Source organism: Miscanthus floridulus, chromosome 4 (genome assembly GCF_019320115.1).
Source record: "Miscanthus floridulus cultivar M001 chromosome 4, ASM1932011v1, whole genome shotgun sequence".
Lineage (NCBI taxonomy): Eukaryota > Viridiplantae > Streptophyta > Magnoliopsida > Poales > Poaceae > Miscanthus > Miscanthus floridulus.
Window position 1 is genome coordinate 85089622 of NC_089583.1, and position 71885 is coordinate 85161506.

The 71885-nt window shown below is 45.3% G+C and overlaps 4 protein-coding genes and 4 pseudogenes across 5 annotated transcripts; 4 read left to right on the forward strand and 4 right to left on the reverse strand.

Moving 5' to 3' along the window:
* Positions 1 to 14807: 14807 nt before the first annotated feature.
* Positions 14808 to 16362, reverse strand: LOC136551934 (tuliposide A-converting enzyme 1, chloroplastic-like). The gene has a single exon (XM_066543459.1). The coding sequence runs from the start codon at positions 15893 to 15895 to the stop codon at positions 14897 to 14899; it is 999 nt and encodes a 332-aa protein (XP_066399556.1). The 5' UTR covers positions 15896 to 16362; the 3' UTR covers positions 14808 to 14896.
* Positions 16363 to 18813: 2451 nt separating this feature from the next.
* Positions 18814 to 20299, reverse strand: LOC136551935 (probable carboxylesterase 7). Its single transcript, XM_066543460.1, has one exon. It carries the CDS (start codon positions 20290 to 20292, stop codon positions 19096 to 19098), a length of 1197 nt encoding a protein of 398 aa, XP_066399557.1. The 5' UTR covers positions 20293 to 20299; the 3' UTR covers positions 18814 to 19095.
* A 2311-nt stretch (positions 20300 to 22610) lies between these two features.
* On the forward strand, positions 22611 to 24894 carry LOC136551936 (probable carboxylesterase 13). 2 transcript variants are annotated; one of them, XM_066543461.1, is made up of 3 exons: positions 22611 to 23803; positions 23907 to 24004; positions 24072 to 24894. In XM_066543461.1, exons 1-3 carry the CDS (start codon positions 22989 to 22991, stop codon positions 24155 to 24157), a joined length of 999 nt encoding a protein of 332 aa, XP_066399558.1. In that variant the 5' UTR covers positions 22611 to 22988; the 3' UTR covers positions 24158 to 24894. The 2 variants fall into 2 exon arrangements, with proteins under 2 accessions (XP_066399558.1, XP_066399559.1); XM_066543462.1 differs by having other exon boundaries at positions 24353 to 24890.
* Positions 24895 to 26349: 1455 nt separating this feature from the next.
* On the reverse strand, positions 26350 to 30876 carry LOC136551937 (uncharacterized; annotated as a pseudogene).
* An 8759-nt stretch (positions 30877 to 39635) lies between these two features.
* Positions 39636 to 41163, reverse strand: LOC136549908 (tuliposide A-converting enzyme 1, chloroplastic-like; annotated as a pseudogene).
* A 100-nt stretch (positions 41164 to 41263) lies between these two features.
* Positions 41264 to 42847, forward strand: LOC136549907 (2-hydroxyisoflavanone dehydratase-like; annotated as a pseudogene).
* A 145-nt stretch (positions 42848 to 42992) lies between these two features.
* Positions 42993 to 47399, forward strand: LOC136549906 (patatin-like protein 2; annotated as a pseudogene).
* Positions 47400 to 49403: 2004 nt separating this feature from the next.
* Positions 49404 to 50946, forward strand: LOC136548736 (patatin-like protein 2). Its single transcript, XM_066540156.1, has 5 exons — positions 49404 to 49549; positions 49962 to 50143; positions 50219 to 50405; positions 50682 to 50849; positions 50932 to 50946. Exons 1-5 carry the CDS (start codon positions 49421 to 49423, stop codon positions 50944 to 50946), a joined length of 681 nt encoding a protein of 226 aa, XP_066396253.1. The 5' UTR covers positions 49404 to 49420.
* The last annotated feature ends 20939 nt before the right edge of the window (positions 50947 to 71885 follow it).

Consider the following 71885-nt stretch of genomic DNA (forward strand, 5'->3'; position numbering starts at 1 on the left):
TTCATCAATGACGTCCACGAGCCGTCCGCCTACATCCTAGAAGGTCTAACCCAGACACACCCCTGATGCCCAGCCGGCGCTCGAGGGCTCTGACCTCGATGCCAAGCCAGCACCTAGGGGCTCTGACCCCAATGCCAAGCCAGCACTCGGGGGCTCCGATCCTAGTACCCCCATGACGATGTCACCCATAAACGTCACCGTATTGGCACTCGATTAAACCGACTAGCGAGCGCCACTACTTCGCCAACCTCCTCGAGGAGGTTCTCTAGCCCAAAAGGACTGAAGCCCGATAGATCGCTCGATGCGCTAAGACCTTCATCGCACTCGGTGACGAGCTCTACAAACGGAGTCCATCAGGGGTGCTCATGAATTGCATCCCCACCAACCAGGGGAAGCAGCTCCTCCTCGAGGTGCAAGCTAGGATTTGCGGACATCATGCGGCCCCAAGGTCACTAGTCAGAAAAACCTTTCACCAAGGTTTTTACTGGCCCACCAGGCTATGAGATGCAGAGGAGGTCGTCTGCAGGTGTGAAGGATGCTAGTTCTATGCTTGACAAACCCATTTACCGACACAGAAGCTCCGAACCATCCCCATCACCTGGCCATTCGTGGTCTAGGGCCTCAACATGGTAAGACCCCTCAAAAAGGGCCCAGGCGGTTTCAATCGCCTACTCGTAGCAGTCGACAAGTTCACCAAGTGGACAGAGGCCAAGCCCATCACCAACATCTGTTCAGAAGAGGTAGTTAAATTCTTCCTCGACATCATCTATCGGTTCGGCATTCCTAAATTTATCATCATCGACCACGGGACTAACTTCACCGGAAGAAAGTTCCTAGACTTCAGTGATGGATATGACATCAAGATCGACTAGGCCTCGGTCAGGACATCCATGAGCTAACAATCAGGTCGAGCATGCCAATGGCATGGTCCTCTAAGGACTTAAGTCACGCATCTTCGACCGACACAACAAATACATCGGGCGATGGGTTGCAGAGGTCCCTAGCGATCCTCTGGAGCCTAAAAACGACCCCAAAGTGATCCATAGGGTTCACACCCTTCTTTCTGGCATATGGAGCTAAGGCAGTGCTGCTCTCTGACCTCGACCACGGTGCCCCAAGAGTGAAGGCTTTCGACCACAACTGAGCCGTGGAGGCTCAGCAAGACGCAGTTGACCTGCTCGAAGAGGCCTACAAGACGACTGTTATCCGTTTCGCTCGCTACCAACAAACCCTACGCAGGTACCATGAAAGGAAGATCAGGGGGAGGATACTTGAAGTCGGTGATCTCGTACTCCGGAGGACCCAATCAATGAAGGAAAAACACAAACTCTCTCCACCATGGGAATGACCCTATACGGTGACCAAAGTAATCCAACTAGGCACCAACCGACTGGAGGACAACAACGGCAATGTTCTCACCAACACTTAGAACATTGAACAGCTACGTCGTTTTCCCCCTAAAATTTGGTCTTACCGCTTTTTAGTCAAACATGCCCTTGTAAAAGCACCCCAGCCCGGACACTTTCAGCTCGGATCGCTTAGGGGCTCCATGAGGGAATAATACTAAATACTACCTCTCTTTTTACTCTCTTTTTTACTGTCACATGGTAAACAACTTCATCCCCGAATGAAAGCGCATTCCTTTTCCTTTGATTGTCCTACAGTAACTTTGTTCTTGCTCCTAACCGAACGCACCCCGCCATGACCTATGGTTACGAGCAGCTAAGCCCCACGGGCCATGCCTAGGTTCTTAAAAAGCTGTAGCCTATGAAACTAACGGGCAGGTGCAAAAAAGAAAGGGCAAAAACATTAGCTATGCTAGGATAAAAATAAGGAATGGCATAGTGATTCTATCACAGGAGCAGTACTGATGTATTCATCGATACAAAAAACTATTCATACGGGGACTCAACCACGAACTCAACTATTACATTTTCTACTACTACTCCAAATACTACTGCGATCGCTTGACGACAGTCGCCTGAACACCGCTAGACATAACCACCGCCTGCTAGGGGCCTTGCCTGGTTCTGCTCCCACTGACTTTGGCGAACGTAGCAGATACCTCAAGGGACCCGCCTAGTTTTGCTCCCTCGACTTCGGTGAGCGCAACGGGTACCTCATGGGACCTGCTCGGTTCTGCTCTCTCGACTTCAGCTAATGCAACGGATACCACAAGGGACCCACCTGGTTCCGCTCCCTCAACTTCGGTGAGCGCAACAGGGTACCTCAAGGGACCTGCCCGGTTCCTGCTCCCTCAACTTCGGTGAGCGCAACAGGGTACCTCTAGGGCGTTGCACCCATAGATGCTCAGCAAAAGAACATGGAGCTCTTGACCTTCTCATGCAGTCGAGGCAGCTCCTGGGCAAGGATGTGGCCACTGGGGTATGGCCACCATGGCTAGAAGAGATCTCATCAAACTTTATTAACTGGTCAACCCAAGTAGCTGCAGGCTGCGGAACCCTCCACCGGTAAGATCCTAAGCAACTTCCCCTCTGACAAGGCTCGCCTGATGAAGATCCATCGGAGAAAGTCCATACATGGCTCCATCCCGAAGAACACCTCACAGACAAATCTAGCATGCCACCCCCTTTGGCGGAAGCCGCCCCTTCTCAGGTAGAGATGGTCAGCACCACCTTGAGCAACCTCTAGCCCGACATCAGTGCTTCGGATTCACAAAAGGATCTATAAGTCCTCCCCCTCAGCTCATCCCCTCTCTCACTTAGGAATCGCCATGGCATACAGGCACTCTCGGTGAGGAGGAAGAAGGAAGAGAGACAATAGTTGGAGAACAGGCAAAGGACTACGATGGAGAGCCCACTCCCTCCCCCTATTTAAGGAAGAAACGCGACGGCCGAAGAGGGGCAAAAGATCAGAGCGAAAAACTCTCTCCCTTCCTCCATTCAATGTGGATGGGAAATGATGGGACATACCCTGACCGATGGGACGCACGCTGACCGATGAAACAACGCTTGGTCAGACAGAACGCCGCCTGGTAAGACAAAACATGGACTGGGTATGGCCCACCACTATCGCATGACCGGGCACAAAAACCAAAGCACCACCACACATAGGCAACTCTTCGCATCCCCAGGTGGGACTTGGAAAAACCCAAAATGGGATCTCCACCGGGAGAGACCATCGGGCTTCCTAAGTCGATCGAATGGCTCAGACGAACACATCGAGAGATAGGTAGGGAGCGAAGGGACGCCCCAAGTAGGCCATGCTAACTCCATCATGAATGATGAGCACGGGTCCTGATCGGATATTTCTGACTGAAGCTCTCCAAAACCCCATCACTCGAGTCATCAAGGTAACACTACCGACCCCTGCTATTTCTTTATTTAAATCATTTCATACATCCATACGCGCATTCATTCCATACGGCCCATGCCCCCTGGATGATTTGGGACCCTGAACCACCCGGGGCTCTGGAACTAAGCATCGCACGTGCAGAGAAATGCATCACAACTGCTTCTTGTTGCGTCATGAAGCGATAGTTGCCTCATTCGACATGAGCAATGACAGAGCTAGGGGAGGAAAACTCTAATGAGCCCCATGCAGCCCTCGCCCAGTCTAGTAGATAGGGTCATCTCAACCTTCTTAGTTCGATCCTAAGCCTCTGCCAAGCCCACAGAATCTCTATCGAGGGGAGGCCATTAGGCCACCTAGGTCAGTCTCCTGGAATGACTCAGGCATCTATCAGGGTTGTAGGTAAAGAAGCAGTGGAATAGTCACAAGAGGGCTATGTCGATCCCGTCATGAATGACAGACCTAGATTCCACTTGATCATACCTGTTAGCGAACTCATCTGAGCACGTCACTTGAGCCCGAGCGATCAGGACAAGCGACAAAACTCAGCACCTTCCGGTTGTGAGGAACTAAGGACTGGGGTAACGCACACAACTCACATCAACCCCTACTAAGGCCCAACAGGGCTCGGGGGCTCAAGACACAAAACGTCTGGGTCTACGACTTTGAACTCACCCCATCTGGCTATGCTTCGACTGTGCTCCAAAACTACCTGGGTCTATAACCCCGAACTCGCCCCATCCGGCTACGCTTCGACTGCACTCTAAAACTACCTGGGTCTACGACCCTAAACTCGCCCCATCCAGCTATGCTTTGACTACACTCCAAAGACACCTGGGTCTAGTGACCCCAAACTCGCCCCATCAGGATCCACAACTCCAACTTGCTCGATCCCACTGGCATGCACCGACGCTAGGATTAGCGAGCTCCAGTCACAACCGATCCCTGAACTAACTAACTAACTACCTCAGCTACATAGACTGCACCGAGGCTAGGATCCACAACTCTAACTCGTTCGATCCCACGGCACGCACCGACGCTAGGACCAGCGAGCTCCAACTCGTCCAATCCTTTGACTAACTACCTCGCCTGAATCCCATGGCGCACATCGAAGCCAGGATCCACAAGCTCTGTCTCACCCGATCCCTAAAAAACAAACTTCCTCGGCTACACAACAACGCCTTGGTTGACAACTCCATCTCGATTGAAAAACACGCACACACGCCCACTAACAAACACCCCACAGATGGTTCTGCCCAAACCGCCTGGGGGCTTGGGGGCTACACACGCGGGTGCACGCCATTGATAAAACAAGAACCTCCCCCGCTAGCAACATGAAAAACCCCCCTAGACGGTTCTGCCCGAACCACCAAGGGTCTCGGTGGCTACACCCACGGGAGCGCTCGCGCGCACCCATCGCGATGCAAAAATCTGCCAGGCGATTCTGCCCGAATCGCCCGAGGGCTCAGGGGGCTCCTGTCGGGTTCATAAACGCGGGGTCCCTCATGGACCGGCTTCCCAACAAAAGGCTTGGCCCAAGCAGACAGCGAGCAACTCATGGGCCTGCCCAAATATCTGAACAACAGGCCAGAAGGGTGATCTAATCACCGACCGGAAGGTCTGGCCGAGGAGGAGCGGCACCTGTTTCCTGACTCCGGCCCACCTCTCCGACCAGAGCGCTTGCTCTGACTCTAGCCAGCCTCCGGACAACGTCTCTGACCGAAAGGCCTAGCCAAATCACTACTTTCGACTCCGACCCCACGTCCCCAACCAGGGTACACAGAAGCCCTGCTCACCGCTCTTCTCCGACTGGCACAACCAAAGCCGACTAGGACCAACCGACCAGGGACACCCGTCCAGAAAGGACCAGGGAACGAGTGGCGAAAGCAAGGCATGGTGCCCAACTTAAACCACGATACCAAGGACCGTACCCTGTACACCTGTAGGAACAGAACTCTGCAACCGCTCTAACACAAACAGTGTTATAGACGCCGACATTTTACCTATAGTATTATGGGCGCCATAAACTCCCATATGGTAAGCCCCCCCCCCACATGCCTCTGGGCATCGACGATGTTGTGGGCGCCGGAATTTACCGTACCGAGTGAACATGGTAAAACTCCTCACATGCCTCCGAGCATCAACAATATATACAGGTGTCAACTTCTGCCATACCCAAAATAAGACGATGTAACCTCCCACATGCATCCGACATCAAACAGTGTTGTGGGCGCCTACCATCATCCTGTACCCGTCGACGTGGGCAACAAGGTTTAGAAGCATACGTACTCTCTCCCTCTCACTTGTAAGGCCACCCCCTTCATCTATAAAAGGTGATGTGCTCTCTCCCAAGAGACTCAGCGGATCCAAGTTCATACAAGTGAATACAGATCGACCAAGTTTACTAGCTCACAACAACAGAATCGCCAGGTTCGGACCTCAAGCACACGCTTGAACACTTAGTTCATAGCGGAGCTCCCGTCACCCTCGACCCTTCCAACCGGAGCCGACCGGACCTCTTGTACACCACATCTTTCTCCTTCTTGTTTGTAACCCCACTGTAAACTTCGAGCACCTGGGCTAAGAAATAAAGTCATCAACCGGTTCAAACTGGACGTAGGGCATGTTGCCTGAACCAGTATAAACCTTATGTCATTGAGTGCTAGGCCACCTCCGATCACAACATATGGCAAAACTATAAATATTTACTTGTTGGTCACTTTCTGCACCGACTGTGTTAAATCATAATCAGCATACTATTTATTTCACGCCATAGAGTTTATTTGAATTATTAAATATTAAATGGGCCAAGCCCATTATATATCCGACACATGCAGTGTCTAGGTTCAACGGGTGGACCTGATCTAGACCCCGCGCTGCCTGTAGATCTTGCTTCCTCACGCTATGGCTGACGCCCTTGATGGATCAACGAGAGCTCATATAGTTGTGGGTCCAGACAGACAACTCCGTGTGGCCTGGCCCATGCCCCGCTCGTGCCGTTTTTAATAAAAAAAGTGAGCCCAATTATATTTTAATGCATGGACACAATTTGCCAATGTAACACAAATATGTGCATGCACGTGTATATACGACAGCCTCATCAGGACGTGAATACGTGACATGCATGTGTACGAGAAGATGACATATCGCTCTATTTTTTAGCACTACTCCAGCAGTACTTTTCAATGAAGAGATAATGTTTTTCTCTCATAACAAATCAGCATCAGCCAAATTTTAACGAAACAAACTAGGGCATGGAGAGTTATGCTGAATGTCCAGCTAGAGCAACGTATGGCGACCGTATATACTTGCATGCATGCACAAAAATGTCTTTGGTCCAAAAAATAATTATAGACCACAAATATACGTGAGCCTGATCATATTGTGAGTCAACTTAGTATGGTCAATATAAATAGCAACCATTTCTGTGTGGGCCTTGATAAGTTAGAGCCACATATAAAATATTTGTGTGGGCCCTGATATGCTAGAGCCACATGTATATCAAAAAATAGATATGGATGTTGCATATGTTGCAATGGTTATACACGTATGTTGCATGTGTATATTTTAAAATATTTCAGTTGTTTCAAACGAATATTGTAAGTGTTTTATCTGGATGTTATATATTTTGCACTGGCTACGCACATATGTTGCAAGTGTACGTTTCAAATGTTTCAGTTATTTTCAAACGTATGTTATAAGTGTTTTTATCTGGATGTTGTATATGTTGTACTAGCTATACACGTATGTTGCAAGTGTATATTTCAATTGTTTCAGTTGTTCTAAACGTATGTTGCAATATCTGATGTTGTATATGCTGCAGTGCCCATATACAAATATGTTTTTTTGCGAAATGCCCTTACACATATGTTGCAAGAGTATGTTCTAAATGTTTCATCTGTTTCAGATATATGCTGCAGGTGTTCCATGTGTAGGTGCAGGAAGTGGGCGCATGTAGAGGTGGTCCTCGTGGGCATAGCGGTCCCCGCGTGTGTAGGAAGCAAAGTAGACATGACAGCAATGAAAGGTCGTAATGGCAAGAGGGGAGGGTGCATAGCCTATAAAAATTTCTACAACAACACTAAACAAACTGGTTAGACAAATATGAAGCGAAGCGAATGTTGCGCTAGCCTACTAAAAAGGCAAGTTATCTACCACAATTCTAGTATCTATGATCTCTATGCACACAAAGGTTATGTCACTACACTAAGTTAATGAGCTCTCAAAGACTAACTAAACAGCCTCACTAACCACTAGACCTGATACAAGCTAGCTTTCAAAACTAATTACTCAAAAAAGCTTAGCTACACTAAGAATGTAATACAAGAGAGGTGGTGATATTTATACCAACATGTCGAGAAGTGTGCCAATCACAAGATGGAGCCAATCAATCAATCACAAGATAACCAATCAAATCCTCGAATAAGATGACACAAGATTTTTTATCGAGGTTCACTTGCTTGCCGGTAAGCTAGTCCTCATTGTGGCGATTCACTCACTTAGAGGTTCACGTGCTTATTGGTATCACATGCCAAAACCCACAATCGGGTGCCATACAACCAACACAAGATGAGGATCACACAAGCCATAAGCAATCCACTAGAGTACCTTTAGGCTCTCCACCGGGAGAAAGGTCAAGAACCCCTTCACAATCACCATGATTGGAGCTGGAGACAATCACCAACCTCTGCTTGATGATCCACGCTGCTCCAAGCCATCTAGCTAGTGGTAACCACCAAGAGTAACAAGCGAATCCCATAGTGAAACACGAACATCAAGTGACTCTAGATGCACTTACTCAAGCAATGCACTTGGATTCACTCCTAATCTCATAAAGGTGAAGAATCAATGATGGAGATGAGTGAGAGGGCTTTGGCAAAGCTCAAAGGGTTGCTATATCAAAGCAAATGGCCAAGAGAGTGAAGCTTGAGCTGGCCAAAGGGCTTAAATAGAGGCCCCCTCGAAATAGAACCGTTGGGTCACATAAGTGACCATCGGACTCACTCGCACGGGGCCATCAGACTATCCGACGCCTTCCAAGGCCAACCACACACTGTCACATGTCCTAGTCAAATGAGCAGACCGCCAATGGTCAAGCAGTCACGCATAGAATCACTATGGTCGGACCCATACCAGTCGGACCCACCATTGGACTCCACACAGGGAGGGTCCGACATGGTCCAATAAGGTCGAGAGATGGTAAAAACCATCAGACCTTGGTCCGATGCATATTGTCGGACCTAACCATGAGTCCAACGCTGCTACGTGTCATGCCTCTAGCAGTGCTGCACCAAAACCTGCACTGAGGAACAGTGTTCAGTGGCTAGTCCGACGCCCTTGATCACCAAGGGTTCGACACCCCTACTGACTGCGCGCCTAAGCTAGGGTTAGCCGTCGAACCTAGCAACAGGCCAATCCGACGCTTCGAGGATTAGGGTCCGACGTCCCTGTTTCACTTCTCCTCAAGCGCAACTTCTCCACCCTTGCTCAATTGTGCTAATCACCAAGTGTATCACGTTGTGCACGTGTGTTAGCATATTTTCACAAAAAAATTTAAGGGTGTTAGCTCTCCACTAGATCTAAATACGTATGCAATGAGTTAGAATATCTAGTGGCACTTTGATAACCGCATTTCGATATGAGTTACACCCTTCTTAATAGTACAACTATCTATCCTAAATGTGATCACACCCACTAGTTGTCTTGATCACCAAAACAAATGGTCCTATGGATTTCACCTTGGCCTTGAGCCTATTTTGTTTTTCTCTTTCTTCTTTTATAAGCCCGAGCACTTGATCATCACCATGCCATCACCATCATCATGATCTTCATTTGCTCCATCACTTGGAATGTGCTACCTATCTCATAATCACTAGAGTAATAAGTTAGCACTTAGGGTTTCATTAATTCACCAAAAAACCAAACTAGAGTTTTCAAGCAGGCGCATGCGTACCATAGCAATAAGCGAGGCTAGGCCAGCGGGTGCGGCAACAGCAGCAACGTGTGGGTAGTTGTGGCAGCACCGCACGGGCAGGCGCAGTAGCAGCATGTGGGCGGGCGGGCAGGAGCTGTATGCAGCCATGTATATGAGTGATCAAGCGAGAGAGCCCATAGCCTATGGACATACGAAATAACAATAGGAGTTGGGGAGGGGGTGTTAGTGGCTACCGAATTGATTGATGGGACGAAACCAAAAGGGCGGGCAATAGTCGCGAGCGTTCGGGCCTGGTCGTGGCCCGTATCTCTGGCTCATCACTATGGACCTACCACTACACATAGCCTGTGCGTTTGGACCAAGAAATAATCTCACACTTGAAACATGTTATTAGTTCTCTGATATATAATACTCCTATATCTATTATGTAGTAGTAGCTTGTGCCCTTTGCGATTTTGCCAATTGCCATAAATCTGATTAATAATTGATATAGATTTATTAATGATGATGCATGTAACACCCCTGGTGATACGAGCTTGCTTAGCACCGAGATTTAGGTCCGAGAAGGATTAGCTTAACAAGTTTCTGAGTTTTAAAAATTTATAACACAAGTGAGGCAAAAAACAATTTCTATGAACAAGGATCAAACATAACTTGTATTTAGTACTTAAATAAAAATTGAAGTACACGTTTAGTAGATGGAAAGGCAACTTTAACTGTTGAAAAATAAATGTTGTTAACTAGTGTTTTGGGAGCTCAAAAATCAAATTTGATGTTAAGATAAGCTCTTTTCGTTAAGTCGGCAACTTTAACCATTTTTGGCGAATTATATTGAGCAAAATGGTTAAATGGTGCTTAAATATTTTGCTCCTATGGGTTAGTATAAGGTATGGACTATTGCATGAAATACTTGTTGGTAGCAGTTAATAGGGTTTTGGCCTTTTAAAAATTATAACAAAAGTGTTAATGGCTGTTAGTTTGAATTGAATCCTTAACTTTTCTAAGTATGGAAAAGTAGTAAGACAATGCTATTTTGACATTTAATTTCTAACAAAAATATTAAAACACTAGCTGCATATTTTGGTATGGTTGATTGGCTCAAAGTGAGTACTTGAGCATGGTATAAGTGGTTGTTGGGTTGGGTGTCACGTTGCTCTCGTAAAAATTGCCCAAACTTCGTTGGAACGCACTGTAAACCATGTTGATTGGCGCTCTGTTCGTGAACCGGCACTCCAGCGATGAACCCAAGTTGGCATCCTTTTATCTCCCACTCGGGTTGCTCTCGGGTCAAGATGATTGCTCCTCTAGCTAGCTGGTAGTGTCGACTTTAGGATAGTAGGATCGGTTGGACTTCGGTTGAGATGATCGGTATTCTTTGCTTCCCTTTAAAATGCATACACGGCACCAAGCGTAGTTTCTCGGCCTAAGTCCTTGGTCACTGTGTGCGTGGACGCTGTGGGCATCGCTCTCACGCCGTGGTCGGGTCGCGACCGTGGATCAGCCAAGTGCATGGATGGTGCCTCGCAACGCCTCGGCCTAGCGTTGGACGACCCTGGCTGGCCATAGTCTGGCTCCCGCTGTGCCATGCGCTAGGTGGAGCCAAGGTTGCGGCTGCCATCGCTCGATCGATGTGGCATCCGTCTCACCCCTCATATCACCTACCATGTCGTGCCCTTGGCGTATCCTGCTGCCATCGTGTCAGGTCGTTGGCCTAGTCACTGGGGCAATGGGATGCCTTCCTGCCTCATTTGCCCTCGCTAGCTGACATCTGTCGATCAGCTTGGGTCTGGCTGCTCCAATTCAAGCGCATCGCGTCGAGCCGCATGGTCTCGTCACCTGTGTGCACGAGCTCGCTCTACCACCGTCGAATGGAGCCCCAATTTAACACGCCCTACCCCTCGAGCTTGTCCACATGCTTTTCCCCATGACATGGTCTCAGCCTAGGCACCACGCCCGCCTTTCAAATTCGCCAAGCCCATGGTTTCTTAGCCTATCTCCTCATGTTAGTAGGAAACAGAGGAAGTTAGCTAGACGCCCCACTCTCGTCGAGTCCAGCGGTGGTCTGGCCGCGGCCAATTTTGGATTTTTGCTCACCGCCGACCATGTGCGCCATCGTGACCAGAGGGTTGGGGGTAAGGCCTGTAGGAGTGGTAACAGTTCAATTGCTCATAACCCTAAGTTCGTCTTGACTCCCTCTATCCGTTGCTCATGTTATTTTGGCCAGCGTGCTCATCGTCGGGGGGGGGGGTGACGCGCCGGTGCCCATCATAGAGCATCGTCGCCTCACTCGGTTGCACATGGCCAGGCCATCACAGCTCTCCCCTGCTTCAACCGTCAGTAGGGCGTACCCCATGGTGAGCCACTGATGCTTATCCACCACTTCTACTCTACCAAGCGTACATAGGCTCGCTAGAACAGTCGCACTGCCGCCGTGGATAGCCGCTTGCCGCTGCAGCCCACGACAATGCGCCTCTGAGTCCCTAACCATCACCCATCCTTGCGTGTTTAGATGTAGATGGTGGTCGGTCCCTTAATGCCATCATAGCGAGCCTAGTTTGCCTGGTGTAACCGCCTTGTGCCGTCGGCCATCGCGCCGCCGTGCGCGGGGATCCCAGGGACCTCCCTGTGGTAAAGATGAAAACATCCGAGGGTTTGTTGCAAAGTTACTGACAGTAGGAATAGTGTGCACAGTAGTCGTATTATCTCTGAAAGCTTAGGGGCCTTTCTGCAAAATGGCCAGCGCACGTGGGTGCCCCTGGCCTTGGGCCGTACACGGCCGCCGCGACGCACTGGCTGTCGGGCCAGAAGGTGTTGCTGCCGGCCCTTTCCTTTTTCTAATACATTTTCTAATTTAATTTCTAAGGTAAACTTGTAAATTCCATATAAAATTTTGTAGTTAACCACAAATTGTGAAAACAATTATGTTAAGTTCCTAAAATCATGATCTATCTGCTAGTATGTTTTGTTCACATAGTTTTATAATATTTTTAGAAGTGATCTAATTAATTTAAGGCGCTTAATATTGTTAAGATATAAACTTGCAGAAATTTTTGTCATAAATTGGTGATAGTGTTGGCTCTGAAATTTTCACAGTAAATTCCTAACATTATTAGGTGATCACTGTGATTTTTGTAGCTCCATAGTAATTAGTTTGCTAAGGTAGCTAAACGAGCCCTAATTTAAAAATATATGTTTAATCAATAAAATGCCGAAACATCTTGGGATTTTAGAATTAAAACATTTTTTCGGAGACAAAGTCTTACTTGATGGCTTGAATACGTAGACTAGTACGTTAGTTATTAAAGCTAGCTGGTTAGCTTGCGGAGCGTAATCGTATTTTAGAGTTGCAGTTACCATTGATTAATTGCGTCTTTGTGTTGCATCCACGTATATCATAATAGGAACAATGATGGACCGTGGAGATGACCGAAGTAGCGAAAAAGATGGTTCCTTGATGATCGTGTCACCATGAAGGAATGCTAACTTTTGGTTATATCTTATCCAGGCAAGCCCCGGTGCATAACCCCTATTATTCTGTATTTTATCTTATGCTTGTGCATTAAGTTTTAAGGAGTTGAATGAAAGCCACTTGCATATATATATATATATATATATATATATATATATATATATATATATATATATATATATATATATATATTCTTATTCTATGAGTCCTACTAGTATGTCAGGATCATGTAGATTGTTATGCTATAGGATCCGTATATATATATGTATATATATATATATATTCTTATTCTATGAGTCCTACTAGTATGTCAGGATCATGTAGATTATTATGCTATAGGATCCGATAGAAGTCGAGTGATTACCTGTCACTCGCGAGAGATAGGAAAGATATTATTGTTGTTACTATATTACTATCACATAGAATATATATGGATGATAATTGGAGATCGGATGGAATGGTACTTTGGATCTGGTCTTGGTTAGGCATTTGAGCGAGGCTAGGATTGCACTTGTTCCGTCTGTGTTGATTAGAGGACCATCCGTTGTTGTGGATGGTAGTCAGGGCACAAATTTATTATCCCGAGCACATACTTGCTTATGCGAGCGGAAAGACTCGTTACGCTCTTGTCATGGGTTTTGGCTCTTTCTAGACTGGCTGATTGGAGGCAGAAAAAGGTAGAGGTCTAAGCATCATACTGAGACCGGGTCTCAAGTGTGGGGGCTTGGAGTCCAAGTTTGGATGGAGACCTGGACCCGTGATAGAAGTGGAATGGATTGGTCTTGTTTGTATCTGGGTACAAACAGGGCGTGTGTTTCGGGGTACCCAGCTAGGATACATTGGTTCGCGAATCGCTGTTTCCGTGAGACGGTACGACTTGGCTATGGTCTAGTACCGTAGTAAGAACTGGAATATGAAATATGATAAAATAATTCTGATTGCTTACCACCTGCTTGAAAGTAGCATAGGTGCTTTAGTTAATGAATTAATGATGACTGCTAATAAAATTGAATATAAGGAAGCACGTTTAGTAATGCTTCCTGCAGATGCAATAACCCACAAGCTAGATAGCCTTGCATGTCCTTGGAGTATTTTATTTTCCTCCTATCGGGTAAGTCTTGCTGAGTACAATCGAGTACTCAGGGTTTATTCCCCCTGTTGCAGGTGATCAGATGATACTTAGAACTGACTCTTGTGTGTGAAAACCTCCTGGTGGGCTCAGAGAGGATTCCTTTCACACTACGACCGTAGTGTTTATTTATAACCCTTACTAAATGTTTTTATAAGAAAAGATGTAAAATCTGATAGCAGGTCTTATATAAATGTCCCCTATGTTAATACTCCACCATGTCATTAAATTAATCTTTGCTTCCTCTCTGACTCTGATAACATGATTATATTCCGCTGTTATAATCAATTGAGGTAATATCCTGTTACTTTAATAAAGTGACGTAAGAAATACTTAAAAATATTGTAAGTTTTATTCTCTCATTTATGATCCTGATGGAAAAATGTGGATTTTCGAGTTCTCCTTTGAGGTGTGCTCGACAGAACTACGTAGTTTAGTATCTTCTATTTAGTACTTAGTGTCTAATGAAAAATAAGTGTTTCTAGAAGGCATTGGATTAGGCGGTTCTGTCACAATGCACTCTGTGTTCATGTGCTAATTATTTCTTTATATTATTTCAGCAGCGCATATACCAGTCTATATGTGAAGCCTAGTTGTATCAAAGTCCAAAGTAGTGTTCAGAGAGTAATCAGGTCTAAACCCTTAGATCAAAATCCGATGGTCAGAAAATCAGCTGTCAAAGAGCGAAGAACACACAAATCCAGGGGGTGTTTCGGACTGCTTTGCTCCACGTTTTTCAGCCCCGCTTTATATTTTTTAAAGCCAAATTATTTTAGCTCCACACACTCTGTTCGAGAAAAAATAGTGAAGTTGTGAGAGCACCTAAGAAGGTGCTCCAGCAACTTTTTTTTTTTTTTGTGAAACTACTCCACGATAGAATTTTTGGAGCAGAGTTTGTGAAGGAGTTCAAACACTCCCTTTAAGGATCAGGTGTCAATTCAAAGGAAGCCTGACAATGAACGAGTTCGGATTATTAATGAGATTCTGAGAATCATACACAAGGGACAGCACATATTTAATTTCTTTTATTTTGCACATGCAAGGTGGTCAATCAATGGCCAGCAATGAAAGCACCCACTCGATCCATCAGCGCAACGGCCTCGGGGCTGTCGTGGCCGGAGACGAAGAATGCGTGTCCCTCGTCTTGTGATTCGAACCACTCCACCTTCCCCCGCCACCCGCTGGCCCTCACGGCCTCGCAGTACGCCCGGCCCCTCGGTGCCCTCGGGTCCTCCGACGCCGTGCACACCAGCAGCCGCTCGCCCACCAGCTTCGCCAGGCTCGGCGGGCCAGCGGCCATCGGGTTGATCCTCGGATCGTCCAGCCCGTCTCTCGCGCCGGGGAAGATGGCCTCCCACCTCCTCTTATTAGCTTGCCAGAATCCGTCTTCCTCTTCTTCCATCCTCTGCTCGCCGGCAAACGAAGGGTGGAGCAGGAGCACACCTTCGACGCGTGGTGGTGGTGGTTGTTCCGCGGCGTGCAAGCCGCTCAAGCCCGCGGCGATGGCCATGTTGTGCGCGATGTTCGCCCCGGCGCTACCACCGGCCACGAAGACGCGCCCTGGGTCGCCGTGAGCGGACAGCCACGGGTCTGCTGCGCCGGAAACCGCCCAGTTGAGCGCGGTCCAGGAGTCCCCGTAGGCTGCAGGGAGCGGGTGCTCAGGCGCGAGGCGGTAGCCGACGGAGACAGCGACGACGCGGGCGCTGGCGACCAGCGAGTTCATGTAGCGGTGGAAGTCAGGATCAGCCGGTGAGCCCATGACGAAGAAGCCGCCGTGGAAGACGACGAGGATGGGGAGCTTCGCCGTGGCGCTGTTGCTGTCGTTGTCGTCCGACTGGGGAGATGACGGGGCCGTATGGATGGCTGGCAGGTAGAGCCGCGTGGCGACGCCGGTCGCGGCGTCGATGACCACGTCTTTGGAGGTGACACCGGTGTCGGCGTCGAAGCCGGCGGGCACGGTTTCCATGCCGGCGAAGCGCTCGACGCGACCGTCGCTGTATATCCGGAAGACACCGCAATCCACAACGATCTCCGCGCTGCCCGAGTCCATTGCGGCCCGACGTCCAGCAAGCACTCGATGGACCGTAGCACTCGACTGATGAGACTAGAAGAACAGGGCTATCCTATATATCCTCTTCCTCTGCAGACTGCAGCTGTATGCCTGTATCGGTGGAGTATATGATCAGGTTATTGTGCTTTAGTTTAGAGCACGTTAATCACGTGATCATGATGTGCTCAACTTGAGGTTATACAGCATTTTCTTCTCACGTACTCCTAGTACTAGTTAGTCACAGCGACTTCTCCTGAAATAGTCACAGCCGCAGCGTCGTACGAGAAGAATAGAAGATGCAAAAACTTGTAATAAATTCGATGGATACTGATGCCTGAAATCCTTTGGTCGGCGCATATCGGTAAACGGCTGACTGCTTGGAGCCCGTACGTGACAAGAAAAGCATGGGCTTGGCCCAATAACAGAAGTTTCGGCCCATTTGCTTGGAGTTGGTTTATTTTATTTTATTTTTTCTTCTTTCCATCAAAACCAGCAACGGTCAACAATAAAAATTTATTAGTTTATAAACGTATATACAAAGGTAGAAGTATTTCCTTGAGCAACAAGTTTGAATATAAAATATAATAAGCTTTCGATACTAGAACCATCCAAAAATTTACAGAACAAAAAGGAACAAAAGGAGAGCTACCTGAGCAGAGTATTTTAGTGGGCTACTGCACATGATTTTTTTTTTGTCTTACATTTGTGCTCTACGATGTGTATGGTAAGGAAATATGTTTTATAGCGCCCAACCCATGATTTTTTTTCTTAACCTTAGTTATAGCTAGTTTACAATTAAAATTATGGATATTATATATATATATATATATATATATATATATATATATATATATATATATATATATATATATATATATATATATATATATATATATATAGAACTACTATCCTATAGCTGGCTGCAGAATAACTTATTCTGTAGCCACTTTTGAGTTACGATAATTACTATGTTAATTTACGAGATTTACAGTAACTCCTTACTAAGTGGTTTACTATAACGTTATGGTAAATATTCCCATGTGTTATAGTAACCCAACTATCGTAAAATATGTATTGACATTATGGTAAATTAGTATATAAAATTATGGTAAATAGAGGTGGCTACAAAATAACTTATTTTGTAGCCGGCTGCTGAATAGCCTCTCCCTATATATATATATATATATATATATATATATATATATATATATATATATATATATATATATATATATATATATATGATGTACTAAAATTAGGGTGCAACTAGAACCTTTCAGATAGCCTGATTTTCTTGAATAGCATAAAGTTAGATCTCTGGATCTAATATGAGGCATAGATCTTAAAATTGGATGGGTATATTGTTGTAAGCCTCTAAAAACCTTGGTAGTAGTCTAGTAGACGCTCTAAAAAGAAACACTAGTTAATGTAAACTAGCAATAAGTTTTTAATAATGGTACAAACAAAAAAAATCATGTGTGCAAGCCACAAAACAATTGATTTTTTGCCACATATATTCACAATCATAAAACATAAATCTTGATATAGACCTTAGTAGATACTAAAATTTATGTGCAAACCTCTAAAATAATAAGGTGTAATGTGACGATGTAAATAAATCAGCTATATCTGAGGTATAAACAAAGAATTGGCTATAAAATGCACTTATGTTTTCTTGCCATATGTACTCACCATCATAAAGTACAAGTCTTGAAAAGGTGAGATTTAGCTTTTTTTTCCATACGGTAAAGTATGTTTTTCAAGCTTCAAGTTACACGTTAGTCTAATTTTAACCCTAAACTACAAAATAAAAAAACTTGGTCCTCTTGCTGGTTCTATAGGAGGGTTTCTATTTTTTAAAAAAACAATAAAAATGTAATTTCATCTCTTAAATTTATAACTAATTTATTTTAAATAAAAAAATGTGAAACTAGTATCATTTTTTTCTAAAATGCTGTCTTCCTATTTATGATCTTTATATATAGTTTCTGAAATTGGTCTATTTCTGTTTTTTTGTTGCTTTATGCTTGTAGTCGTGCTCACTATTTATTTAAAACAAATAAGATCCAAATAACTTTAAATATCAGCAAATGGATACTCCCTTCATCCTTAAATAAATCAACTTATAGAGTTGTTCAAATTCAGACTTTTGTAAGTTTGATCAATGTTGTAGGAAAAATTATTAACATTTATGACACTAAATAAATGCATTGAATATATATTGCATGGTGTATCTAATGATACTAATTTTATGTCATAAATATTGACACTATTTTTTTATAAATAAATAGTGAGAACTCTAGAAGTTGGTTTATTCAGGGACGTAGGGAGTAACATTTTTAGAAGAAAATTATAACTAATTTCATATTTTTCTGATTTAGACTAAATTAATAGTGATTTTTTAAAGATCAAACAAGATTAAATCAGCCAAAGGGTCAAATTTTCCGATTTCAATAGTTGGACAGCTACCCAAGGTTGAAATTTAGACTTACATGCAATGTGAAGCTTGAAAAATGTACTTTTACCCTTTTTCATATGTAAGTGTCAAAGGGCCATGGCTTGCTGCATAGGCTAGAAATTTATTACTAATAAAACTTCATTTATCTTAAAAAATGTATTAAAAGTGTGGGTCGAAAGTACTGTGTCTACTGGAAATGTTATCAGAAGTTCTTATCGCATTGCAGCAGCTGTAGTGAAGCTGTTCCTCTATTTACATGTGTACGCAGAAGCACCTGTTCACAGCTAACGCAACTCAATTTCTTCTGAATATAGAGTGGAAAGAAATAGTGACAGTGCGAATGTTGTGTTTTCAGTATTTCGAGGTATATCTGTAACAGGTGGTTTGAATAAAACTTGAAATGAAATGGATCAATTTCTAGTCTTATCAGTCGAGTAGTCCAACTAGTTTCTTGGCCAAGCAAAAGATGCAGTTACTGACAAGATTCAGTCCGAAAGAAACAGGGACATTTTTCAATTATACATTTAGCCAGTCTGTTGCCTGCAGTTCACAATTACAGTGTGCTAAGTTCAGGATAAATTTCGATCCACAACACAAATTCAAGATCAGGATTCAGAAGTACTGCTAGACTCTGAGATTGAGCATTTGTCCTTCTCTTGCAATATGAATCAAAATCACTAATTGTGCGAATCTTTTTCGCTGAACTACGCACCTGGTCCGGGCAAACAAAGCAAAAGTTACCTCAACAACGCCTGACGAATTCGGCCACGATGGCGAGCTCCTTGACGGCGTTGTCGCTGCCGTGTTTAGGCAAGAAGAAGACGTGCCCCTCGCCCTTGGTCTCGTAGAACTCGAGCTCCCCCTCCCAGCCGCACTTCTTGATCCCCTCTGCGTACGCCCTTGCCCTCTCCACGAACCAGCACTGCTCCGCCGTGGTCACCAGCACGCGGCGGGACCCGAGCTGCCTCCACTCCTCCGGCGACGCCATTGGGTTGACGTAGGGGTGGTCGAGGCCGAACTTTCCGCCGCAAATGAATTCCCATGTGGGGTCGAACATTGCGCGGTAGCCGGGATCCGTGGGCTCCGCGCCCAGCGGCTCCTTCCCCCAGAAGTAAGGGTGCAGGAGGACGATGCCGCTGACCATGTCGCCGTAACCCTCGATGCCGCCTTCCTTGCGCAGCCTTATCGCCACGTTGTGCGCCATGTTACCGCCGGCGCTGTCCCCCGCAAGGACGATGCGGGAGGCGTCGCCGTGCGCGGCGAGCCAGGGCTCAGCCTCCGCCTCGGCGCCATCCGCGCGGCACGCGGCGATGACTGCCTTCAGGGCCGCGAACGCGTCGTCGTAGGCGGCGGGGATGCGGTGCTCGGGCGCTAGGCGGTAGTCAACGGAGACGACGACGGCGGGCGCCGCGGCAGCGAGGGAGGCGGCGTAGATGTGGTAGAGCGGGGAGGCGGTGGTGTGGACCATGAACGCACCGCCGTGGAAGAACACGACGACGGGGAGCTTCTTCCCGGGATCCACTCCGTCGGGGAGGTAGAGGCGGGCGGAGATGCCAGCGGCGGGGTCGAGGACGACGTCCTTGGACGCGACGCCGTTGGCGGGGTCGCCGTCGGGGGACGGCGGGACGGTCTGTGTGCCATCGAAGCGCTCGACGCGGCCGGTCTTGTACACGCTCAAGACGCCGGGCATCTCGAACTCGAGCTCGGAGTCGGGGTCCATGGCGGCGTGGGGATTGAGGAACCTGTAGATCGGGAACCGGACGAGCAGAGCGGCTAGCGAAGCGATGAGAAGAGCCGCACAGAGCACCCGACACGACAGTTCGGGCATTCTGCCCCGTTTCTTCCTGGTTGGTAGCGAGAAGCCGAGAGATCTGGATTCTCGAATACTGGATGAACGATCCGGAGATCTGGTGTGGTGGCAATTGTGACCGGATGCCATTGCTGCGTTTGGATCCATCCAAACTTCCGTTCGCCGGTAGAAGCTAGGTTGGGGGTTCAACTTATCAGCCGTAAGTTTGTATTTTTCTTTCACAACAAAACAGCTTCAGTCGGCCGAACAGGCCTGATTGATCTCTATCAGCTTAGATAAAAACAAAACTACTCAATTCCAATAATAATAATTTTAAACCAGGGGTTTAACTCTACAAAATTCAAATCCACAGAAAAACATGAATCAAGGGCTTAGATCTTGGTTTCACTCTACAAAATTCAAATCCACAGAAAAACATGAATCAAGGGCTTAGATCCATGAAAGATTCATGGATTTTATGAAGTTGCTCGAGAGGTACTTTAAAACACGGGCTTGAGAGTTACGTTGTAATTACATTATTTTTCTCTAATAACATTTCAGTATAAATATCGGCATAAGCCAAATTTTAGAGAAACAAACAGGGCGCCGCATGTAACTCTTCAGCATAAGCATCAGCATTATGCTCATCTCGTACCGGTTAATTCTTTTCCGTCCGTCCTCTTCCCGGCACGCAACCTTTCTGCTTCCGACCTTCTCATGGCATCGCAACATATTTGAAGGAACGTGACATTGCTTACATGTATATGGATGCCCGGCTTGCAGATGGTGAGACAATGGGCCTCAAATCCTATTATTACATTCTCAACAATATATCTAGGGCCATTATTTACCTAAAGATAGTTGATGGCAAAATTGTTAGGAAAATAAAAGGGTACTAAGAGCTTCGTAAGACCTCAAGGGAATGTGGTAATTCGGCGATATGTTTCTGTAGAACATTCCCTTGGTGATTTCGAGTTTTCACTAACCTCTAGAACCACCCCATAGGTTCAGGAGTTCCGGACAAATTTGCGAAACTTTTTAGAGTTTTGCTAATCTGCTGCTTTTAGTGTTATAAGAATTGCTTAGATACGCCTATTCACCCTTTCTAAGCATTGTTCATCCTTTTCAGGGAGATGGAGGATAACTAGATTGACCATTCCAACGGTCATTAGATTGCTGCTCCGCCGACAGTTTAGCAGTGCCCATGGCTACTTGAGTTGTAGCGGCATGACAGCATCATGAGAAAAAAAAACATTGCATACAGCAAGAGGAGGGGTCGAACGGAATAGAAACGAACGGGCGCGAAGAGGTATATGTGTAATCAGTGACATTGATGAGTAATTTCCTCCCAATACTAGTAAAGAAATCTTTTGTGTGACGAGCGAAATGGATTTTTGGAGTCGGGCAACCCAACCACCCTCGATCAAAGGTCACGACAAATGTGGATTAATAGAGGAGGTTGCTTTACCTGCCTCCATAAATCGATTAAAATAAACAAAAAAGAAAAAGCCCGCACGAGCCTAGATCTGGACTGTGCACGGGCCTAGATCTGGGCCTCGCACTGCCGCCGTCGATACGCTTGCCCAGATCTGCCACCCCAACGTGGCAAGCACCGCCAGGAGGAGGGAGCCGGGGCCCCGCCGCCCCAGCGCCGCGAGCGTCGCCGGGAGGAGGGAGCAGAGCCCCGCGAGCACCACCGGGAGGATGAGGGGGCCAGGGGCCGCGCGTCACGCTGGAGAGGGAGGAGGGGACCGGGCCACGCCGCCGCCCAAATCCGGGCCCGCGACCCGCTGCTGCCACCCCCGTGCCCAGCACGCTGTGGCTGTCGCGCTGGAGGAGAGAGGGGAGGGGACCGGGGGGCACGCCACTGAGAGAGCTCCGGGCCCTACGCCCAGCACACCGCCGCCACCGGTAGGGGCTGCCCTTGCGCCACCAAGAGAGGGAGAGAGAGAGAGAGAGAGAGGAGGGTGAGTGAGGAGAGAGGTTGGCGAGTGAGGGAGAGAGAGGTGTGCGCCGTCAGGCAAAGAGAGAGGGAGAGGGAAGAGTTGAGAGAGAAAATGGAGAACCAAACCCTATGTTTGAGTACATGTAGTCCGAGTGGGATATCGGGCTGGGCTGGGCTAGGCCTGTATGGAGACGAGCCTTATAGTGTGCCTCCTAAAATCGATTTACGGAGATGGTCGTCTTCGCCTCCGTAAATCGATTTTAGGAGGCGATCATTTTTTTGTCCGCCTCTGTAAATCAGTTTTGGGAGTTGAACAAAAATAGCCGCCTCCATAAATGAAAACGTCCGCCTCCGTTAATCGTCTCCTTAATTTTTTTTATTTAAAAAAAATCAAGGGGGTATCCTTTACATGTCGGATACTCCTGCCGTCCCCAAAACAAGTGCACTTGAATGACGGTCGATTCTGGATTTCTGAGCCTGTCACTGCGGCACCACAAAATTCTACGGAGTACTACAGTTCTGAAGAAGTATACAGTGAAAATTAGTTCTAATCATTGTTCAAAGACAGACAGCAGCACAAACAGATTAGCCAGCACGAGTTGGTGTTCTTTTCTTTCCAGTCCCATTCACCTTGTGATGCGGGTGATCCACGAGGACCACCAGCACCATGACCACCGAACAAAACTCTCGTCACATTCCTACTCCCGTCGCCACTCGAATCTACTGACTTGCGAGCCCCCGCAACCGCAGCATCATCCCCTCTCCGCAGAATTTTGTATTCTGCAGTCGTTTGTTCAATCGTCGGGCGGAGTCCCAAATCTCACTTGTTTTCTCCTACCCAGCAGCGCCCAGCTACTCTTCCGATCCCTGTCAGGGTTGTTAGTCTTCAGCTGGTGGGATCATGGTTGCCAAGACGAGGCGACAGCTCGCCAAGCTCGCGCTGCTTCTACTCGCCCTGCTCCTCCTCCTCGCCGCCATCTTGCTGTGCGTCTTCTTGATCCCGCGCCACCACAGGAGGCCGCTGCCCCCTGCGTCGCAGCCGGGGAACGCGTCGAACCCCGACGACAGCATCGTGGCGTTCGACTTCTCCCCGTACCTCATCATGTACAAGAGCGGCCGCGTGCACCGACTGGACGGCACTGCCCGGTGCTCGGCCGGCGTCGACGAGGCCACGGGGGTGACCTCCAAGGACGTGGTGCTCGACAGCCGGACCGGGCTCGCGGCTCGGATGTACCTGCCCCCGGCGCACGGCGGGACGAAAAGCAAGGACAGTGGCAGGCACCCGGTGCTGGTGTTCTACCACGGCGGCGCGTTCGTGATCGAGTCGGCGTTCACGCCGCTGTACCACGCGTACCTGAACGGGGTGGCGGCGAAGGCGCGCGTGGTGGCGGTGTCCATGGAGTACCGCCTGGCGCCGGAGCACCGGCTGCCGACGGCATACGACGACTCGTGGCAGGCGCTCAACTGGGTGGCCAGGAACGCCGCGTCCGGGCCGGAGCCGTGGCTGCGGGACCGGGGCAACCTGTCCCGGCTCTTCGTCGCAGGGGACAGCGCCGGCGCCAACATCGCGCACAACATGGCCATGCGCGCGGGGGGCACGGAGACGGAGGGCGTGGGCGGCTGGACGGCGGCGCGGCCATCACGGGGCTCCTGCTCCTGGACCCTTACTTCTGGGGGAAGAAGCTGGTGGCCGGGGATTGCTGATTGCTGGTTGCGGTACATGATTAATTAATAGAGATTATTGTTGTTATTGCTAGCACCGTAGCATGTTATTTTTGTTTTTTGTGTTTGGATCTTGATTGGGTTCTCACTTCTCAAGAGGTGGTGATGATTTGGTGATGGCGAGCACGGTGAATCTGGGGATGGCAGCTCACCACACTTCTGGCATCGTGAGGAAAGCTGCCTGCAGACTGCAGTGTGCGACGCCTTCCTGCTTTCGCTTCAGTTTCTTCAGGCTGCGCTGAGTACTAGGACTTGTTTTCAGTTTCAGAAAACCTCGTACTGGGTCCAGCACTTCGGTTGTTCGGCAATCACTACTATAGAAGACTCAAGTCTCAAGACGCAAAATGAACTGCGTCGGCTATTCTGTTTTCAACCTGTTGATGATTGACATCTTAAGTTAAGATTTTTTGTTTTAAAAGGTTCCTTTTGAAACAAAACATCTCATCAGACGATTGTGTATTAGCTCGGATTACGATTTGCTAAACGCGATCTCACTGTTTTCGTTTTTTTTTTTTTTTTGAGAATGCTGTGTTCGGTTTTCAGGTGCAAAGGATGCGACGGGTTGGTAGTTCCCCACCGGCCACTGCTTGCGGTAGCGGAAGACGGCAACGGCACGGGCTCTTCGACTATGCACATAAGTACACTTTAATAAAGTTGCAAGGTGCCTTCCCTTCACGGACCACGACCATGCCATCTCGCGCTAGCAGGACATTAGGCGTCGAACATGGACTTTCTGGAAACACAGAATGGACAACTATCCAGTCGAGCAAAAGTACCGCATGACCTCAGGCCTGTTCGCTCGAAATTATCAGCCGGCTTATTAGTTAAAATCTATAGTATTTTTCTCTCATAATAAAATAATTTCAGTCGGCTTATCAACCGGCTTTAATAGCAGCCGAACAGGACACCGCGAAGGAGCTTTTTTCATTTTTTTTTCCTTTTCCTTTTGATTTGAAAGCGGCCTTGCCTGTCTGATAGAAGGATGGATCGATTCGGGTCGAGGAATGAAGCCATACAGCAATCAGTCTGTTCGCTGGTTGGTTTCTAGACTGGTTTATTGTGAGAGAAAAACACTATTGGTACTGGTTTGGGCTGGCTGTGAATGACGACAGGGACACCACTCCCATCCAAATCGCCGTGAGTTTCTGGCTACTACTAGTCTGCGTCTCCGTGAGTTGTGAGCCTTGTGACGAGGCAATGATTGGCGAACGGGTGCAAGAATGAATACGTCATCAATGTCTCAACAATTGTACGTACTTGTCCAATCAACAATTGTTCGTCGAATGTTCACAAAACATCAGGGCGATCCTAACATTATATTCTCCTCCGAACTGCATCATCAATAACAAGAAGAATTCAGCCGCACCTAGCCCACAATTTTCAGGCAAATCCGGCGCAAATCACATAGAGCAAATGCAAACATCGGTGAGCAATGCATTCGTGAGGAAAATGGCTTCACAGGGTAGCAAACCTGACGATGCGTCGTCTTGCGCGCCGGAGTCGGCGCCACGCGAAGTCGACGAGGTGGAAGCGGTGCCCATGCCCGGCAAGCCACCTCGAGCGCCTCTCCACCTCCCTAGCCCTCACCCGGCACCCGCGGGACCTCAGGCCTTAGGGCAGCTCTATTATGTCCATTAAGGAATAATAAGGAGTTGCAAAGGAAAGAAAATAAAGTAAAAGTGGTATCATATATTGGACTAAGAGTGGCAGCTTAGTATTTTTAACAACTTGTAGGTTGTTTGAGACTTTGAGCACCAGGTGCATACAATGACAATAATAATAATAATAAAAGAACAAACGTCATAACAGTTACGCCTATTGTTCAAAGTTCACTTGGCCGGTAGTTGTTGGCATGTGTCCTAGCTAATACAAAAAAATAATATTTTGTTTTTAGTGAGTCCCATTTTAGTTACCTGAAACGCTGGAGCGGTTTGAGCTGAGGAAATCTCATAATATATTTGCGAAAATGTTTATTTAGCTCTTAGGCCCTTTGAGCGTCGGCATCGTGGATACAGTTACCGTAAAGACTATGTTAAAATACTTGTGGTGTAATCTATCCATCAAGATTTAAATTCTCGACTTGACATGGTGCTGGTATTTTTTTTAAAATTTTGTTTTAAAAGTTAACCGTATTTTTTCCCCACTGATATAAGAAAGTGCCCTAAGACCTGAGGCGTGAATATAATCCTCCATCGGCGACGCTTTCGTCTGCATCCCACTTACAGACTCCAATCATGTGACCAAATTAGATCCCCACTTCCACGTTCTTGACATGTCTTTTTGTATGTTCAATGCTCAGCTAAACACAAACTTGTGAGATAATGTATATAAAACTTTTGTGTCCTTGTATTTCTACTAGGCAGCGTGCCCGTACGTTGCTACGAAATGGCTAATATTTTATACTAAAAATACACGGATCGCACGATAAGATAACAATACTGTAAAAAATAAATATCAATGTTAAAGTTACAGTTAATCCAAAAAGCAAAGTTTATGAAATTAACAGTCATGGAGAGCGCGGCGTCAGAGGCTTACAAACTCTACTTTATAGACCTTTCCGTGATGCGTCTAAGATAATGTTTTATATCGGCAGGAAGAAATCTCTGATATCCATTTCTTTCGTGCGCCAATAAATCCACGAATAAGTTCCGCCGCATCTTCAACCCATCATATACACATGCTCGAGTATATATGTCAATATTCGTGCCGTCGTATGGGTAATACTGCGTCTCTTGAAAAATCTTCCATAAAAACTAAAAACAAAGTGTTATACCCACCGTATAAATATGTGTGGTTTTTTATCTATTCCACGTAGACATATACTGTAGAATAAGATATCCACTTAAGTGTTTGTGGCAAGATTCACGATCAGCCATATATAGAAATAGTTAAATTGTAGGTATTATTATTGCAAGCCATAGTGACTCTACGTTAGTTACCCATCTATGTCCTCTGCAATGTTTTCTTCCCGTCTGAATTTTTATTTGAAGACATCTCCTTCCATTCAGGAATATGTACATTCACTGCGTTCGTGTACTGCAAATTAAATCCAAGAGTGTACTTGGCATACATCAGCGCTGGTGTGTCTTTACACCAGTCTTCAATAGGTCTAGGATCAATCACGATAAACATCTTCTCCTTCTAATCAAAAACATAAAGCATATATTTTTGAACGTGCATCCATAGCAAAAGAAACTGTAAACATGGTAGCGTTTATAAATAGTATATAGGAAACAAGTAATAAAAGCAGGAGCAAGCGACTTACATATCTGCATTATGCTAAGTTGTATTCCATATCATCACATACACCAATCGCAGCAGCCATTTCTTTCTTAGTGTATTTTTTACGGTATTATGACATTTTTGTTAAAAGCACATATTTTATGGAAGAGAAGGATATCAAGAGTCAGGATTAGTATAACTTGGCCTACTTTATACAATTAGGAGAGCAATAAATAAGACAATATAATATAGCACGAGAAGAATTTTTAAAATATGCTTACACAGAATCCTAGGTCCATGTGATGCTTCGTAATACTATTGTACTTTTTCATTGTATTGTACTCTCGAGTTGCCTGAAAACGGATATCTAAGTTGAAACAGTTCTCAGAGATGTCTCGATTGTTCATTAACAACTCTTATAGGTCCTTGACACTTAGAGCAATCATGGAGGGATGAAAACCTTTAACCCATGGCTTCCTACAAAGCATTAGACACAGATGATGGTTTTTGTCATATAAGATAGCACACTATTATTAGTAAATAAAGTAATTAAAATAAGCATGTAGCTTACTTCAACGTCGTTTCATCCTGAATTGCCATGACGTAGTCACACAGTAACTCAGTCATCTCTTCCTTGTTTATTGGCATGTCTTTCATGGCCTCAAATGCCCAAAACTCATCAGGGTCTTGGTTGGCATAGACTTATGGGGATTTATTCTGAGTTTGTATATGTTGAGGGGTGTCCGTTTGAACCACTGCCTCCTCATAATGTTTTCTCTTTTTCGTGGACACTTAATCAGCCATCTTTGGATTCTCTATTATGGCACAGTCGCTTGGGCTTTCAATATTTTCATCCCTATCAAGATATGGAGCACCCTTTCGTTTGTTTAACTCTAACGATAGTAAGATCGCTGCAAGCTTCAATCTAAATTCTTTCATATCATCCTGCACGATAGTATGAATCTAATTAATTATTAATTAAAAACTCACAGCTAGTGCACACTCATAACTTATGGTAAGACGCATAGTTTACCTGATTGAACTCGTCTGACAAATCGTTCCTAGTCTAATACTCCATAAAAATTATTAAGAATAAACCGCATGAAAAACTACATACAACATTAATAGAGGTTCAGGCTCATATTAGATCAAAAAGGCAAAGACACATAAAATTTAACTTATATGACATGCCATTATTTCTGACGTATCCATCTATTTATAATAATTTGCCGCGAAAAATCTCCTTAACCGGCCAGGTATCAACCTCAACATCTAGCCATTTGTGCTCTTTTGGGCCTGTCTCCTCTAATATAAAATTTATCTGTTTCCGCAATCCACCATGCTATTTGTTCATAGAAGAACGAATTAATCAGTATTTCTAAAATATAAAATGTGTACAAATAGTCGTGTGAGGAAATACCCACAATTTTATTGAGGTCAACACGTCCGAACATCTCGTCCAAAGAGTCTAGCACCTGAACCTCACGTTTGTCGGCGTTTATAACAGCAAGGTACCAATGTGTATTTGTAACATTCATTGGAAGGAACACCTATCAAATCAAACAATAAACATTTTGTCAGGCATAAAAAATTAATAATGAAAGACCAATAGATCGTTTAAAAAACTTGCTACCATGTCATGCTTCAAGTAAGCTAGCACCCTTTGAACTAAACTAGGACGCTGTGAAGTGCCACGGTTAGGGTAATTAACTTCAATGGTCTCATCCTTTTCTCTATCCTGCTTCATGATTGTAACTAAGCACGTAGTTTCAAGATAGGCTGTACCTTCTGGCCTCTTTTTCAAAGCATCCTAGGCATTCAATAGTTTAATATAAGCATCTATGACCTGCATACATTTCGCCATTAGAGAGTGTCGGGGACCTAACACCGGGGTACCCCAGGTGGTGGAACCGATAACCATCGAACGTTAAAAACTTCTGGACGGACAAGGGCGCCGCTATGTTTCTTGCCCGAGTGACGGGAGTTTGGTTCCACCTTGCCCGAGAGCTTAGGGATTGACTCCACCTCGCCCGAGGGTTTAGGGATAGACTCCGCCTCGCCCGACCCCCGAGGGCCAGGCTCGGTCTCGCCCGAGGGATAAAGGCCAGCTCCGCCTCGCCCGAGAGCTTAGGGATTGACTCCGCCTCGCTCGATCCCTGAGGGATAGGCTCAGTCTCGCTCGAGGGATAAGGACTGGACTCTGCCTCGCCCGACGTCCGAGGGCGAACCTCGCCTCACTCGATGTCCAAGGACTGGACTCTGCCTCGCTCGACGTCCGAGGACGATCCTCATCTCACTCGATGTCCAAGGACTGGTTTTGTCTTGCCTGACAACCTCTCCCCATTCCCTCATGATGATAGGTGTAGGGTAGGACAAAATGTTCGGGTCAACCGCGGCTTCAAGGACCATACCCTGCGCCTCGGTAGGAAAAGTACTGCCAGGGAACGACGGGATGGGTGCTCTAGATCCTCCCGGACGTAGCAGAGTCTGAAAAGTGTTGCGGGTGTGTGCTCTTCGCCTTGTAGAGTTGTAGGCGCCACCTTCAGCTCTGGGACATGGAACCCGACGAAGATATACGACAACCACTACGGTCCAGGAAAGGATTCGCATCCTCCACAAATGACGGATGTGCGGTCACCACGTTATGATCATAGGGGAACGACGTCCGCTTCTCGGCCCCTCGGGTCCACCAGATCGGAGAGCTCACTTCAGCCTTCGGACGCCCTCTCCAATCGGAAGACCTTGCCCACAGCGCTACTCCGAAACCCAACCCCACGTCCCTCCAACAGAGACTCATAGGAACCAGAATGCGTGCAGAGTAAGGCTAGACGAGGCTCATAAGTCAAAACCACTGTACCAAAGTCCATACCCTGCACGGGGCAGTACTCTATAGCCATCCTAACATTCTACAGTGCATCGACAGTATTGTAGGCACTTATCATCCTTTCGCACCCACCGGAATAGACAACAAGGCTGGGTAGACATGAACAACAAGGCTAGGTAGCGTACGCACCCTAGCCCTCTCACTTGTAAAGCCGTCCCCTTCATCTATAAAAGGGGATGCGCTTCCTCCAACAAGGGGACCGACTTTTGACAGCACAACACACAACACACACAGTCAAGCTGCTACCAAGCTCTTGACATCCTTTTGACCCTTCCATCAGAGACTTGGGACCAGTCCCTCTCTCGATCATTTGTACCCCTTACTACGAACTATTCTTCGGTGCTAATAACACGAGCAGCAACAGACTGGACGTAGGAACATTCGGCCTGAACCAGTATAAATCTTGTGTCCTTTAGCGCACCATCCAGGCCTAACGCGTATTACTATAAATTTACTTGCCGGTGCTTGTACGAAACACTGATAGAGAGAAAGAGCATTGAAGTTGGCAATGTTTGATTGAGTATTATGACTTGCATCTGTTACCTCGTCAGACAAGTATTCATATAACTGAAAAAGACATTCCATGTGGTTTCTCGACACCAGAACATCATCTATGAGCACAAGCTCCTCATTCCCAGGTGAAGATGGAATTTTTTGACAGATTCAATTATGGCTCTATCAGTATCGGTACAAACATAATCTGAAAAAGAGGATTAAATTAAAGTATAGAACAATAGTTAGCAGTTTTTGTAGGTTAATCCATCAAAGAGAAAATATCAATACCTTCTGGGGCAACTGGTGAAGACATAGATTTTTTGGGTTTATTTTGTACGATAATAATTTTCGAAAGTCTTTTTTCTCCCATCGGATCTACCCCAGAAGTTGATAGGGCCTTTTCATCATGGGCCGTGCTAAAGCCCTGGTCAACTGGTAGAGCTTCGTGGGTAACCTCTGTACTCATGCTTTCTTACAATCATCTAGAATCATCCATAGGCTCACTGGTATTTTCTGTTTGTACAATATCTTCTAAGGGGCCTCCATTTTTCTTTCAAATCTTTGCATATGAACTATCCATGGAGACCTAAAAGACGTACATATTATTTTTTAAAAATAATTAAGTTATATGAAACATGGATGTCATTAATTCAGAACTGAAATGATATATAGCTATATAAAATTGTATTTTCTTTGTTCTACTTTGTTTTTAAAAAAGTATTATATACTCTCAGTTTATAATTCTGCAAGGACATAATATCTTGTCCCCTACTACTAAATTTCTAAATGCAAAAGCCAGGAAACCGTTCACCCCTTGTAAATACTTCTTTGTGTGCCTACATGGAATGTATTACGTAAATTTTCATGTTCACTACAAAACACTTTTAACATTTGTAAAGTAGTTGTGTTGTACCTAGGCTCATTATTGATCCATGTTTTATCCATATGCCTTTACATGAAGGTTAGACCGTGCTCAGATTATATCTTTTCAGAGAGAATACAACCACACAACACAAGCTTTAAAAAAAGCAATGTGACATCAAGTGATTGGAACTCGAGAAATAGAATCATACCATTACGTAGTTCTACATAAAAGTTCAAACTGCTTGCAGCTACAGATTTTGCTTCTGTGAAGGTAGTATGCATTAGATATAAATTATCAAGAAATGGAGACAACAACCCAATAGTCCTAGGGTTGTAGTGTTTGTTTAATAAATACAGCCTGAGATTAGTTTCTTCCTATATGGCCATCAAACTGAACATATACAGCGAACTTACTTCAAACAATTTTGCTCAAAAAAAGAGCTTACTTAAATTAGAATTTACAAACCACAAATTTTTTTAAAGGAGACAACATACAACATACAATATACACATCAGTTTTTGGCTGAAAATTGTCATCATCCATTTTTAAAACTACATACATGTCTACTTCTTGAAGTTCTCTGTAAGGTTTTGTAGGTAATTGAACCATCAGAAGATAGAATGGAAAAGTTTTTGTTTAGCCCTCCATTATCTAAGCAAAGAGTTGAATCTGTTGTCATGCACATCAAGGGGCTGCATGCTACATAGCTAGCAGTACTATAAACTCCCTCTGCATTCTCTTGTTTCTTACTATTTATGAAAAATAACACATACAAATCATTGTAAATGGTCACCAGTACATATGCCCATGTACCCTATGTGTAACAGGTACCAAGAGATGACATAGAGAATTTTCCTAATACCATGAAAATTCAGAAATAAAAGGAAAACACATAAGGAGGGAAGGAATAGAATAGAATCGCAAACAAGAAAAATGGATAGGCTACAGACCTGAAGAACCTAGATGCTCACAAGTGTCTCCAAGCAAAACAAGGCAAATATGATCTGACAAAGTAAAGATCTGAAGGAAAAATGATTTACATGTTAGATTTTTTACTTTTTACCTTCTAAATTGAAATGAAAACCCTTTGCATACTAAAAGCATAAAAGTTCCATGAACACACTGAAAGCATAAAAACATATAAATTATCAAGAAATGGAGACAACAACCCAATAGTGCTACTGTTGTAGTGTTTGTTTAATAAATACAGCCTGAGATTAGTTTATTCCTATATGGCCATCAAATACAGTGAGCTTACTTCAAATCAGAATATACAAACCATAAATTTTTTTATGGAGACAAGATACAGTATACACATCAGTTTTTGGCTGAAAATTGCCATCATCAGTGTTTAAAGCTACATATATGAGCAATTTTGGCAAGACAGCCATCATGACAGAACTATTGCTTTCCAAAAAAAAATTAATGAATTACTATACTTAACCAGCTAACCATAATTCTAAACACATAAATTTCAGAGCTTCTACCTAAGCACACCCAAATTTGTATGAAACAAAACCCATCATCTACATTATGAATAATATACAACAAAAAATAGAAATATGTTACCTTGGCCTACAAATATAACCGGCTTCAGTGAGTCGGCAAATCCAATCAACAAATCAATGGATGAGGAAGCAAGGATGTCGTTGTGTAGACACAAACGTCAAGCAAGCATCTCAAATATATTTTCAACAAGATGCAAACTCAAACTAAATGAAGCAGAAAAGGACATATCGTGGTCGTGTAGTGAGGAGTCGAGGGAGGGGGTGGTCTGAAGCTGTAGGAGTGGCTGGGGCCTGTGGAGGAGACTAGCTGAGGGTCCAGATTCACGCTCGTGGAGGGAACTGGCTAGGGTGGTAGGACGGCAATCCGCCCTGAGCCGAGTGGCGGTCTGAGGCGCGCCGTCCTGAGGTACAGGGCGGCGGGGCTCAGCAGGGCGCGCGGCTTAGGAGCTTAGTTGAGGATAGGTTTTGGCCTGAGCCCTGCTCAGTGGGATTTGGGGGCACACAGCGCAACGCATCCACTCGCCGGCGGCCGCCTGCCACCCGCTACCTGCCGGGATCTAGGAGGAGTGGAGGAGAGCCGCTACCTGCCACAGCTCGCACGTGAAAGGTCCTAATATAGCTAGAGGGGGGGTGAATAGCCTATTAAAAAATCTACAAACCAACTAGATCAATTTGATTAGTATAACAAATAGCGAAATGTAAACTTGCTCTAGCTCTACAAGGGTTGTAAGCCACCTATCCAACGATTCTAGTTGCTATGATCACTAAACACATAATTTGATATGTCACTACTCACTAAGAGCTCTCACACTTGCTACACTAAAGAGCTCCACTAGATGAATTTAAACTACAAAGCAAGCTCTCAATTCTAGCTACACTAAAGAGTTTGCTACAACTAGTTTGCAAGAATATAAATAAGTGAGTAGTGTGATTATACCGCCATGTAGAGGAGTGAACCAATCACAAGATGAATACTAAATTAATCACTGGGAGAATACCAAAGGGCAAGAGACAACCAATTTTTCTTCTAAGGTTCACGTGCTTGCCGGCATGCTAGTCCCCGTTGTGTCGACCAACACTTGGTGATTCGGCGGCTAAGAGGTGTTGCACAAACCTCGTCCACATAATTGAACACCGCAAGAACCTACCCATAGGTGAAGTAACTCAATGACACGAGCAATCCACTAGAGTTACCTTTCGGCGCTTCGCCGGGAAAGGCACAAGACCCCTCACAATCACCACGATTGGAGCTGGAGACAATCACCAACCTCTGTTCGACGATCCTCGTTGCTTCAAACCATCTAGGTGGCGGCAACCACCAAGACAAATAAGTGAATCCCGCAGCGAAACACAAATACCAAGTGCCTCTAGATGCAATCACTCAAGCAATGCACTTGGATTCTCTCTCAATCTCACAAAGATGATGAATCAATGATGGAGATGAGTGGGAGGGCTTTGGCTAAGCTTACAAGGTTGCTATGTCAATACAAATGGCCAAGAGAGTGAGCTTGAGCTGGCCATGGGGCTTAAATAGAAGCCCCCACGAAATAGAGTCGTTGGCTCCTTAGTCCACTGAAAAACAGGGCGACTAGACACGTCGGTCAGATCGACTGGACGTGCCGGTCAGATCTACCGGACGCTGGACCCCAGCGTCCAGTCGCTCGATGCGTGCTACGTGGCCCCTGCTTCAAACATTGATCGCCCGATCTCAACGACCATCAGTACATTTAAGTTGTGACCGAACACGCTGCTTTGAAGTGATCGGACGCAGGACCCCAGCGTCCGGTCATTTCCAGTAAGGTTCCATTCGCGACCGGACGCGTCCGGTCACTCCTGACCGGACTCACCCAGCGTCCGGTCACTCACCGTCTCCTCTGTGCGTCGCCACGTCAGCGTACGTCAGCACTGACCGGACGTAGGCCCTGAGTGTCCGGTCACACTTTGTGCCAGTGTTCGGTCACAAGATCGAGACTGCACGCTCACTGCTGCTACTGACCGGACGTAGAACCCCAGCGTCCGGTCACTACGTGACCAGTGTCCGGTACACTCTATGAAACCCTGTCTTTTCTATATAGGGCGCCGTTGGCACCGTCGGACTATCTGCACTCTACGGGCGAACACTCCGCTGGTGGAGTTTTGAACCTTTGCTCCCAAGTGCTAAACACAACGTGTATCACCTTTGTGCATGTGTGTTAGCATATTTTCACAAATGTTTTCAAGGGTGTTAGCACTTCACTAGATCCTAAATGCATATGCAATGAGTTAGAGCATCTAGTGGCACTTTGATAACCGCATTTCGATACAAGTTTCATCCCTCTTAATAGTACGGCTATCGAACCTAAATGTGATCACACTCGCTAAGTATTTTGATCACCGAAACAAAAAGGCTTCTACCACGTATACCTTTGCCTTGAGCTTTTTGTTTTTCTTTCTCCTTTTCCAAGTCCAAGCACTTGATCATCACCATGGAATCACCATCATCATGTCATGATCTTCATTTGCTTCACCACTTGGAATAGTGCTACCTATCTCATAATCACTTTGATAAACTAGGTTAGCACTTAGGGTTTCATCAATTAACCAAAACCAAGCTAGAGCTTTCAGCACGCCGGCCACCACGCCTGCACACGCTGCCGAACGCCCAAAGCCGCGCCCGCACGCTGTCGCCTCTGAGCAGATGTGTGCCCTACGCCCCTTCCTCCCGGCGAGCGCAAGCGCGAGGGTGAGGGTAGGTGCGAGAGGAGGCGGCTGTGTGGGCGTGCGCGTGAGGGAGCGTGATTGAGCGGGATCGTGGGAGGGGATGGCTTTCTTTCTGTTGTTTCCTCATTTGCGCGTCGGTGGACTCGCGGTCGCGGGCGAGCGGAAGGGTATCGTAGGGGAGACGGACCGAAGACGACCCCAAAAAAAGTCGCACGAAAAAATTGTCTTACTTTTGTTCTTTTTAGTTGTAGGAGATTTTTATCTTTTTGATAGAATAATTTGTAGTACATATTCATATATATATATATATATATATATATATATATATATATATATATATATATATATATATGGCTTTTAGTAATGAAATAAGGTAGCTCAGCTTGTTTGGTTCTTTATATTGGAAGCTGCCAACACAAGTTTAAATCCTTGACGCGTGGATGCTAGTATCTTGTTGGATTTAATCCATGATTTAACGGCATTATTGTTTCAGTGGTAGATAATTGGGCATGAGTGCTCATATTTTCTAGGATATATACAAACAAAGAATACAATAGCAAGAAACCTTCTAACCATTGGATATTCCTGAAAATATGATTATTCCTACAAGTCCAAATACTCCAACTCATCAGTACGATCAGTTCCATATAGAAGGTACTCATAATTATCGTCGTTTGAAGTGCATAAATATTCTTTCATTTGAAGTGCATCAAAATTTCAAATGGTTTATCAGAATTTGGTATTTGAATATTTAGAAGGGACCAACACTGTTTTGAGAAATCACAATTTAGAAAGAGATGCAACTGAGACTCCTCCAATCTCCACATTGTTAGAGCACAAACACAGTTGTAACCCTAAAGTTTCATATTCTTTCGATTTAGAAGACTTATGTTACTATTCTGACTTTTAGTAGTAACTAGAAGATTACCTTATGTTATGGCTAACAACAAGATTTCCAAAAGCCATTTAAAAGCTTTATGCACTGGATGATGGCCAATTAGGACTTTGTAGGCTTTTAGTTGAGGTGTATAATGATGATCCCCAAATATATGTCCAAGTGTCAAGCTAAGCTGAGAGTTCAACATCATGAAGAAGAATTTCTAGTTATTGTAGTTGCCGGAAGGCTTGTAGCGAAATGGATAGATAAAATTGAAGGGGTTGTAACGACTAAGAGGGGTTGAATTATGTCATAAAAAATTAAGGCCCAGAACACTTATATAACCTACACAAGTCTATTTTGGGCGGGTGGGCAATGGCTGAGGCTAGGCCGGCCAGCAGGACAGAGATGGGAGCATGACGGAGGCAATACTATAGGATTGATTTTGCGAGGCGGTGGTTTTTTTTAACCGAGGTAGGCGAGCTGGGCGGCCGCCACAGTTCATTGGTGGTAGGGCCGCTGGCCGAGCGACCACCTCAGTTAATCATTAACGGAGGCGGGCCGCATAACACGCCCATCTCGATAATCTACGATTAACTGAGGTGGGCACCATAAAACAACCGCCTTGGTTAATCGATTATTTTCGGAGGCCATAAATCGATTTAGAGAGGCTGGCGTCTTAAGATGTCCGCCTCGGTTAATAAGTGCAATAAAAAAATTTATAACTCTTTCATATGAACTCGGATGAAGACAAACTTTATATCAAAACTGTAGCTCTCGACGAGATCTACAACTTTGTAGTTGAAAAGTTTTTGAATTGAAACTATTTCGGATCCCAAAATACTGTTGTAAATGCACATATTTTGAAATTTAAAATTATCAAACGATCTCGGATGTTAACATGGTTTATAAAAAGTTCTCAATAAAATCTACAACTTTGTTGTTGAAAAGTTTTAAATTTGAAGATGTTTAAAGTCCCAAATATGTGTTCAAAGGTTATAGATTTTAAAATTTAAAATTTAGAATTCCTAAATGATCTCAAATGTTTGCATAGTTAATACCAAAGTTCTAGGGGCCGACCCAATCTACATGTTTGATATTGACAAGTTTTTGATTTAAAGTCATCTAGAGTGTCAAATATGTGTTTGAAATTCAAATATTTTGAGACTCAATTTTATGAGTTTTTTAAACTATCTCTGATCGGATACATCCTATACCAAAGTTGTAGTAGTTGATAAGATTTAAAACTTTGTAGTTAAAAGTTTTCATTTGAGTTCATTTAGTAGCCAAAATAGCTAATATAAGATTACAAAATATTGATATAAAGATAGTATATTATGGGCCTGTTTGACAGAGCTGTGCTCCTTGATTCACTGGTGAAGTGATTATCTGTTGGAATCGATTCTGTCTGATAAAATCGTTTGGCAAGTTGTCTGTGAAGTGATTTCTAAAAGGAAGGATTTTGCTGGAATTGTCCGTAGTACCCTCTCTGTCTGAACTGAAGTGTGCCCAATATTTATATGATACATTATGGTTTTGTTAGAAATTGAGACTAGTGAAATTCTCCATGTATCTCGTGATTTTTGCATGCAGTGTAAAGGACTAACACAAACAATTTTTACATTCTCATCACCAGTCCGCAGCGTCTTCCTTCATGGTGCTGATATTGTTTCATGTCTTAGAATTAGTATTAGTAGTCATACTTCACAAACATGTAAAGGACTAATAACACTCATGCAAAAAAAAAAAATCATTTTCAACTAGCTACACATCAGCATCACATACAAAATCCATAATACAAGAAGAAACATGTCTCCAGATTGTAGATTTGAGCAAGAGGGGCTTGGACGGCAGCGAGAGGAGGTAGGAGGCAGCCTGCAGTAATACATCAGATGGATCTGAGGGAGAGAACGTTTTTGAGAGGGATGGGATGAGCATCGGCCTTCAACTCACTGGAGAGCAGCGGACGGACGAGCAGCGGGCGTCGGGGAGGGGCACGGCGGCCGACGCAGACGAGGCGACGAGCAGTGAAGGGGCCCGGCGGCCGGCGCGGACGAGCACTGGAGGGGCACGACGGTCGGTGCGGACAAGCAGTGGGCGTTGCGCCGGGACGAGGAGCGGGCGTCGGGGAGGGGAACGGCGGCCGGCGCGCTCCGCTCGTCGCTCGCGCGAGAGTCGCGACGCGGGTGCCATACGGAGGGGACGGAGAGACGGTGTGGGAGAGGAGACCGAAGGAATTTCTATTTTTATACCAGTGGCATTTGCGGGTAAATATCATGAAAGTTCGTGGGGAGGTCCGTATTCTCAGATGGTGGGGATCCCGAGTGAATCCGGGGGAGCAGGTTTCTATAGCTTTGTTTGTTGGTCATAGCCAGGGCTTATCAGTCAATTAATAGTGTTTTCTTCTCGTAATATCCCAGCACCAGTCAGGCTTATCAGCCCAGAAACCAACCAGCGAATATGCTGAGAATAGAGAACGATTCACTCAGATTCACTAGAGAAGCTGGGGCGTATTTTTGCGTTTGGCAGCCGAGGAGCGATTCTCTTGAAGAATCTGCTCCATGGAGCGCTCCCAAACGCAGCCTATATATAGATATGAAAAAGTGTGTAGTGCAATGGTAGAGATGCGATAGTGTTGTGAGTAGCAGGTCTTGGGTTTGACTCTCGAAAGTCGCAAGTTTTTTTTGGTTTTTTGGGTTTTCTGGGGAACATTAACGAGGGCGGGCATATTAAGACGCCCACATCGGCATATCCGTTAATCGATTAACCGAGGCGAGCAAAACAACTACCTCCGTAGGTCACCATTAACCGTGAACTTTGGACAGAGGCGACTGATGACACGGCGGGGGAGCATGACAGATTTGGTGGGTGTAGAGAGATGGGAAAGGGAGAGGAAGAGATAAATAAGAGAGAAAAAAATAGAATTGTTAAAGGAGATATAAATAAAGGAAGAAGAAAGAAAAGAACAAAGAAAAGAGAAAAAATAGAAGAGCATTATGGACATTTCATGTATTTTATCTACTAGCAGCGGTTGTTTTGTCAAACGTTCTTTAATAACCACTGAATGCATTTTATCTACTAGGAGCAATCGTTTTATCAAACGTTCTTTTTAAGTAGTGAACCACAGCTAGATCTGTTTTAGCTGGAGTTGAAGCTCTATCATAGGGACCCTAAATCAGCGATGAATCATATCGCTTCCCGGTTGTATTTACTGGTCGAAGAATTTTTTTGAAGGGCGTTAGTTAGCTAGGCCCTCTTTTTTCTCCAGTTCGATATTCCGAAGCAGTGGTCAGAAGAATCGAAGTCGTGGCCTTAGATTTGTGTGCCTTGTTTTGGTCAGAACACACAAAAGATTTTAATCAAGTTTGGACTCATCAAATGGTGATCGAAAATCCTCCACCGAATGTATCAGCAACAATAAGTTTCGGACTGCAAAAACGTAAAAGCAAACAAAAGCCGGCAGACCATACACTAGAATTGTGCCGCAGACCATATACAAATTCGCCGGCAGCAATATGATTGTGCGCAGCAATATGAACGTAAAAGCAACAATATGAATTCGCCGGCAGCGGCAGGTTTTCAGACGTATCAGCCGCAGACCCACACACTAGAGTTGTGCGCAAATGCAATGTACGACGCCCACGAGATCGCAAGGATCCTACAGGTTAACAAATCTGGCAATGGCGTCGTCCTGCGCGACAGCGTCGGCGCACGCGAAGTCGACGAGGTGGAAGCAGTGGCCCTGCCCATTCACCTCAAGCACCTCCACCTCCCCGGCCCATCCACTGGCCCTAAGCTCCTCGGCGTACGCGCGCCCCCGGTCGCGGCACACGTCCTTCTCCGCGAGGCACACGAGGACGCGCGCGCACGCGAGCCCCTCCAGCCCAGGCGCGCCGGCCACGAGCGGGTTGATCCAGGGGTCGTCCACGCCCGAGGTGCCCGGGCACACCACGCGCCACATGGTCACCACGTTCTCGACCAGCGCGGGGTCCGTCTCCTCGGAGGCCACCCGGTCGGCTCCGAGGAAGTAGGGGTGCACGAGTGCGACGCCGCTGATGCGGGCGCCGTGCGGGAGGGGCTCGGCGCCGGCGCGCATCGCCATGTGGTGCGCGATGTTGGCACCCGCGCTGTCGCCGCCGACACACAAGCGGGAGAAGTCGCCGTGGTCGGTGAGCCAGGGTTCCTCACCAGATCCAGTGGCGTGGGAGGCGACCCAGACGAGCGCCCGCCAGGAGTCGTCGTACGCGGCGGGGAGCGGGTGCTCGGGCGCGAGGCGGTACTCGACGGAGACGACGATGGCGCGGGCGCGCGCGGCGAGGGAGGTGAGTTAGGCGTGGAAGACGAAGTTGAAGGCGGTGTGGAGGCAGAAGCCGCCGCCGTGGAAGTACACGAGGATTGGAAGCTTCTTCCTGCTTCCGCCGTTGGCTTCGGTCTCCTTGGCGGGCGGCGGGAGGTAGAGGCGGACGGCGACGTCTGGGGAGACGGCGCGGTCCTTGGAGGCGACGGCCGTGGCGGCGTCCGTGGAGGCCGGGACGGGGTCGGAGCCGAAGAAGCGCTCCACGCGGCCGCTCTTGTAGACGCGGATGAACTGCGCCATCTCGAAGATGACCTCATCGTCGCTGGCGCCGGACCCGGCCATGGGTGGTGTCGGGGTGTGGCTGGGAAGGCCGAGCAGGTTTGAAGTGCGGTCGCCGCAGGTTGCACGTCTTCACGTCTAAGCGCCGCCAGCAAACGGTTGGCGTGTGTTGAATGCGGGAGGCGTTGACAGATCAGCGGCCTGGTTGGGATGGGCTCAGCTGAGAATGGCCCATGTGGCCCACGACAGCGAGTAGTTGGATTTGGACAGTTGGGAGTGTTTTGGACTCTCGAACAGGCTGGTTCGAAAGGTCAGATCAGATCCGGCCATACTTCCTCACTGGTCACGGGCCACGGCTGCGCCGCGTCCGCGTCGGCGGCGGACGGCTCGGTGCCGCTGGGTCTCCGGCTCTCCGCCGCACATCCAAATCCAACTGAAGTAAACTTTTCCATCTCGTCGGTTCGACTTCTGCGATCCCTTCCGTGGCATATTACAATCCCCCCAACGCCATGGCCAACGCTGACGCTGGCGACGGCGGCGAGGTCATCCTCGACGCCCCCGGCTTCATACGCGTGTACAGGAGCGGCCGCGTCGAGCGCTTCCTGCCGGTCGACTTCGCCCCGCCCTCCACTGACGCCGCCACCGGCGTCTCCTCAAAGGACGTCGCCATCCTCCCAGACGCCTGCGTATCGGCTCGCATTTACCTCCCGGCGCCACCCTCCTCCGGAAATTACAGCGGCAAGCTCCCCGTCCTGGTGTTCTTCCACGGCGGCGGGTTCTGCCTCGGTTCGGCGTTCGACGCAGCGGTGCACGCCCACGCCAACCGGCTCGCCGCGGCGGCCAGCACAATCGTCGTGTCGGTGGAATACCGCCTCGCGCCGGAGCATCCGGTCTCCGCGCTCTACGGGGACGCATGGGCGGCGCTCCAGTGGGTGGCCGCGCACGCCGCGGGCCGGGGCAGGAGCCCTGGCTGACCGCCCACGCGGACCTCGGGCGCGTCCACGTCGGCGGAGAGAGCGCGGGCGCCAACATTGCGCACCACCGCGATGCGCGCCGGCAGCGAGGAGCTGGGCCACGGCGTGAAGCTCTGCTCGCTCGTACTGATCCATCCCTACTTCCTGGGAGGCGAGAGCTCCGAGACGGACGAGATGGGCGTAGCGTTGCTCCGCGAGCTCGTCCGGCTGTGGCCTGTGGTGTGCCCGGGCACGAGCGGGTGCGACGGCGACCCGTTGATCAATCCGATGGCAGAGGGCGCCCCCAATCTCGCTGGCTTGGGGTGCCGGCGCGTGCTGGTGTGCGTCGGGGGAAAGGACCCGATGAGGGGCAGAGGAAGGCTGTATTGTGAGAAGCTGAAGGGAAGTGGGTGGCGCGGGGAGCTGGAGGACTGGGAGGCGGACGGCCAGGGACACGGTTTCCATCTCTCGTGCCCCATGAGCGCAGAGGCGGAGGCGCAAGTCCGGGTCATCGCTGAGTTTCTGAGCTATGGATGACATCTCCGTTTATCCACTCCTTCACGCGGCCATGGTGCATTGTTCTCGAACCTGATGTTTGGTTACATTTTTGTTTCGAGTTTTGATTAAGGACATCCATGTTTTGATTTTTTTTCATAGATATATCTAGTCTATATAGTCTACAGTCCTTATCTTGTTGCTGAGTTACAGTTAGTCCTAGATTTTATCTACTAGATATTACATAAGCTTAATGAAGGCCAGGGTGTGGGTTCCAGATTCTCAAATTTCATCAGAAGAAGGGGTTACTGAATCAGGACAAAATTAACTGAGCTGTATTAGACTTACCTTTGGGTTAATATCTATTGGTGCAAGACCCAGATTGGGTATACCTATGCAATCTATATTTGCTTTGCCTGACAAAGTTTATGACAAAATCCTAGCATTGCTAATATTCTCTTTAGTACATTCCTGGTGACCTTGTTGCATAACATGAGCAGTCATTTAGTATACATGAGTCGTGAGGCTTCTCATACTAGAGCAGTGTTCCTGCACAAATGGGAGAAATGGCTGGTAGTCTCACATGCAACAGTCCAGGAGCAGCCACCTACGATGGATCATAACCCAACAGTTGTAAAACAAATCAATATGGGGAGAATTTCTCTTGGACCAACTTATTTGATGATATCATTGATATCCACCTTCAGGTATCCTAGGCGTGTTTTGTTTGTCGTACAAGGCATGCATGATGTCTTGGTCAATCTTTTACTTCCATTGCTGCATCATGGGGCTTTGAGAAATACTGCTTCCTTGACTTGTCTTTTTGCTTTCATTGACCAAACACACTTGCCTTTATCATCTTGCAAAAGCATGCTGTTTGAGCAAGATATAAGTTATACATGTAAACACACTTGCCTTTATCATCTTGCAAAAGGCATGCTGTTTGAGTATTTCCTGTAGGTCGATATTCTCACATCTAATCGGATGGATGGAGCTCTTCTCAAAATTGGTGACCAGGCCGGTGATATTACCAAAAAGCCTGCAGAATTCCTTTGACCACATCTAAGTCAGGCTTGCTCACATTAATGAAGATTGCTGCGACATCCGCATATAAAGATGTCTAACCTCTTACTAGTTACTACTGACATGATAATTTCTCATAATACACAGCGTTGATGTCATGCACCTTCCTTTTTTGTACTTAAACTATGTAGCAAATTTCATTTTTCCATTTGCATATAGGTTCACCTAAGTTTGTATTATCAGCTGCACTAATTTTATGTTTTAACGATAACTATTGGATCCACAATACTTCCCTGCACAGTCATCTTCATTCTTTTGTTCTTTACACCTTTTGGAAATCAAACATCTATCCTTTAGATTTCTCTTTGCCCAAAGAGTCTTGAATCCTTAATCATGAGATGATATCTAGTCGTAGCATGTGACCTTACATAATATATGAAATGTGATTACACTTTTAGCCTTTGGAAACCTGGAAGTCTACAGCTTGTCCCTTCATTGAGCCAAGGAAAAAAGTGATAATCTTTCTGTTAGTTCATGTGATGTGGAGAACAGAAAATAATCATTTGCTTATAAAAGGAATGAACATACCTCAGCAATGATGCAACAATTGTTTCCCTATAGCTGCATGATGTCCACAGTCAACTATGCAGCAGCGAGCTTCTTCCTGATCTTGGTATCTTAGTCAATCAGCATGAAATAGCACATGGAATTTGTCACCTTTGACAGGGTTGCATGCATCGGCGCAAGCTGAGGTTGAAAACTTGAAATAGTGCACAGAGGCTTGCTTTCTTTTGGTTCTGAATAAGTGAGTACTAGTTTTCCATCATAACTAAAGCATTGAATTGTGACAATTTCCTTTTTCTAGCAGTGCCTTCAGGGCATTAGTAGATCCCTTAGCTTAAGGACAACTCAGAAAGGGATGTTTATTTATTCCCCCAAAAATGATAATTATTTCTCACAAATGCAAGCATCTCAGTCGTTACAATAAAGAGAACCACATTTTCCATTCCTAGAAATATTATAATAAGCATTAAAATTTTACTTAGGTGACTGTTTGTGTTCCTTTAAAACACCCTAACCTAACCACCCTTAACAATGTTTCAAACATTTGACTTGTACGTTTGCACTTATGAATGGAGTATTTGACATGTTGCCATATTGGGCACGATGTTATCCCACGTTTAAGTTGCGCATAATGGCTAACCACTGAATGTATAGATCCTCTTGGTAACATCTCTTCTCTTTATGTTTAGCCAGTTCCTTTGCCTGCCAATACCTTGAAATTTCTCGTCTCGAAGCCTATAAATACTTGTCCTGTATGTACATATATTTCAGCATCCTTGGCATCCTGATTGTCCTTGGTGAAGGTTCAATTGTGTTAAACCAGCCCTTAGAGAGACTCGGAATATGGAGAAAGGAAAACACATCCAGCCACCAACTTATGGAAACCTTGTAACGATTCTTTCTATTGATGGTGGAGGCATTCGAGGAATCATTCCGGCTGTTGTTCTCACCTTTCTGGAGTCAGAGTTGCAGGTAAATCTGTAGAAGCAGAACTGCACAATGTGGTTTCATGTATCGTATGATTGCCTAGGCAACACTAACTTAGTGAGAGATATGATAGTTTAGAACTCCCTATTGCATATGTTGCTCGCATGAAGGTGATAAGTGCATTTGTAGAGTCCAAAATTTGTTGATATGCTAGTTCAAAGTACAAACCATTTAGAATTAAACCCAATTCACAACTATATTCCATCGTGGGCGATAATTCTGGAGAAGCATTGTTAACTTAAACCTTAATAGATTATGACTTTCATAAAACCTGAGTAAATCTTGAAAGCCTGTCGCAATTTGCATTGCAGTCAGAATTAGGAGTGCCATCCTATTTTTAATACGCTAAATGTTCTCTTGATTGATTCTTATGTAAAACTGTTCTTCTTAATTGATAAAGAAACTTGATGGAGAGGAAGCCAGGTTAGCAGATTACTTCGATGTCATTGCTGGGACCAGCACAGGGGGGCTTGTGACCTCAATGCTGGTTGCACCAAACAATTCAAACAGGCCACTCTTTGCAGCCAAGGATATTCAAGCATTTTATATGAACCATGCTCCCAAGATTTTCCCACAGCAGAGGTGAGTACATATCTTATTGTTCTTGTTAATTGGATTGCAAACTTTCCGGTCAACATTTTTTTGGTCTTTCTTTAGGGGTCCATTCGGTAGGATAATGAGGATATTCCGATCGCTGTCAGGACCTTCCTATGATGGTGAGTACCTTCATGAAGTTGTCAGAAAGAAGTTAGGAATCACCAGGCTGCATGAGACTTTAACTGATGTGGTAATACCAACTTTCGACATCAAGCGGCTACAACCTATTATTTTCTCGTCCTATGAGGTGTGGCTCTTTCTCTCACCCCTGCCCAATCTATCCCTCTCTATTCTGTGAAGAGCGGTGATTCATACCGTAACACATTGTCTCTGCATGTTTATGACAATGAGTTAGAACCAAATAACTTCAGCCGTGTATGAAATGTTTGCTACTCAAATAAAAACACTTCAACTGGTGTTAGAATAAATCAAGGGGAAAGATCAAAAGTGAATAACAGGGACTTCTGTTCATCCTCCATGCTTAAAATTTACATGACCACGGGCATTTTCTTTTATATCATAGGTTAAGAATGAGAAGTACAGCACAATGGATGCTCTACTATCAGATATTTGTATCAGCACATCTACTGCTCCAACTTATCTTCCTGCACAGTAGTTCAAGACAGAAGATTTCCATGGGAACACCAAGGAGTTCCATCTTATTGATGGAGGTGTAGCTGCCAATAATCCGGTGCGATATTTATCAGTAATTATGCGTTAGTATCAGAAATTTGCAATTTAATCATGATGCAAGGTTGATAAATTATTTGCAGTTCTTATATGTGTAAAATCTTGCAAAGTATCAACATAGTATGCGATTTAGGAATTAAAAGTAACTTCGAACTTTTTAAGGAAACCTAATTTATCTTTCTTTTGTTTAGGCTTTAGTTGCCATTGGAGATGTAACCAAACAAATATTCAAGGAAAACCCAGTAACCAAACAAATATTCAAGGAAAACCCAGATTTCTTCCCAATAAAACCTATGGATTATGGCCGGCTTTTGGTCGTTTCACTAGGCACAGGCTCAGCAAAGTTTGAAGCAAACTACAATGCATAAACGGCTAAATCATGGGGAGTGTTGGGTTGGTTGCTTGGCAGTGGATCCACTCCCTTGGTAGATATTTTCACGCAGGCAAGTGCAGATATGGTGGATATCCATATCTCTGCTGTTTTCAAAGCCTTGCATTCTGAGCAAAACTATCTGAGGATTCAGGTGAGTACAGTGTATACATTTAGTTTGCAGAGCTAATAGATTTGCTTTGTCTCAAAAATTTCTATTTCAAAATAACAGGATGATACTCTACAAGGGACACTGTCCTCTGTTGATGTTGCGACCAAGGAAAATATGGAGAAACTTGCCAGAGTTGGAGATATGCTACTAAAGAAACCTGTCTCTCAGGCGAACTTGGAAACTGGCCATATGATGCCGGCTTGTCATAGGCCAGAGATGATCAATGAAGAAGCTCTAAAGAGGTTAGTTTTACGTCTACAGCTCCTATCGTAATGATGATTGCATTAGAACACCCAACTAGGATGTACTTAGCTGTTTATTTACAGATTTGCGGAGCTGCTGTCTGATGAAAGGCGAATTCGCAAGACAAGATCGCCAAAATGATGAAAGCCCTCATGCTTGTTTCAACACACTGAGAGAACTCTGCATTACTTCAATTAAGAACTATGGTTGATATTATTTGTTGATATGAATTGTAACAATAAAACAATTTGTAGGTGACCATGCTGACACTGTAAATTGATGATGTTGGAATCTGCCGGCTGGCTTTTGTAGCGTGTAAAAAAATGGAAAATACCAATATTCTTTTTAATAAATATCAGCATTGGATTACTTGTATCATTGTTTTGTTAGTATTGATGGTTTTAATTCAGCGGTTCAGCCGACAAGGGAAGAAAAAGGTTCCAGGTCGGCCATGCACTTAAACATTGGAGCAGATCCCAGCAGTGCTGCATGGAACAAGTACCTGGTACGATTGTGCCTCGCTTTCTTCAGAGAAATAGGCTAATCGATCTTTGCTTTGAATAACAGGCAAGATGAGCTTGTTTTTCAGAAAGAGCTGTGCCTTTGGTACTTGCGTAGGCTTCTGCCGTTGGGCATGGGCATTCGATTTGGAGCGTGTACAGTCTAGACAAATGTGTAGCAAGGGGTTCACTGGATCAAAGGCAAAGCTGCCCATATTTTATGGCGTACTTTATGGATGGTCAATGCAAGAGGATCATCTGTGAGAATCTTTTAGCTTCTGATGAAAGTTTCACCTCATTACATTGCTGTCACATAAAACTGTAAACACTGAGGTAGTTGTGGCCAGATCGCGGACCTTTGCAGCAACCAAGGGGCAAGGGTGCTGGGATTGATATGGGTACAGCACAAACCGTCTATAGCTTTCCAAAACGAGGTAGCCGGCCATGTGGTGCTCTACAGAACACTCATTTGCCCCCTCAAGGCTGCAACTTGAAGAAAAGGACTTGAACATCCATCACCAATCGATTTGGGAGCACCGAAAGATCTCGTCAATCTCAGGAAGTAGGTGTATCATGCAACTTTAGGAATACAAATTGTCGACAAGAGTCCTTTGTTTAATATGATAGCTACGTTCAGATGAGTGACACTGGGCAGAAAGAGTAGAGACAGTTGGCATTTGGAATCAGAGTGCCCTCCCCTTTCCCTGGATGGCGGCTAAATATGCTGCAATTAACTAGAGCTCAGAGCTCCGGCCAGCCAGCCCTGGCGGCATTTGGTCACCCCTTAGTGCCCCATGGCTGCACCCCATGGACCATCGTTTCCGAAAAAGCCCCATTTGACAAGTATTTCCGGCAATATAGAATGGTCGCCGTCGCCCTGCCCCTGACAGGACAGGCGTGAGCTTTTTTTTTAGCCTTTTCCCGTGATATAGGGGTGTTTGATTCTTTAGTCGTTTTTAAAATTTATGTCACATCGAATGCTTAGATATTAATAAAGAGCATTAAATATAGATTAATTATAAAACCAATTACATAGATAAAGGCTAATTTGCGAGATAATTTTTTAAGCCTAATTAATCTGTCATTAGCACATGTTTATTGTAGCACCATATTGTCAAATCATGGCTTAATTAGGCTTAAAAGATTCGTCTCGTAAATTAGTCGTAAATTGTATAATTAGTTTCGTAATTAGTCTATATTTAATACTCTATGTATGTATCTAAACATTCGATGTGACAGAAAGTTTAGGAGCGCCTACCGAAGCAAACAGGGCCATAGTGGCCTGCGCTAGTTGGGTGTCCTAAACCGTTGGTTGGATCCTTGAGCAGGTGACTTTACAACGCCGTCCCACTCACCATATTGTCAAATCATGGCTTAATTAGGCTTAAAAGATTCGTCTCGTAAATTAGTCGTAAGTTGTATAATTAGTTTCGTAATTAGTCTATATTTAATACTCTATGTATGTATCTAAACATTCGATGTGACAGAAAGTTTAGGAGCGCCTACCGAAGTAAACAGGGCCATAGTGGCCTGCGCTAGTTGGGTGTCCTAAACCGTTGGTTGGATCCTTGAGCAGGTGACTTTACAACGCCGTCCCACTCGCCAGGCTGGCCATGCCTCGTACTGATAGCCCTTTTGTTTTCGGCGTCACAATAGTGCAAACCGGCCGGAGCACTTCAGCTCCCTATAAATTGTCGCAGAGATCGCTCCTCTCGAATGGGCTCAAGGAGACTACTAGTGCTAGCACCAGCAGACTACCAGAGCAACATCTCCCTTCTCACGCTACACCAGTGCCTAGACTCCACACATATATTTCAGCATCTTTGGCATCCTGATTGTCCTTGGTGAAGGTTCAATTGTGTTAAACCGGCCCTTCGAGAGACTCGGAGTATGGAGAAAGGAAAACACATCCAGCCACCAACTTATGGAAACCTTGTAACGATTCTTTCTATTGATGGTGGAGGCATTCGAGGAATCATTCCGGCTGTTGTTCTCACCTTTCTGGAGTCAGAGTTGCAGGTAAATCTGTAGAAGCAGAACTGCACAATGTGGTTTCATGTATCGTATGATTGCCTAGGCAACACTAACTTAGTGAGAGATATGATAGTTTAGAACTCCCTATTGCATATGTTGCTCGCATGAAGGTGATGAGTGCATTTGTAGGGTCCAAAATTTGTTGATATGCTAGTTCAAAGTACAAACCATTTAGAATTAAACCCAATTCACAACTATATTCCATCGTGGGCGATAATTCTGGAGAAGCATTGTTAACTTAAACCTTAATAGATTATGACTTTCATAAAACCTGAGTAAATCTTGAAAGCCTGTCGCAATTTGCATTGCAGTCATAATTAGGAGTGCCATCCTATTTTTAATACGCTAAATGTTCTCTTGATTGATTCTTATGTAAAACTGTTCTTAATTGATAAAGAAACTTGATGGAGAGGAAGCCAGGTTAGCAGATTACTTCGATGTCATTGCTGGGACCAGCACAGGGGGGCTTGTGACCTCAATGCTGGTTGCACCAAACAATACAAACAGGCCACTCTTTGAAGCCAAGGATATTCAAGCATTTTATATGAAGCATGCTCCCAAGATTTTCCCACAGCAGAGGTGAATACATATCTTATTGTTCTTGTTAATTGGATTGCAAACTTTCCAGTCAACATTTTTTTGGTCTTTCTTTAGGGGTCCATTCGGTAGGATAATGAGGATATTCCGATCGCTGTCAGGACCTTCCTATGATGGTAAGTACCTTCATGAAGTTGTCAGAAAGAAGTTAGGAATCACCAGGCTGCATGAGACTTTAACAGATGTGGTAATACCAACTTTCGACATCAAGCGGCTACAACCTATTATTTTCTCGTCCTATGAGGTGTGGCTCTTTCTCTCACCCCTACCCAATCTATCCCTCTCTATTCTGTGAAGAGCGGTGATTCATACCGTAACACATTGTCTCTGCATGTTTATGACAATGAGTTAGAACCAAATAACTTCAGCCGTGTATGAAATGTTTGCTACTCAAATAAAAACACTTCAACTGGTGTTAGAATAAATCAAGGGGAAAGATCAAAAGTGAATAACAGGGACTTCTGTTCATCCTCCATGCTTAAAATTTACATGACAACGGGCATTTTGTTTTATATCATAGGTTAAGAATGAGAAGTACAGCACAATGGATGCTCTACTATCAGATATTTGTATCAGCACATCTGCTGCTCCAACTTATCTTCCTGCACACTACTTCAAGACAGAAGATTTCCATGGGAACACCAAGGAGTTCCATCTTATTGATGGAGGAGTAGCTGCCAATAATCCGGTATGATTTTTATCAGTAATTATGCATTAGTGTCGGAAATTTGCAATTCAATCATGATGCAAGGTTGATAAATTATTTGCAGTTCTTATATGTGTAAAATCTTGCAAAGTATCAACATAATACATCCCAGGCCTTCCTCTTCGAAAGCCTGGACTTCGTCGCTGACCGGCTCGGCATACTACACCTCCGCGAGGAGGCTCACATCCTGGCACCCGTCGGAGGGATGCCCTCCATCGACTCTAGGACGCATGACTTTGACTACGCGGCATCTACGCTTTATTCCGAGCAAACTCTCTGCTCAAACCCCGCTGTAAGTAACGTACATGCTGTTATTTACTTGCTTTTCTCTATCTTCTACCAATTATCCGGAGGAACCCCGTTGTCCCTGACGCAACTGCCATATGACCGGTTCCCCTACGGTCTCACGTCTTCCATGGATGCATACGCCCGAGGGCTCGAAAGGATGCCGACGTCGCCCCCTCTCGCATCCGAATTCATGGGAATGGCGGACTATGCTCCCACCTATTTCTTCGACCTCATGGATAACGATATCGAGAGTGACGGCTCCAGCATCGGTGACATGGCGCCTAGCCATCGTCCGTCCCAGGAGTGCACCATGGTGGACGCTCCGAGACAACCACCGGCGGAAGCAGAGTCCTCATGGACTCACACCTCACTGGACTCTCGTGCGGAGACCCTCGAGCTCACACGGGAGCACATCGAGGCACTGCGACAACAGTGGCTGCATCAGCCACCGACTACGCCAGCGCGCTCAGCGCACTACACTACGCCCCGTGCGCGTAGACCGGCGAGTGCCGCCTAGGGTCACGCCCGTCAGGTCTAGCGCAACACCATGGACAGGGGGACCGATCCCCCATAGTTCGCTCGGGCCTGTCAGAACATCGCCGCCACAACAATGCTTCTGCGTGGCCTGTCCGAGCCAAACGACCCTCATGAACAGGCGATCCACCAAAACCTCCGAGCACTAGTGGAGACCATCGTTGTTCAACAAGCGGAGTGCTCCGTATCACGACGCTGACTCACGGCCTCGCTCCCCGTTAGGGGAACGAGGACACGACAGATAGGTCGCTCCACCCGATCGCCGCTGCAATCACCGAGCGCGGCATAGGAGGCCGCATTGGCACCTCATCTTGACTCAGCGATCGCTCCGCACCGACCGCCTGTACATGCGTGGCTTGGACCAAACCAAGACACACATAGCAGCGACCGGAGTCCTAGCCCTGATGGCCCGTTACTGTAGACCTATGTCCAAAACCTCCAGCGAGCGCCGCTCCCACCACGCTCCAACGGAGGCCAGGGCAGAGGAAAGGCCAAGAGCCAGGATCAGGACAAGGGCCCCTCCACGTAGAGGGAAAAAAAGAATAGAAAGGATTGCCATCGACCACCCAACTCCATGTTGGACGCCACGACTGATCACATGGGCATGCAGCCCCAGCAGGACCCTCCGGGCTACTTTCACGAGCTCATGGAGAGCCCGTGCACCAACCACGACTACCCCATCAAACACTTCTACAAGGACTGCCAGCTCCTCAAGCGCCTTCTGCGGCAGGCCGGCAGGCCAAAGGAAAAGAAAGGCGAAGAAGCAGCAACCGAGAAAGGGGGCGTAGCGGGCAAGGATCCAGACGACTGAAGGATGAAGTGATCTGACCGGACGCCTACCAGCTCAAGGACAACAATGACGACATTCTCTCCGAATGCTTGGAACAACTATGTCATTTTTCTTCCCCTAAGTTTCAGTCTTACCATTATTTACTTAGCGTGTGCTCCTATAAAAGTACCCCGACTCAAACACTTTTTAGCCCAGGGTGCTCGAGGGCTCCACTAGGGCACACTGCTACCTCTCTGTTTTATTTACTATCATATGGTGAAATTCCTTCCTACCCAACCAAAAGGATAGTTTGTTCCTTTAATTTGCCTTACGCAGCTTTGCTTTAAAAATATTCCGACCGATCGCACCCCGCCTTTCCCTACGGTTACGAGCAGCCAAGCCTTGCGGGCCATGCCCTAGGCTCCCAAGGTCGTAGCCTATGGGACAAACGGGCAGGTACGAGAGAGAGAATAAAAAACAAAACCATGCTAAGGAAAAACTAAGGAACAAAAGGGGAACATGCTTTTTCGAACGGAGTGACTCCATTATAGAAAACAAAACAGGTCGTAGTCATTAAAGCACACAGGAACATTTACACAGGGGCTCCCCCACAAACTTGAACTTTTTACACTCACTAAAATACTTATATTTCACAAGTTATTGGACCGGCCCGACGGCATCTGCTATCGGTGCGACCAACGAGGGCGTGGGCTGCTCACTCCCTGGCGGCACGACATTCAGCTCGGTCGAAACCGGGGCGACGTTCACCTCCAACCCAGGCTCTGTACCATCCGCAGGCTGGGCAGCGTCCTCCCCACGCATGCTTCTGGCCATGTCTTCACAATGAACGTCCATCACCCATTGGGCAGAGACTTGATCTGCCATTGACCTCACATGCGGTAGCAAGCCCTCCCTGATTAACTGGATGTCCTCCATGCCCAGGCCTTCAGCATACCCACTGTAGATGGAAGCGAAGTCCAAGTTTAGGTGGTGCATCGCCACCAAAGTCAGCACCCCCGATGCTCCGTAGAACAGTCCGCTCCTGATAAGGTCTCGGACCGCATCCAGAACCTCCGCCAGCTGGACGACGGGCGCTCTAGTACTTGGCACCGACTCGAAGACTTCCGAGATGACCAGCTAGGCAACATTGCGGATCTAGTCAAGATCCCCCTCGAGAGCATGTCGCTCTTCACGAGACTTGGCCAGTTCCTCCGTGTTCCGGCTGAAGGTCGCCTTGATCATCTCTAGGTCCTGCTCCAGCGTCTTCACCTTTCCACCCAGCTCTGAAAGAAGAGCGACAAGCTCAGAAACAGGCCGAAGGAAAAACCAACACAATGAAAAACAGAAAAGGTATGTACCGACGTGGATGTTCTCAAGGGTAGAGAGATCCTCTGCCTACCGGGCCGCCTGCTCACGCAACCGAGTGCTCACGTCCTTCGTCCCTATCACCCAGCCCCAGAGCGCGAGCACCTCCCGGTCTGGATCCGACTGGGCCTTCCACTCCACCTCTAGTGTAACAACCCAAAAATCCATATACCAAAAATACCAACTACAAAATTTTTCTCAAAAACTCCCATGGGTTGATGAGTGTCATGTATAGAAACCCAACCTAAGAGATGCATTAGGTCTAACCCCAACCCAAGTCAACACATAAGCATGGCATGCCATATGTTAATCATGTTTATTTAAATACTGACAAATGAAACATAGCATACATTGTTAACTAAAATGGTGATTTGGATTTTCATCTGTTTTATGTAATGCCTAACAACTCCTTTAAAGAAATACACCATAAAGTAATTATTACTCAAACCAATGAATAAATGTTTAAAGAGAAAACTATTTCCATTTTTGTATAACAAAACTACACCTAATTTTTGTTATACAAAATAGCTAAATAAATTCCTAATATATATATAAAAGAATGTTGTGGGCCTCATATCTAAAACTCCAATGAATAAGGTACACCAATTTTGAATTCAAATTTCAAATCAATTTGAAATTTAAACAAAGGAGAAGAAAAATAAAACAGAAAAAGGGAAAAAGAAAAGAAGGCCCGCAGCTGGCTCGGCCTGCTTGGCCCGCTAGCGCGCAGCAGCTAGCCAGCCCAGCTAGCGCACGCAGCAGCAGGCCAGCCCAACTCGCGCGGCCAGCCCAGCGTGCAGCCCGGCGCATCGCTCACGCCCGCACGCCTCCCCGCTTCCCTTGCTGCCGCTGCCATTGGACCCCGCATGTCAGTCGCACACCGCCACAGTGTCGTCTTCTTCGCGCCCATGCCTCAACTGCCCACGTGACCGGAGGCCGACAGCGTTGGCAGGAGCGGGCCAGGGGGTCACGCCCGGGGCATGGCTGTAACACCTCTGGTGTTTTGACCTAGCACTAAAACTTGACATGTCATCATATGCATTGTAAAGCATTCATAAAGTAGAAAATTTTGAATGCATTCACTAAATAAGCTTTATTTCATAAGTTATTATTTTATGTGATGTGATTCAAAACTTTAAATAAAGATCATGACCATAAGGGTCAAATTTCAGGTGATCATGTGAGGCCATGTGTCATTTGACTCAAATAACCCTAATGGGCCATGTTACTGGTCAACAATCAAAGTTAAAGTAAAAAGGTAAACAAATCAAATTTGAATTCAAATTCAAATCATAAAAGTCCTTTTTGCCCCTTTTGTCTAATTCAAAATCCATTTGGAATTTGGGGTTGTGACAAAAAGCAAAGTTGAAGCTTATTTTATAAGGATCAACTTTGGTATTCAAAGTTTTTCAAGTTTACATATAAAATTTGGAGTAATTTTGAAATGATTCAAATGCTCAAATGCATCCCAAATTCAAATTTCAAAATGGAGGCAGAATTTGAAAATATTCCTTGAAGAAAAGTTGTAGAGTTTGAAAAGTTGAGCAACTTTCATTTTTGAAGATTTTCAACTTCTTTAGAAAAATTGTGAGTACTTTGCAAAATAAACGCAGTGGCAATTCTATAAATATTTCAAAAATCAAGTTGGCAACAGGGCGCCACCGCCCCACCGTCGGCGTCCTTTCTCTGGTCTTCCAGGCGCCCGTGGCCACCCTCGGCTTTGCGCTGGCACAGGGTGCACACTGGGTGTTGTTCCCGCGTGCTCCTGGCCACGCTATAAAGCCCAGACGTCGTCGTTTGCTTTTCTTCCTTCCCTCTGTTTTCTCGACGCCGCCGCCTCAACTCAGGCGAGCTCCCCTCGCCTCCTCAGTGCAAGATAGCCCCTAGAAAAGTAGTGTTCCAGTTTTGCCTACTCCTTGCGCCTCCAACCGACCTATTGTTACCACTTGATTTCATCGGGAACCACCGCTAGCGACTCTTCTTCCTCACGGTCGGCGACCTCGACCGAAACTCCGATTCACCGTGGCCAGCATCATTCGGTGAGCTATTGCCCATGCTTGTTGTCTCTACAGCTTCGTCTCAATGCTGTAGTGCTTCATCTACTCTTGCTTGGTTGTTTTGCCCACAGCAGTCGCCGGAACGCCGTCGTCGACGAGGTCCGCTCCACCGTGATCACTGTCACCGTCGAAACGTGTCACCATAGCTTCTCCGGTCTCGCTCGTTGCTTCAACACATTCGGGGTGAGCCACTGATGCTTCCTAGACTCTTTGTTTCATAGTTACCAACCTTGTTTCAGTCGGCATAACGTTGCCGTGCCACCACGTTTGCCATGGCTGGCGTTAGCCTTGTTTCGTGTTGTAATCAACCTCCGAAATGCCACAGATCGATGCGCCTAGTTCTTGTGAACGTTTTGGTGCTTTGGCCATCGCTGTTGGGCTCACCGTCAGCGAGTTAGCACCGTTGTCGCCGTGGTCAAAGCCAGAGGTTAGGGATGACATGTGGGGACTGGCTGTCAGTGAGAGAGAGGGAGAGAACAGTGAGTTTTGATATTTTCTGAATTTTGAATAGTGCTGAAACTTTGGGAATTTATAAGAAAATAATCATAGCTCCAAAAATTCTAAAAATTTGTGTGTAGCTTCTGTACATGTTCTAGTATGGTTTAAAAATATGAAACTTGAAATTTGAATAAATTTTTAATGTTCAAAAATTCAGTCAATTAATTGATAAATGCAATTTCCATGATTTTTGTAGGCCACTGTATAATTCCAAAAATTATGAAATTTGTTTTAGTACACTAATTTGTCATGAGGAAGATTACATAAAATTTTGAGGTCATTTGGAACAAGTTCATTTTTGGGCTTATTTCCAAATTAATTCAAAAATATATAAAAGCAAACCCTAAGTGTTAGATTAGTGTTTGATCTTGTTTTGGTCATGTTTTGTGGCTAATAGGGTTTCAATATCAATTTGGTCAAGTCACTTGTGTGGTCCTTGATGGTAGGATTGCAAGTTGGTTTTGTTGGCTTGCAACTGTACCATGAAGGAAAGTTGTATTTGAGGTGTTGTTATATTTTATGTACCATGAAAGCATCATGTTTACATTATCATCATGTTAAAGCATATGTTATCATTTCGTGTAGAATCCGAGAGTGAACCGATCCTAGTTGAGCAAGTTGTGGAAGGATCCCCGGTTGCCTCGGGATTCGATATTTGTGGTACTGATTTGGAACCTGAGATCGTCAACGAAGGCAAGCCTCGGTTTATGCATTAAACCCTTACCTTGTTTACTTTGAAAAGTTTATCACCTATGTTACCTATTGCATTAAGTTGATTATTTCGAATGTTACCTACTTGATGCATTGCCTACCTTGTTAATTGTTTACCATCCTTGAAGATGATTTCATTTACAAAGGCGTAGAATGCTTAGTATGCTTATGGTAGGCTTTCAAAGTAAAAGTTTCGATACAATCAAAGATGGCATACTGGCCAAAGAAAGAAAGAAGATAGAATGAACTAGAGACTAGTCGGGTAACTTATCTTGAATGTTGGGTAATGTTGTCGACTATGTCACTTAAAGGCCACTCATTGTGGATCTTCTGAACAAGACACTTTGTAGTACTAGTCACATACTTTGGTAAGCCTACTTCGGCTAATCCGATACTAAGACGAATGCCCACGCACTGGGAGTGGAGAGATGGCGGGAGTAGCATGTACCCTTGTGGCTAGAATGTGGCCAGATTTGAGGTGTGCTGTGCTCTCGGGTGGCATGGAGACGGCTTAGTATAGATGGATCCGGTAGCGAGGTCGATATATGCAAGATTAAGTTCTACATATGTCATGTGATAAGGAATCCCTAGCTGGGACTTGAATCAATTCGAATTGCCGGTGCTCCATGGATATGGAGACTCGATTCATTACAGAAGCAATACAGGACTGGTGAATTACTAAAACATGAGAAAAAGAATGGAATGAGAAGGATTGGAATATGGGAAATGTACATTTAGTTTGAGATAATGAACTAAAAGGACTTAGGGGTAAAACTTGAAAATAGGATGAAGAATAGTAAGCTTTTGGCAAAGAACTTTTGAATCTTGCTACATCCTTACCTTGCCCCAACACCTGCATCTTTAAAGTCTTTCACCCCCCTATTACGCCGGGTCAGTCTTGCTGAGTACTTTTATACTCAGGGTTTGTTAACCCTTGTTGCAGGTGAGTTGCATGCGCAGGCTTGTTTTGGTCCCTGCTGCATGTCTGTGTTTGAAGTCAATGACGATGAGGAATGATGAATGGCCTTTGGACAAGGCACTAGTTTGTATGATAAATAATGTTACTGTAATATTATCCCGCTACTATGGTTGTATGACACTTATGGTATTGTAAGTTTGAAAACAACTGGTTTGTAAACTATGTTATCTTAAGACTTCCGCTATCTTTTACTCTGATGTATATATTTGAATAAACTGTTGTAATCTGCAATGTCTATGATTGGGATCCTATTTGAAAAGAGAATCGTGGATGATTCGGGTTTCCCAAGGACACCCGATAGACCTGTTGAGTTGTTGGGAACTCGTATACGCTATCCGAGGTCTATTAAGACAACAATAGGTGCACATGGGTCTGATTTCTTAGGAGGTTCTGCCACAGCTGGTATCAGAGCAGTTCCTATCTAAGATCATTGTAGGTTACTTTGGAAAACCTTCAAATTGATTGGATCAAAGAAAGTAAACTTGATATTTTAAAAGTTCAAAATTCTTTCTTCTTACCTTTGATCTAGCCTTAATCCTATATTATTTGAAAGTTTGTGGTGGATAATATGATTAGGTTTGTCCTATGTATTAAAAATCTAGTACTTATGATTATATAAATCTTTTGTACCTAGATTCGTAAGATCGATTCATGCATCATGCTTGAGCACCATGCTTAATAATTCCCCTTAATAGTGGTTGGGTAAGTAATGGCAATCCCATTCTTGCTAACCTCCATTATCCTCAAGCTATTCTTATAGTCCTACCCTAAATTCTACAGGCTATGGCAAAGACCAAGGTAACCGCACGCAAGTCCACCGGACCTCATGGAGTCCCTCGTCACCAGTTGGCACCACATAATCATGAGCTTAGTGAAGGAAATTCCAAGACCCTAGGAGATGAAGGATCTTCAAGCAATTCCACCAACATCGAGAACCTTACCAAGGAGCTCAACACTCTTTGTCAAGCTCATGCCAAAGATCAAGAGAAGCTAGCGAAAATGCAAAGGGGCATCACCATGACCATGGAGCTGTGGAATGAAGCCTGGACACGAGAGGATGCGGCTAATGAACGCGTCCATGAGTTGGAGTTCTATGTACAAGACCTAGAGATGGACAATGCCATTCTTCATGAGAATGTCCACATGCTGTACGCTCAACTTCATCCTTCTTGTGGGGATGGTGAAGTTACAGATGAAGAAATGATTGTAGATCCAGGAAAAGTCGAGAATGAAGAAGAGGAGGAGGATCCTAAGGAGTTAGTGTACTTCTCAGATGAAGATGAGGTTTCATCCGATATGGACACGGACGCTGATGACTAAGAGCTTGGAGTAGTAATAGTTTCTTTACTGCTTTCCTAGTAAACCAAGGTTGTCTTGTGGGATACAAAACATGTAATATAAATAAGTAACCCTTTGTAGCATGAAACCTTTTAACTGCTTTTAATAAATAATAATGTAAATAACTGTGTCTCTCTAACAGATGCCTCGTCCTATCACCCGAGCTGGTGCTAGTGGCTCGCATGATGATGATGATTACCCAAATCCTCCACCAATGCCTTCGACTATGGCAGATGTCATAGCCGCACTCGTCAATGCAACGGCAGAGAATGCTAGGTTGTTAAGGGAATTGGCGCAGAACCAACAGGCACCATACCCTAATCATGGCCGCCGTAATAATGGAAATGATGAGTCAACCTATGTTGATTTTACTGACACACGTCCACCTATGTTCTCTTAGGTAGAAGAGCCTTTAGAAACTAACGGTTGGCTTAGGACAATAGAGCAAAAGTTTGAGCTGATTCACTGTACCGAGATTCAGAAACCAAGGTTTGCGGCACAGCAACTCCGAGGAGCTGCTAGTGCCTAGTGGGCAAATTTGGTAGCTATATAGCCTGCTGGTCACCAAATCACCTGGATAGAGTTTAAGGATGCCTTCAGGGCACATTATATTCTAGATGGTGTGATGACCATGAAGTTAGAAGAGTTTTTGGCTCTTAAGCAAGGGGAGCACCCGGTGATGCACTATGTTGGGCGCTTCAATCACCTGTCACAGTATGCTATAGAGTATGTGAATACTGATAGGAAGAAGAATCATTTTCTTAGAGGCCTAAACACTAAACTTTAGACCATGATGGCAACTTGTGGCAATGCAACTTATCATGAGACGGTCAACATTGCTATCGCTTCGGAAGAGAATTACCACCGACACAAGGAGGTGAAGAAAAAGAGAATATCTGCTTCTGGATCATCAAGTGGAAAGCATCAGAAGATAGTCTGCCATCCTCAGAATCATGGTCGTGCACCATTCCGCCCACAACAAAGCCAAAACAGGCAACAAATTTTTATTCGCCCTACAACTAATACGCCTTATCCTTATCAAGCACAGCAGCAGCAAAAGAATACAAATAATACAAACCGCACTGCTACTCCCTAGAATCACAATTATCCATGCTATAATTATGGTAAACCCGGACATTTTTCCTGAAAATGTCCGTATCCTAGGAAGAATAATCCTGATGCACCTAAAGCCATTGTTACTCAAGCTCAGAATCAGTACAAGGACAATGCTCAGAACAGTCAGAAGGGTCAGGCTGAGAAGAAAACTGGAAGGGTCTTCTATACTCAGGTGGAATCTATTCTAGAAGGAGAACCAGTAATGATGGGTATGTTTCCCATTGCTAAGCATCCTGCAATTACCTTATTTGATTCTGGTGCATCCCATACATTCATCAATCGTACATTTGTTGTGAAACATGGGATAGCTATTGAGGAAACAAAAGAACCATATCATATACAGTCACCCGGGGGACGAATCTGTACAAGGGAGGTAGTTCAGCATGTACCTATTGATTTGGGAGGTTATGAGTTCCCTACCAATATGCTGATATTAAAGGATCAAGATATAGATGTGATCCTTGGTATGAACTGGTTAACCCAACACGGGGCTATCATAGATGTCCTGCGTAGAACCATAAGGGTAAATGCACCTGACAGCAAAACCCAACTTCTCATCCAACTTCCCTTTCCTAAGAGTACAGTTGGAACAGTCTGTGCAACTACTATTGAAGAAGCCGAGGAAATTTTAGTGGTATGTGAATTTACGTATGTCTTCCCCGATAATCTGCATGGTCTGCCACTAAACTGAGATGTAGAGTTTAGAATTGATCTGAAACCAGGAACGACGCCTGTGTCCAGAAGAGCATATAGGATGCCACCCAAAGAACTAGCGGAATTAAAGATCCAACTACAAGAGTTGTTAGACAAGGGTTTTATTCAACCCAGTTCATCACCTTGGGGATGCCCTGCTATCTTTGTGAAGAAAAAGGACCAAACCTTAAGGTTATGTATTGACTATCAGCCGTTAAATAAAGTCACCATAAAGAACAAATACCCCTTACCCTAAATTAATTTGCTTTTTGACCAACTTGCGGGAGCTAAGGTGTTCTTAAGATAGACTTGAGATCAGGCTACCACCAGATTAAGATCAGACGAGAAGATGTGCTGAAGACAGCGTTTACTACCCAATATGGTCTATATGAGTATCTAGTCATGTCTTTTGGGCTGACCAATGCCCCAGCTCATTTCATGTACCTGATGAACTCAGTTTTCATGCCCGAGTTGGATAAGTTTGTAGTGGTGTTCATTTATGACATTCTTATCTATTCTAAGAGCAAAGAGGAACATACGGAACATCTTCGCATTGTTCTACAAAGATTAAGAGACCACCAATTATATGCCAAATTTAGTAAATGTATTTTGGTTGGAGGAAGTATAATTTCTGGGTCATGTGTTATCTGCTGAAGGTATAGCTGTTGATCCGAGCAAGGTAGAAGAAGTCCTTAACTAGAAAGCACCTACCACTGTTCATCAAGTTCGTAGTTTTCTGGGGTTGGCAGGGTATTATCGTCGGTTCATCCCTGACTTCTCTAGAATTGCAAAGCCGATTACTAGACTGCTGAAAAATCAAACTAAGTTTGTATGGTCAACAGAATGTGAGGAGGCCTTTCAAACATTAAAGAAGTTGCTGACAACTGCACCAGTATTAGCACAACCTGATATCGAGAGGCCGTTTGATATCTATTGTGATGCATCTGGAATTGGTATTGGCTGTGTTCTTATGCAAGAAGGCAGAGTCATAGCGTATGCTTCTAGACAACTCAAGAAGCATGAAGAACATTATCCTACCCATGATCTTGAATTAGCCGCTGTTATTCATGCACTCAAGGTTTGGTGACATTATTTATTGGGCAATATCTGTCATATCTATACGGATCACAAAAATTTGAAATACATCTTCACTCAGTTAGAGTTGAATATGAGGCAAAGAAGATGGTTAGAACTTATCAAAGATTATGACTTAGAAGTGCATTATCATTCGGGCAAGGCTAATGTGGTTGCTGATGCCCTGAGTTGCAAGAGTCATTGCCATTGTCTGACTGTGAAACTTATGCAACGAACATTGTGTCAAGAGATGGAGCATCTAAATTTACAAATCATAGAACAAGGTTCCCTGTTCAATATTGTAGTTGAGTCCACTATCAAAGATCAGATCATTGTTGCTCAATGGAAAAGTAAGGGTATAGGCCATATCAAAGATAAAGTCAGATCTAGAAAACCAACATGTTTCAATATTAATGAATTCGATGTCATATGGTTCAAAGATAGATTGGTAGTACCCAAAAGTCCAGAGCTGCGAAAGCATATTCTTGATGAAGCTCATTCTACAAGATACTCCATTCATCCAGGTAGCAACAAAATGTATCATGATATGAGAAAGAGATATTGGTGGACCAAAATGAAAATAGAAATAGCTCAATATGTGGCCAAGTGTGATATTTGTCAAAGAGTCAAAGCGGTTCATATGAAGACTGCAGGTCCATTACATTCATTGCTAGTTCCATCTTGGAAGTGAGAAGATATCTGTATGGACTTCATTGTGGGATTGCCCAGGACATCTACAGGCTATAATTCAATATGGGTTATTGTTGATCGCCTAACCAAGATAGCTCATTTCTTACCAGTCAGAGATAAATATCGAGCGGAACAGTATGCAAAGCTTTATCTTGATAGAATCTTCAGTCTACATGGGGCACCCAAGACCATTGTCTCTGACAGAGGGTCATTATTCATATCCAAGTTTTGGAAAAGTCTACATGAGTCTTTGGGAACTAAACTTATCCACAGTTCTACTTATCATCCGCAAATAGATGGACAGACCAAAAGAGTAAATCAAATTCTTGAAGATATGTTAAGAGCATGTGTCCTTTCCTATGGTGCTAAATGGGATGAATGCCTTCCCTTAGTAGAATTCTCATATAATAATAGCCATCAAGAGAGCATTAAAATGGCACCATTCGAAGTATTGTATGGCCGTAGATGCCAGACACCTTTAAATTGGTCAAAAGCTAGAGAACGTTGGTTCTTTGGGCCGGATGTGGTCAAGGAAGTTGAACAGAAAGTTAAGCTCATACAAGCTAATATGAAGGTAGCTCAATCCCAATAGAAAAGCTATGCTAATAAGAGGAGACGACCGCTAGAATTCATAGTGGGAGATCATGTCTACCTCAAGGTATCGCCGATGAAAGGAGTTCATCGTTTTGGGATTCGGGGAAAATTGGTGCCCCGTTATGTCGGTCCTTTTCAAATCCAACAATGATGTGGACCGGTCGCCTATCACGTCAAGCTACCAGATCATATGTCAACTGTGCATGATATCTTCCATGTATCCCTAGTTAAAGAAGTGTCTTCAAGTACCTGACCAAGTGATCGACTTTGGTGATGTAGAACTAGAACCTAATTTGACTTATGCCGAGTACCCCATTAGAGTCTTAGATCAGAAAGATCGAGTTACTCAAAGACATACAATTAAGTTCTACAAAGTACAATGGAATCAACACACTGAAGATGAAGCTACTTGGGAGTCCGAGGATTACTTAGAAGAAAACTTTCCTGATTTCTTCGCTTCTATCTAGTTGCAATACCTTGTCTATATTGTAACTTGTCTCATTTGTCAATAGAATGGAAAACCCCCTCACTAGCCTAGAGGTTAGGGATGACATGTGGGGATGACATGTGGGGACTGGCTGTCAGTGAGAGACAGGGAGAGAACAGTGAGTTTTGATATTTTCTGAATTTTGAATAGTGCTGAAACTTTGGGAATTTATAGGAAAATAATCATAGCTCCAAAAATTCTGAAAATTTGTATGCAACGTCTGTACATGTTCTAATATGGTTGAAAAATATGAAACTTGAAATTTGAATAAATTTTTAATGTTCAAAAATTCAGTCAATTAATTGATAAATGCAATTTCCATGATTTTTGTAGGCCACTGTATAATTCCAAAAATTATGAAATTTGTTTTGGTACACTAATTTGTCATGAGGAAGCTTACATAAAATTTTGAGGTCATTTGGAACAAGTTCATATTTGGGCTTATTTCCAAATTAATTCAAAAATAGATAAAAGCAAACCCTAAGTGTTAGATTAGTGTTTGATCTTGTTTTGGTCATGTTTTGTGACCAATAGGATTTCAATATCAATTTGGTCAAGTCACTTGTGTGGTCCTTGATGGTAGGATTGCAAGTTAGTTTTATTGGCTTGCAACTGTACCGTGAAGGAAAGTTGTATTTGAGGTGTTGTTATATTTTATGCACCATGAAAGCATCATGTTTACATTATCATCATGTTAAAGCATATGTTATCATTTCATGTAGAATCCGAGAGTGAACCGATCCTAGTTGAGAAAGTTGTGGAAGGATCCCCGGTTGCCTTGGGATTCAATATTTGTGGTACTGATCCGGAACCTGAGGTCAGTCAACGAAGGCAAGCCCCTAGTTTATGCATTAAACCCTTACCTTGTTTACTTTGAAAAGTTTATCACCTATGTTACCTATTGCATTAAGTTGATTATTTCGAATGTTACCTACTTGATGCATTGCCTACCTTGTTAATTGCTTACCATCCTTGAAGATGATTTCATTTACAAAGGCGTAGAATGCTTAGTATGCTTATGGTAGGCTTTCAAAGTAAAAGTTTTGATATAATCAAAGATGGCATACTAGCCAAAGAAAGAAAGAAGATAGAATGAGCTAGAAACTAGTCGGGTAACTTATCTTGAATGTTGGGTAATGTTTCCGACTATGTCGCTTAAAGGCCACTCATTGTGGATCTTCTAAACGAGACACTTTGTAGTACTGGTCACATACTCCGGCGAGCTCCCCTCGCCGTCTCAGCGCAAGATAACCCTGGAAAAGCAGTGTTCCAGTTTTGCCTACTCCTTGCGCCTCCAACCGACCTATTATTACCACTTGATTTCACCAGGAACCGCTGCTAGCGACTCTTCTTCCTCACGGCCGGTGACCTCGACCAAAACTCCAATTCACCGTGGCCAGCATCATCCGGTGAGCTGTTGCCTTTGCTTGTTGTCTCTACAGCTTCATCTCGATGCTGTAGTGCTTAATCTACTCTTGCTTGGTCGTTTTGCCCACAGCAGTCGCTGAAACGCCGTCGTCGACGAGGTTCGCTCCGCCGTGATCACTGTCACCGTCGAAACGCGTCACCATAGCTTCTCTGGTCTCGCTCGTTGCTTCAACACATTCGGGGTGAGCCACTGATGCTTTTTGGACTCTTTGTTTCACAGTTACCGGCCTTGTTTCATCGACGTAACGCTGCCGTGCCACCACGTTTGCCATGGATGGCGTTAGCCTTGTTTCGTGTCGTAATCAACCTCCGAAATGCCACAGATCGATGAGCCTAGTTCTTAGTAAACGTTTTGGTACTTTGGCCATCGCTGTTGGGCTCACCGTCGGCGAGTTAGCACCGTCGTTGCCGCGGTCAAAGCCAGAGGTTAGGGATGACATGTGGGGACTGGCTGTCAGTGTGAGAGAGGGAGAGAACAGTGAGTTTTGATATTTTCTGAATTTTGAATAGTGCTGAAACTTTGGGAATTTATAAGAAAATAATCATAGCTCCAAAAATTCTAAAAATTTGTGTATAGGTTCTGTACATGTTCTAGTATGGTTTAAAAATATGAAACTTGAAATTGAATAAATTTTTAATGTTCAAAAATTCAGTCAATTAATTGATAAATGCAATTTCCATGATTTTTGTAGGCCACTGTATAATTCCAAAAATTATGAAATTTGTTTTGGTACACTAATTTGTCATGAGGAAGATTACATAAAATTTTGAGGTCATTTGGAACAAGTTCATTTTTGGGCTTATTTCCAAATTAATTCAAAAATATATAAAAGCAAACCCTAAGTGTTAGATTAGTGTTTGATCTTGTTTTGTGACCAATAGGGTTTCAAGATCAATTTGGTCAAGTCACTTGTGTGGTCCTTGATGGTAGGATTGCAAGTTGGTTTTGTTGGCTTGCAACTGTACCATGAAGGAAAGTTGTATTTGAGGTGTTGTTATATTTTATGCACCATGAAAGCATCATGTTTACATTATCATCATGTTAAAGCATATGTTATCATTTCGTGTAGAATCCAAGAGTGAACCAATCCTAGTTGAGCAAGTTGTGGAAGGATCCCCGGTTGCCTTGGGATTCGATATTTGTGGTACTGATCCGAAAATCTGAGATCGTCAACGAAGGCAAGCCCCGGTTTATGCATTAAACCCTTACCTTGTTTACTTTGAAAAGTTTATCACCTATGTTACCTATTGCATTAAGTTGATTATTTCGAATGTTACCTACTTGATGCATTGCCTACCTTGTCAATTGTTTACCATCCTTGAAGATGATTTCATTTACAAAGGACGTAGAATGCTTAGTATGCTTATGGTAGGCTTTCAAAGTAAAAGTTTCGATACAATCAAAGATGGCATACTGGCCAAAGAAAGAAAGAAGATAGAATGAGCTAGAGACTAGTCGGGTAACTTATCTTGAATGTTGGGTAATGTTGCTGACTATGTCGCTTAAAGGTCACGCATTGTGGATCTTCTGAACGAGACACTTTGTAGTACTGGTCACATACTCTAGGTAAGTCTACTTCAGCTAATCCGATACTAAGACGAATGTCCATGCACTAGGGAGTGGAGAGATGGCGAGAGTAGCGTGTACCCTTGTGGCTAGAATGTGGCCGGATTTGAGGTGCGCTGTGCTCTCGGGTGGCGTGGAGACGGCTTAGTATAGATGGATCCGGTAGCGAGGTCGATATATGCAAGATTAAGTTCTACATATGTCGTGTGATAAGGAATCTCTAGCTGGGACTTGAATCAATTCGAATTGCCGATGCTCCGTGGATATGGAGACTCGATTCATTATAGAAGCAATGCAGGACTGGTGAATTACTAAAACATGAGAAAAAGAATGGAATGAGAAGGATTGGAATATGGGAAATGTACATTTAGTTTGAGATAATGAACTAAAAGGACTTAGCGGTAAAACTTGAAAATAGGATGAAGAATAGTAAGCTTTTGGCAAAGAACTTTTGAATCTTGCTACATCCTTACCTTGCCCCAACACCTGCATCTTTAAAGTCTTTCACCCCCCTATTACGTCGGGTCAGTCTTGTTGAGTACTTTTGTACTCAGGGTTTGTTAACCCTTGTTGCAGGTGAGTCGCATGCGTAGGCTTGTTTTGGTCCTTGCTGCATGTCTGTGTTTGAAGTCAATGATGATGAGGAATGATGAATGGCCTTTGGACAAGGCACTAGTTTGTATGATAAATAATGTTAATGTAATATTATCCCGCTACTATGGTTGTATGACACTTATGGTATTGTAAGTTTGAAAACAACTGGTTTATAAACTATGTTATCTTAAGACTTCTGCTATCTTTTACTCTGATGTATATATTTGAATAAACTGTTGTAATCTGTAATGTCTATGATTGAGATCCTGTTCGAAAAGAGAATCATGGATGATTTGGGTTTCCCGAGGACACCCGATAGACCTGTTGAGTTGTTGGGAACTCGTTTATGCTATCTGAGGTCTGTTAAGACAACGATAGGTGCACAGTGGGCCCAATTTATTAGGAGGTTCTACCATAATGGCCTTGCTCCCCCTTGCGTTGTGCTCACGCAACCTTGTGCCACCGTTGTATGCAGCGCGCACCTTCCCACCGCACGATGCCGATCGCCATGGGTGGCATGGAGCTTCGGCTATAAGAGCCCCGGCCCCAGTTGCCCAAAACGCATCACCGTGCCCCACCGTCACCTTGTGGCCATCCACCGCACACTCGAGCCAAGAGAGAGAGGGGATTGAAGAAAGAAGAAGGAGCGCTGAAGCCGCCCAACATCGCCGGTGCCGCCATAGCGGGGGATGACGCCTCGATCCTCCATGTCGATGCTGCTCGGCACTGGACGGCTTCGTCTCAACACGGCCACAACCCGCCACTGTGTCACCATCCTATCTTCCACGACACCAATGGTGAGCTCCGGTCTTCCCCTGCTCACCACCAGACCTCGCTGTTTCAGCCATGGCACTCCACACCAGGAGCGCGTAGGCCAAGGCCATCTCCGGCCTGTGGGTACACACGCATGCACACACTGGCAAAGGAACGAGCATACCATGCACTCATACGTGAGAAAAGAGGACCGTTGCTATGCCACCTAGCCTACACTGTTCACCACCGGACCGCCACCATGGCCGAATCAAGCCGCCACTGTGGCCAAGGCCACCGGAGGCTCTAGAAGTCCCCTCGACCTGCCTGACGAGCCCACTAGAGCACCGTGACGCTCACGCGCACCACATGACCGGCTTTTGCCGCTGCGACCATGCCATCCCCGTACACCGGTGTGCTCAAGCCGCCGACCGCCATGGCCAACGCCCTGGAAAGCCTTGGCCGCCTCCTAGACCTCACCATCGTGTTCACCATGGCCTGGGGAAGCTTTTCCCCACATTAATTGGACGCCAGCGCCACCGTAGGATCACACTAGTGAGCCCACCACCAGTGGGAGCACGTTGGGGATGGAAGCAGAGGCCTCCCCTCACCGGCCGCACGCGCCTGCACTCGGTGCATGTGAGCCAAGCCAAAAGGGAAAGAGGGTGGACTCGGTCCATCGTAGACCTGCCAACGGTCCATGGACCGTGAACCTGAGTCCACCATGAGCCACGCAACACAGGCCAAATGGTAGACGAAGCCCAGTGGAGGCCTATGGCTATGACATGGTAGCGCCACAGCTTGCCACGTGTCCGGGCCGGCCAGGCCCAAATCCAGCCCATATCCAGGCCCAACCGGCCCAGTTCGGACCCGGTCCGTGTTGACCATTGACCGGTCAATGTTGATGGTTGACCTAGCCCCACATGTTAGCAGCACAGAGACTCCGGACCCACATGTCAGCAAATGACGTCATGCTGATGTCATGACGACGTCATGCGGGTCCCACCTGTCAGTATCAACATAGCCAAGATGACGTCATGATGACGTCAGCTGCTGACGTCAGCAGCACTGGCCCCACACATCAGTGACCCTAACCTGTTGACCATTGACTCACTCGTTGACTTGATGTTGACTCTGACCGAACCCACAGGTCAGTGACCCAAGAGACCCTGGCCCCACCTGTCGGAACGGATGACGTTGATGATGTCATGCTGACGTCAAGCTGATGTCATCAGGACCCCACCTATCAGCTCAGAATCAAAGATGATGACGTCATGCTGACGTCAGCATGCCACGTGGACCAGTCATAGCATGACACGTGTCAGCCCAGGATTAATTCAGCCTTTTTCCTATTTTCAGAAATGATTTAAACTTCAGAAATTCATAACTAATTCATATGACCTCAGAAAAATACAAAACTAGGACCAAAATTCATCTAAAATCGAGCTTTACATAATGAACCCATGTTAGAGTGCATTTGGCTCTTTTGAATTTTTATTATTTCTTTGTGCTATTCTATGGATGTCGCTAACGCGACTATAATACGATCGTTGCAGAATCGGAGGAGAACTAGACGAACGAGGATTGTGAGTACCATGAGGAGAACAGAGACGACTACACTGAAGGTGCCACATCCCCCCCAATCTCATAGCACCTATTACGCATGGCTAATATAGAACTGCTATTGCTTTACTTTACTGCTACAATCATACTATGATAGGACTTGCATGGTAGTATGCTTACTTGAAGGCCTTTACCTCGATGCAACCTTACCTCTGCATACCCTACTATTAGGCTAGACACACGCTTACTGCTATATATTTCATTTCTTATACTTCTACCATGCTTATACTACATGCGTGGTGGAAGCTGGTGTTATCTGGACTATGGGGAGAGTGCTGCGTATGTGACTTGGGTGTGTGGAGGGTGAGGGTTGTGTTGACCAAGTTAGAGTATACGATGAGCTTGGGGCAAGTCTTGCCATGTGGTGCTCCCTGGGCACCCCTGGAAATGGATACCTGTGTTGGATAAATGGTATATGAGGTGGTCCTAGGTGTGAACCTGTGATGGGAGGAGCCCGGGGTGGAGGTGCTGTGGTGGCACAACAAATGGAAACCCTGATGAAGACATTCTGGCTTGGTCATCCCTAAGGACTTACTAGTACTCAGATTCATCGGGAAGCCTTACGTACCACTCGCCCTATATAGTGCGGGACGGCCGGACTACTTGGTAGGATATTGCCACTACTGCTAGGTTGATAGCGGATAGTGTAAGGAGGTACGGGGCATGGAGGATTTCCCCCACACCCTTCCGAGACTTCATGGAGACCTTGTGGACCTGGCTCATGACTCATAGTTTCAGCCACCCTAGACTAGACTTAGGGTGTACCAGGGCTAAATGGTAGAGTGGCATTATCCTAGGTAGCAAGCGGCCGGAATCAGCCTAGTTGACGACAGTCAGCGAAGAAGGCAGATCTTGTGGTTATGTAAAACCTCTGCAGAGTGTATGGTTGATCGATCGATACATGTGCCGACTTGTCGGCTATGGACCTTTCCTGGGTTTCGCTTAAACTAGATAGTGAGATGAGTCCTTCTATTCTTCCCCCATGTGAGTGTCGGTCGTAGCCAGGGGCTACGGGCCTTGAGATAGTGCCGAGAGGGAGTTGGCCTGTCGACTGAGCGATGGTATGGTGTTGGTGTAGATGGTGGTATATCGATCCTAGGATCGGAACCTGGCTCTAGAAAGGGAATGGGGTGGAATGTGTGTGGGAATGGTGTTAAAACTTGACCAACTATTATTATATACTTGATATGCTAAAACATAGGAAACCCCAGCCTTATAGGTTCCTTTTGAATATATCCAACTTGCATCCAATTTCCACAAAGCAATGCTCATAGGGTGAGAGTGGCCAGTACAAATCGTACTGATAAATTTTGGCATACAGGTTCTGCTGAGGAGTATAGCTCTAAGGAGTTTGACGGTTGAGGGGTTCATGCCTATGCTCAAATTTGGCGATCTTATCTTCAAGCTGTTCTAAATGAATGCTACTTTTGATTCTGCCAATGCGGTGATGTAATAAATTATGTAATTCCGCACTATTTGTACTCTGATATTATCGTTGTATGGATGTGGTATTCAACTAGAAATTTGGGTAATATGATCTACAATGGTCTTATTACACTTCAGCTCTGTGGATGTCCCATCGCGGAAATCAGGTTGTTTCAGTTGGTATCAGAGCCATACTTGACCATAGGACGAAACCCTCAGAAATGGACGATAGAATAGGACGTGGACTAGCCCCTCTTTCGGTTATATACCGACCCTGCATTTACTTTTATGCAAGGCTTATCTATTATTGACCTGCTAACACCTGTTCCTTAGAACATGCAGATGGCAATGAACATCATCTGGCCGCCTCTAGGACCGCTACCTCTAGGACCACGCCAAGCTTACCTTCGACCTACATGAGCTCAAGGGTTTTGCACA

Coding starts and splice junctions, on each gene's coding strand:
- LOC136548736 (XM_066540156.1), top strand. CDS start 49,421: ATGGAGAAAGGAAAACACATCCAGCCACCAACTTATGGAAACCTTGTA. Junction 50,144..50,218: donor AAGATTTTCCCACAGCAGAG/GTGAATACATAT, acceptor GTCTTTCTTTAG/GGGTCCATTCGGTAGGATAA. Junction 50,406..50,681: donor TTATTTTCTCGTCCTATGAG/GTGTGGCTCTTT, acceptor TTTATATCATAG/GTTAAGAATGAGAAGTACAG.
- LOC136551934 (XM_066543459.1), bottom strand. CDS start 15,895: ATGGACTCGGGCAGCGCGGAGATCGTTGTGGATTGCGGTGTCTTCCGG.
- LOC136551935 (XM_066543460.1), bottom strand. CDS start 20,292: ATGGCATCCGGTCACAATTGCCACCACACCAGATCTCCGGATCGTTCA.
- LOC136551936 (XM_066543461.1), top strand. CDS start 22,989: ATGGTTGCCAAGACGAGGCGACAGCTCGCCAAGCTCGCGCTGCTTCTA. Junction 23,804..23,906: donor ATTGCTGATTGCTGGTTGCG/GTACATGATTAA, acceptor TCACTTCTCAAG/AGGTGGTGATGATTTGGTGA. Junction 24,005..24,071: donor AGCTGCCTGCAGACTGCAGT/GTGCGACGCCTT, acceptor ACTTGTTTTCAG/TTTCAGAAAACCTCGTACTG.